This window comes from Ammodytes marinus (genome assembly GCF_949987685.1).
Source record: "Ammodytes marinus genome assembly, chromosome: 16".
Classification (NCBI taxonomy): Eukaryota; Metazoa; Chordata; class Actinopteri; order Uranoscopiformes; family Ammodytidae; genus Ammodytes; species Ammodytes marinus.
This window is the reverse complement of record NC_137220.1, coordinates 20,646,975-20,718,187: the sequence shown is the minus strand read 5'-3', so window position 1 is coordinate 20,718,187 and position 71,213 is coordinate 20,646,975. Positions and strand designations below refer to the sequence as shown.

The 71,213-nt window shown below is 42.2% G+C and overlaps 6 protein-coding genes and 1 pseudogene across 8 annotated transcripts; 5 read left to right on the top strand and 2 right to left on the bottom strand.

Moving 5' to 3' along the window:
• Positions 1–17,755: 17,755 nt before the first annotated feature.
• On the bottom strand, positions 17,756–29,625 carry LOC307262338 (tetratricopeptide repeat protein 39A). The gene is made up of 18 exons (XM_080043182.1): positions 29,399–29,625; positions 28,416–28,520; positions 27,812–27,943; positions 27,438–27,496; positions 26,873–26,940; positions 26,705–26,769; positions 26,395–26,494; positions 26,245–26,310; positions 26,048–26,156; positions 25,833–25,900; positions 24,051–24,110; positions 23,671–23,832; positions 23,460–23,551; positions 21,959–22,079; positions 21,756–21,867; positions 21,475–21,589; positions 20,472–20,588; positions 17,756–18,661 (listed from the first exon to the last, which is right to left on the bottom strand). Exons 1-18 carry the CDS (start codon positions 29,431–29,433, stop codon positions 18,553–18,555), a joined length of 1,695 nt encoding a protein of 564 aa, XP_079899308.1. The 5' UTR covers positions 29,434–29,625; the 3' UTR covers positions 17,756–18,552.
• Positions 29,626–34,008: 4,383 nt separating this feature from the next.
• Positions 34,009–35,525, top strand: LOC307263049 (tubulin alpha-1C chain-like; the record flags this gene model as incomplete). Its single annotated transcript, XM_080044070.1, has 3 exons — positions 34,009–34,234; positions 34,321–34,469; positions 34,548–35,525. The coding sequence occupies exons 1-3, from the start codon at positions 34,114–34,116 to the stop codon at positions 35,523–35,525; spliced, it is 1,248 nt and encodes a 415-aa protein (XP_079900196.1). The 5' UTR covers positions 34,009–34,113.
• A 5,948-nt stretch (positions 35,526–41,473) lies between these two features.
• Positions 41,474–43,294, top strand: LOC307263444 (tubulin alpha-1C chain-like; the record flags this gene model as incomplete). The annotated part of the gene is made up of 5 exons (XM_080044592.1): positions 41,474–41,484; positions 41,656–41,669; positions 41,761–42,003; positions 42,090–42,238; positions 42,317–43,294. 5 exons carry the CDS (start codon positions 41,474–41,476, stop codon positions 43,292–43,294), a joined length of 1,395 nt encoding a protein of 464 aa, XP_079900718.1.
• A 3,348-nt stretch (positions 43,295–46,642) lies between these two features.
• On the top strand, positions 46,643–48,069 carry LOC307262910 (tubulin alpha chain-like; the record flags this gene model as incomplete). The annotated part of the gene is made up of 3 exons (XM_080043928.1): positions 46,643–46,778; positions 46,865–47,013; positions 47,092–48,069. Exons 1-3 carry the CDS (start codon positions 46,658–46,660, stop codon positions 48,067–48,069), a joined length of 1,248 nt encoding a protein of 415 aa, XP_079900054.1. The 5' UTR covers positions 46,643–46,657.
• Positions 48,070–52,187: 4,118 nt separating this feature from the next.
• On the top strand, positions 52,188–54,267 carry LOC307263443 (tubulin alpha-1C chain-like; annotated as a pseudogene). Its single transcript has 3 exons — positions 52,188–52,196; positions 52,754–52,976; positions 53,063–54,267. The product of its transcript is annotated as a tubulin alpha-1C chain-like (transcript).
• Positions 54,268–62,721: 8,454 nt separating this feature from the next.
• LOC307263526 (uncharacterized protein) lies at positions 62,722–65,763 on the top strand. Of its 2 annotated transcripts, none has more exons than XM_080044683.1 (4): positions 62,722–64,394; positions 64,485–64,598; positions 64,676–64,914; positions 64,996–65,763. In XM_080044683.1, exons 1-4 carry the CDS (start codon positions 64,328–64,330, stop codon positions 65,620–65,622), a joined length of 1,047 nt encoding a protein of 348 aa, XP_079900809.1. In that variant the 5' UTR covers positions 62,722–64,327; the 3' UTR covers positions 65,623–65,763. The 2 variants fall into 2 exon arrangements, with proteins under 2 accessions (XP_079900809.1, XP_079900808.1); XM_080044682.1 differs by having other exon boundaries at positions 64,482–64,598.
• Positions 65,608–67,620, bottom strand: LOC307263525 (uncharacterized protein). Its single transcript, XM_080044681.1, has 3 exons — positions 67,459–67,620; positions 66,686–66,785; positions 65,608–66,609 (listed from the first exon to the last, which is right to left on the bottom strand). The coding sequence occupies exons 1-3, from the start codon at positions 67,548–67,550 to the stop codon at positions 65,737–65,739; spliced, it is 1,065 nt and encodes a 354-aa protein (XP_079900807.1). The 5' UTR covers positions 67,551–67,620; the 3' UTR covers positions 65,608–65,736.
• Between the last annotated feature and the right edge of the window lie 3,593 nt (positions 67,621–71,213).

Here is a 71,213-nt window from a genome sequence, read left to right as displayed (position 1 = left end):
CGCTGCATTGAATGAATGATGAGACGGTGCCGAGCCCGTCTGCAGCGGCAGCGGCTCAGTAGACAAGAGTTTTTTTTTTTGGGAGACGGAGCGGGTTGAAGGAGTTTCTTCAAGACAGTCGAAGGTAGAACACTTTTACAGTCCATGATGCGGTCCAGTGATGGAATAATACGCTGAAGTAGGCCTAATTAGATGAAGATGACCCGACTCGATATTTAAAATTACATAATGTGACCTAGCCTACTGGACTCCATAGCGGTATCGATAAGCTCAAACGTTATTGATTTCTGGGTTTTGAATATAGCGGAACCAGGTCCTTAGGATAGAGCCGGCTTTCGGAACATAGACAGCGAAACTGCGCGCACACAGGCTGTGTGTGTAGTGTGTGTGTGAGAGAGAGAGATAGAGAGATCGAGTGCGAAAGAGCGACCGTGATGCTGCTGGCTGCAGCGCGCAGCTGCTCAATTGCGAATATAGCCGATCTATTTTGTGTGAGTTACCGGGAAAAAAATGTTTTGCAGACTGTAAAACACATGAATACATAGCCTAGACTACAGACAAACCCTCTAAAATCCACTTGCCCGTTCGGGCAACCAAAAAGCAATCTCAACTTGCCCAAACATTATTTTCAGTTGCCCCGGACAAGCGGGCAACCGTTAGTGTCAACCACTGTATGGTGATTAAACATCAGTCTTGGACGAGCGTTTTAACTTTATGCTGCATAAAGCATTGCACTGTCTGCGCCGTGTTTCATCCATTTTGAAAAAATGCTCCCACACTGGACTCTGACATTTTCATGCACGCACCAAACTGCTCCTGCTGCGCGCTCACAAAGAGACGTGGACTATCATACACGGTTACGTCTCTCTTTACTGCCATTTCCTGGTTTACAAGCGCGCAGCTCTTTTTAAAACATATTTTCTTAGTGTCATTTAGTTCACCAATTTTCGGTAATGTTATTCGGCTTTTTAACTGTTTCGGGCCGAAACCGAAAATGACTTATTTTGCCATTTTCGGCCGAACTTTTTCGGTGGCCGAATGTTCGGTGCATCCCTAATATAAACACATATCCACATCAAATTGACCAAGAAAACGTTGATTGTCGCCGAAAAGCAACACATTTGGAGGTATGCGACGTAACCGTTACTCATTGTTAACAATGTCGTTAGCCGCATTAGCTAGCTAGCCGCGCCTAGCTATCGTTACACAACACACATTAATCAGCTAATTATTTAAACGACCCTTGGGTGAAAATAGTCATGCCATACAACATTGGAAAGCTTAGATGGTCATGATTAAAATGAGACCATCCACGAGTAATATAGTTGCTCCAATAATAGTGTTAGCGGTTAACTCGGTTAGCTTTCAACTCATTGTAAACAGTCCGGCAAGCTATCGTTACACTACACACGGTAATCAGCTTATTATTTCAACAACCCTTTGGTGAATACAGTCATGCCAAACACCGTTGGCAAAGCTTAGATTGCCACGATTAAAACGAGACCATCCACGAGTAATATGGTTCTCACAGACAAAACGGCGCTAGGATGAAGAATATGAAACTTTTCCTGAGAGAAATCAACGTCGACAGTGGCCGACTCACCGATAGTGGCCGCCAGTGCCGAGATCGTGCATATATAAATAAATCAGATGACGTTTTCCGATCCTCGCTCAATGATTGGTCTGTTGGGCGCTGATCTCTGCTCAACATTGCTCAACCATTGGCTGATCGCTGCTCAACTCTGCTCAAAATTTCTCAACGATTGGTCGGCTGACGGGGGGGCTTAGGGACTTGGAGGGGAATTTGCTTGGGAATACCAGGTGCTGTAAGCTTTTTACACTTCTCTGGACAGACAGCAGAGGTTGCTGCTGCTTCACTGGAGACAGAGGGTGCGTTCCAATGCCTATACTCTTATACTTTTTAGCATACCAGAAAAAGATTTAGCGAGTCACAATACATACATGTCAATACAGTATGCCAAAAATAGCCAAATGTCCTGCTAAATCCGGTCACATTTTGCAGTATGCAACTGATGCTCATTCATACATTGGTAGTAATAATAGAAAGTAATAGTGATAAGAGGAGTTGAGTTTCCTGACAGTCTCCAGTTACTGCTTGTATGGACACTAGATTAACTAAAGGTGACATTAAGGCACCTTTAAATGGCCCGTTTGTAGCCTCAGCCTTCGCTTACGGCCATACCACCCTGAACACGCCCGATCTCGTCCGATCTCGGAAGCTAAGCAGGGTCGGGCCTGGTTAGTACTTGGATGGGAGACCGCCTGGGAATACCAGGTGCTGTAAGCTTTTTACACTTCTCTGGACAGACAGCAGAGGTTGCTTCTGCTTCACTGGAGACAGAGGGTGCGTTCCAATGCCTTCTTATACTTTTTAGCACACCAGAAAAAGATTTAGCAAGTCCCAAAACATCCATGTCAATACAGTATGCCAAAAATAGCCAAATGTCCTACTAAATCCGGTCACATTTTGCAGTATGCAACTGAGGCTCATTCATACATTGGTAGTAATAATAGAAAGTAATAGTGATAAGAGGAGTTGAGTTTCCTGACAGTCTCCAGTTACTGCTTGTATGGACACTAGATTAACTAAAGGTGACATTAAGGCACCTATAAAAGGCCCGTTTGTAGCCTCAGCCTTCGCTTACGGCCATACCACCCTGAACACGCCCGATCTCGTCCGATCTCGGAAGCTAAGCAGGGTCGGGCCTGGTTAGTACTTGGATGGGAGACCGCCTGGGAATACCAGGTGCTGTAAGCTTTTTACACTTCTCTGGACAGACAGCAGAGGTTGCTGCTGCTGCTGCTTCACTGGAGACAGAGGGTGCGTTCCAATGGCTATACTCTTATACTTTTTAGCATACCAGAAAAAGATTTAGCAAGTCCCAATACATCCATGTCAATACAGTGTGCCAAAAATAGCCAAATGTCCTACTAAATCCGGTCACATTTTGCAGTATGCAACTGAGGCTCATTCATACATTGGTAGTAATAATAGAAAGTAATAGTGATAAGAGGAGTTGAGTTTCCTGACAGTCTCCAGTTACTGCTTGTATGGACACTAGATTAACTAAAGGTGACATTAAGGCACCTATAAAAGGCCCGTTTGTAGCCTCAGCCTTCGCTTACGGCCATACCACCCTGAACACGCCCGATCTCGTCCGATCTCGGAAGCTAAGCAGGGTCGGGCCTGGTTAGTACTTGGATGGGAGACCGCCTGGGAATACCAGGTGCTGTAAGCTTTTTACACTTCTCTGGACAGACAGCAGAGGTTGCTGCTGCTGCTGCTTCACTGGAGACAGAGGGTGCGTTCCAATGGCTATTCACCTTATGTAGCCCCGCCCCTTTTTACACTTCCGGTTCGAGTGAGATTGTTAAGGTTCTTCCGGTTCAACCACAGCGGAAAACAAGAAGTACAAACAGCGAAAAACAAAGACGCAAATTTGAAGTTTAGGGAATAACAAATCGTTTAAAAGATTGATCTACACTCAAAATAGTTAAATATTGTTTACCTAGCTGACATGGCTAGCCCAGTTACAGCGTGGGAGCATACTAGTTATACGCTAGTGCGATCAGACGGTGTTAAAATATTGCACCCTTCGAGGATCGGCAACGGCTGGGAGGATGATTTGCGAAAGTGGCCAGAGATCAGTTATGGGGATATTTTTAATTATTTTGTGCTGTCCCTTGGAGTTGATGGAAGTATCATGAAAAATTACAAGAGCACTGAAGCCTACCAATACCTCCACAGTGGTAAAGTGGGCCGTATTTTACTACACCAAGTCAATGAGGATCTGGTATTTCTGAAGGCTGATGTTCAGCCCAGTCAGTCCAGCAGTCCAGTGCACTTTCCCTGGGTACTGGTGACAAGTCTGGGAGCAGTGGAGACAGCAGGGTGCTCCTGCATCGCTGGCCTGGGGAAGTCATGCAGCCACGCAGCTTCAATTTTGTGGAAGGTAATAAAGTATAATGTTGTATTTATTGTACATGCAATTATTGTCAAGCATACACGGGAATAGTGCTCTGTTTGAAACTGTAAACTCAAGTCACATTAGCTGATTATCTTTGTATAGCCTACGTAGGCCTATGTGGTTAATAAAGTAAAAAAAAAATAGTAGCTGTATTTTACGTTGCGTTCAAACTATCTATGTTTCAAACAAGCCCTTTTTAACAATTGACCTGACAACTACATGTATTAGAGTCTAGCTGTATCACTCCACACTTAGATCATCAAGAAAATAACTATATGTGTTAACACAACCTCAATCTTGTCGAAAAATAGAAACATTACAGGAAGACTATTGACTAGAATAAAATGTATTTAATGTATTTATTGTTTATCTTTATCTTATTCTACTTTATTTTATTATTATCGTTCCTATTGCACCGTGGGTCGATCCTTATGCCTGCATATTTTAAGAATTGATAATAAAGCTGACTTGACTCTTGATGTAGCCTTGTATATGAAATGTTTGCAGCTAATCCAGTTAAAAAGCATTCAACAGTTCATATTCAAACAATAGAATAAGATGTGACTGTAATGTGGGTAATGCTAACATGTTTTTTGTGTATCACAGATCTGCTAGAGTGACAATCATGGAGAATATGTAAGTATCTAGTCAAATCTCATATTGGCAGAGGAGGAAGAAGGTAAGTACAATGTATGGAGTCAAGGTACGCAAGTAATATCAAATCATATTTACATATAAACTTGCTATATCCTTGAGTTGTTTCTGTTTATTTGATAGTAGCCAAATCAGTTGCACAGATTGGTGTTAACATTTCAGCTATTAAGAAAAAATGGCTGGAGATGTCACAGTAAGTACAAGTCTAATTATATCTCATGGATCGAAAGTAAGTTTATAATCTGAATATTTAGATGTCTGGGTTTTTTTTATCTGAAAGATTTAGAATTGCTGTATATCGGTCCAATCACTAGAATGCTGCTTGAAAAATGTCTTTGTTTTATTCTAACTGTTACTGCCTCTGTCTCAGGTCCAGAATGCTGTGTCCCAGAGGCTCACGGGTATATCATGCACAGATGAGCAACGTAACTGGAATGCTGGAACGCAGAGGAATCTTGCCCCCAAGCGGCTGGCAGAAATACATTTTTTACACCACATGGCCACTGACCAACTTCAGCACCCAGATGTAAGGGCACAATGTCCACCTCTGCCGCCCACCCCTGCATTTCCTTCCCATGAGAAGTTGAGGGAAGGCCAGAGCCACCTGAAGTTCCCTGTAGGATCACTATTGCACACATGTTTCAATGCTCAGCTTAGCTCAGAGCTATCCCAGCCAGATTCTCTTCAACATGGGGAGCATGCTGTACCAACCACCTGTCTAAAGTGTCTGTCTTTTTACACTACTTTCATTGCACTTGACCTGAGCAAATGTTCAACACTCGATAGCATAACCAGAGATCAAAGTGCCTCACACCTGTGGCATGATGCTCGTAAAATACGCATCACCGCTAGCTCTGCAAAGAGGGTTCCACTCAGAGCCAGTCCGGAGAAGTTCCTGCAAGAGCACCTGTATCCGAGGTTCCATGGGAATGCAGCTACACGTTATGGGAAGGAGAGTGAGCTGGTTGCTTCCACGTGGCTCGAAGGCTGTGGCTACTCTGTTAGTCACAGAGGCACAGTGGTCAGTGCTGAAGAGCCATGGCTGTCAGCAAGCCCTGACGGAGTGTTGAACACAGAGGAACTGTTGGAGATTAAGTGTCCAGTCTTGGGGAAATCCTTCGAATCTCTGGAAAATCTCTTCAGCAGCAAGACCTCTGATGTGAAGATGGTTGACGGGGCTTATAAACTCCGACCACATGGGCCACGAGGGTACTACATGCAGATGCAGCTTGGAATGTTCTGCACAGGGCTGACGGCATCGAAGCTGCTCATCTGGACCCCATCCCAGCAAGTCCTTCTGAGTGTAGAATATGATGGAGATTTCTGTGCAGAAGTTGTGCAACGGCTTAAGGCTTTCTATTTCAGATACATGCTGCCATATATTGTAGAGGAATTTCAAGCGGACAGATTGTTGCTAAGCGATAGGTACAAGCAGCTTTGTCAGTAACTCAACATCTAACTGTTTGCTTTAAGTGGTAAACATTTATATCTAGCTGTATATTCATCTATACTAGTAATAAGCCAACATTCATCTATACTAGTAATAAGCCAACATTCATCTATACTAGTAATAAGCCAACATTCATCTATACTAGTAATAAGCCAACATTCATCTATACTAGTAATAAGCCAACATTCATCTATAGTAGTAATAAGCCAACATTCATCTTTATTGGTAATAAGCCAACATTCATCTTTATTGGTAATAAGCCAACATTTATATCAAACTGTACATTAATCTGTTGTAGTAATAAGTAAACATATTCTATATCTAACTGTACATTAATCTGGTGAACTAATAAGTAAACATATTCTATATCTAACTGTACATTAATCTGGTGAACTAATAAGTAAACATATTCTATATCTAACTGTAGTAATAAGTAAACATATTCTATATCTAACTGTACATTAATCTGTTGTAGTAATAAGTAAACATATTCTATATCTAACTGTACATTCATCTGTTGTAGTAATAAGTAAACATATTCTATATCTAACTGTACATTCATCTGTTGTAGTAATAAGTAAACATATTCTATATCTAACTGTACATTAATCTGTTGTAGTAATAAGTAAACATATTCTATATCTAACTGTACATTAATCTGGTGAACTAATAAGTAAACATTCTATATCTAACTGTACATTTTTTACATCTCACTTTCATCTCTTTTAATCTTACTCAGCATCATCGTGAATCATGTCACCCCGCAAGTTGCAAAGAGCAGCACAAATTCTCAGTACTTTGTCCATTTTAGGTGCAAAATGTAATTGGCACAACCTGTGAGAGGATCCTGAAGTGCTTCAATCGGCAAATTATCCTCTCAACGTGGACTCTAACATTGGCAATTCTTCTTGTGCTGGTGGTGTCTTCATCCGATAATTGTGCCCCTCTTCTTGTGAATGCCGGTATGGTTAGCTTCACCTTCCTTTCCCCGAGCAGATCTTGGATGGTGAAGCCTCTGTCGGCCATGACTTCGTCTCCTGGGCGAAGGTACTCCAGGAACCCTGAGTTGTTTGTAATAAACTTGTCGCTACACCGACCTCCATACGCTGGCGAGATAAACATTATAAGGCCACAGGGTGCAATTGCCACCATGAACTTCACAGTATTCTGTGCATAGTAGTGGCTGTATGACTCTCCCCGGGAATCAAGATTCCTTGCCTTCTGGAGGGGGATCTCTGAGCAGTCTATTATGCACGTGGTGGCTGGATAGTGCTCTTTGAAGCATTGCGGCATTGTAGCGCGAATGGTTTCCCTTGGAAGCCATGGGATGTAGTCTCTTAGATGTTCCTCCATCAGATCAATCCAGTAGCTGACCACTCTACTGACTACACTCTGAGAGGCTCCAAATCTTTCAGCCAAGTCACCCTGGAGCAAATTAAGCCTCAACTTCATCAGAGTCATGAGGAGCTGGTCTGTTTGGTTGATCTGGAAGCAGCCTTTGTAGAAGGTTTGAAGGTGTTTTGCTACAGAATGAAAACCACCCAGGGACAAGCCTGTGTAGAGCAGGGCAAGCGCTTCAGTCCTCAGCAGAGATGAGTAGATGGGTTCAGCAGCACATTGTGTTCCCTTGTCAGCAGTGGTGGGCAAAGGAATCAGGGGCAGAGTTGCGCTATAGATATGGTCACCAAGTGACCGGTCCTCCCACTGGGTCATCACATCTTTCCTGGGGTTCGGCTCATCATGGTCCATGGCTTCATGCTCCGTGGCTTCATGCTCAGTACTACTAGGTACTTCATTTTCATCTAGTGAAATGGAAAAAAAGTATTTCAATAATATGTAACCTGAAAACAAATAAAAGAATGTTTCCACTGGATACTTTTGTGAATGAGAATTTTTCAATAACATGTCCACAATTAACTGACAAGAGTATGTGGTCATTATAGGTATACGCCTATATACAGGCCTATATAAATCCTTTCTTAATAATGTTTAAGCTGGCTATTCTGTCTGTACATGCTTTGTTTGATGATGATGTTCTGACTGTGACTATATGTCATCTGTTGTTTTTAAATGATTGTCTGTAACTAGCTGTGCTGCTGCCTGTCTTGGCCAGGACTCTCTTGTAAAAGACATTTTTAATCTCAATGAGACTTCAACTGGTTAAATAAAGGTTAAACAAAAAATAGAATACCGACAGGCATAGCATATATTTCTTCTTAATAAAATGTTAAATGATAGCACTTTATCACAGTTTTTTTATTTTTATATTATTGTTACAAAATGTTACTTTTATCCAACCAGTAGGCTATAACAGAAGATCGTATTTGATATGTTGACAATGACATACCTGATTGTCTGAGTAGCACCCGGCGTGGTGTCCTCAATGGAACTTCATAGCCAAGCCACTTCTCCGGGTAAGGATGCTCTCCACTTGGCTTCTTATCCACAAAGTGGAAGGAGCACACAAAAGGGCGCTTTGGGGGTTTCTTTAGGTTTAACGCCTTCAGCCAGAGTCTCAGTGCTTCATCTCCCTTCGGCGGTGGGTGAAGATCGTATGGGGATCCGCAGGTACACTCGGACCGAAGCTGAGACCGATGTACAAACTCCCGTCTTTTCTTCCAATTATTATGGCAGCCTTTGACTGAACATATGATGCTCGACATGACAAGACAACAAACAAAATAATAGCTAGCTAAACTAATAAACAGTAGAGTAGACTAGACTCTTCAAACACTTCCTACATAAAAACTCACATCAAACTGCTACTAAATACTTTCTTCAAACTGCTTCAAAATTATACTAAATCACTTTTTCAACAAACCGCTTCTAGATCACTTTCAAAATTACGCTACTTTCACTCCCAATACACTGCTACAAAGCACCAACCGCTACTTTGCGCGACAACCGGAAGCCCGTACACATTTGGAACGGCTCCGCTATCCTCCATGGTTACGTTCCAGAATAAGGTGAATACTCTTATACTTTTTAGCATACCAGAAAAAGATTTAGCTAGTCCCAATACATCCATGTCAATACAGTGTGCCAAAAATAGCCAAATGTCCTACTAAATCCGGTCACATTTTGCAGTATGCAACTGAGGCTCATTTATACATTGGTAGTAATAATAGAAAGTAATAGTGATAAGAGGAGTTGAGTTTCCTGACAGTCTCCAGTTACTGCTTGTATGGACACTAGATTAACTAAAGGTGACATTAAGGCACCTATAAAAGGCCCGTTTGTAGCCTCAGCCTTCGCTTACGGCCATACCACCCTGAACACGCCCGATCTCGTCAGATCTCGGAAGCTGAGCAGGGTCGGGCCTGGTTAGTACCTGGATGGGAGACCACCTGAGAAGACCAGGTGCCGTAAGGCTATCCAGTCCGGCTGGGTAGTAAAAAAAAAAAAAAAAAAAAAAAAAAAAAAAACACGCCCGATCTCGTCCGATCTCGGAAGCTAAGCAGGGTCGGGCCTGGTTAGTACTTGGATGGGAGACCGCCTGGGAATACCAGGTGCTGTAAGCTTTTTACACTTCTCTGGACAGACAGCAGAGGTTGCTGCTGCTGCTGCTTCACTGGAGACAGAGGGTGCGTTCCAATGGCTATACTCTTATACTTTTTAGCATACCAGAAAAAGATTTAGCAAGTCCCAATACATCCATATCAATACAGTATGCCAAAAATAGCCAAATGTCCTACTAAATCCGGTCACATTTTGCAGTATGCAACTGAGGCTCATTCATACATTGGTAGTAATAATAGAAAGTAATAGTGATAAGAGGAGTTGAGTTTCCTGACAGTCTCCAGTTACTGCTTGTATGGACACTATATTAACTAAAGGTGACATTAAGGCACCTTTAAAAGGCCCGTTTGTAGCCTCAGCCTTCGCTTACGGCCATACCACCCTGAACACGCCCGATCTCGTCAGATCTCGGAAGCTGAGCAGGGTCGGGCCTGGTTAGTACCTGGATGGGAGACCACCTGAGAAGACCAGGTGCCGTAAGGCTATCCAGTCCGGCTGGGTAGTAAAAAGAAAAAAAAAAAAAAACACGCCCGATCTCGTCCGATCTCGGAAGCTAAGCAGGGTCGGGCCTGGTTAGTACTTGGATGGGAGACCGCCTGGGAATACCAGGTGCTGTAAGCTTTTTACACTTCTCTGGACAGACAGCAGAGGTTGCTGCTGCTGCTGCTTCACTGGAGACGTAGGCTGTGTCTTGATTCAGGGGTTGCGGTCTTGGAACCGGCCTCGTAGGCTGCATTTGAAGACCGATTGCGTCATAGCGGCGCGCAAAGGCTGTCCCATTTGCAAGGCTCCTTGCAAGGCTCCTCATATGCGGTCGTGAAATGCAGCCTTCGTTTCACGGTTTTGAAGCAGTTTTGAAGGCTGCATCAGATGTATCCTTCGTGGCCCAACATATCCCAAGATTCATTGCGTTTTTTTCAGAGATTGCATAAAATAAAATAAAAAATAACAAAACAGCAACGTGTTGCTCCATCTTCTTAACTTTTATCTTCCTTTCTTTTTTTCTTGTACTTTTTTTTCTTTTCGTCTGGTAGACAACTTATTTTTCTTTTTTCCTCCGCTGACAGGGCTGTCTCCGTTGGCAGCAATCAGGGTTGCTAGGCAGCACAGGAGCGGCGAGTCGTCACGCAAGGTAACGGCTTGTTACGTAAACCGGAAATGCTCGTAAACGGAGACCTGCGGAGACCGTCTCGTTTAACAAGGCTCGTTGGCCTTAAAACCGGCCTTAAAATCGGCCTTCATAGGCTATAGCCTTCATAGACCGCGAGACTGCGTCCTACCAAGTGCGTGGTCTCTGAATCAAGACACAGCCAGAGGGTGCGTTCCAATGCCTATACTCTTCTACTTTTTAGCATACCAGAAAAAGATTTAGCAATTCCCAATACATCCATGTCAATACAGTATGCCAAAAATAGCCAAATGTCCTACTAAATCCAGTCACATTTTGTAGTATGCAACTGAGGCTCATTCATACATTGGTAGTAATAATAGAAAGTAATAGTGATAAGAGGAGTTGAGTTTCCAGACAGTCTCCAGTTACTGCTTGTATGGACACTACAATAACTAAAGGTGACATTAAGGCACCTTTAAATGGCCCGTTTGTAGCCTCAGCCTTCGCTTACGGCCATACCACCCTGAACACGCCCGATCTCGTCCGATCTCGGAAGCTAAGCAGGGTCGGGCCTGGTTAGTACTTGGATGGGAGACCGCCTGGGAATACCAGGTGCTGTAAGCTTTTTACACTTCTCTGGACAGACAGCAGGGGTTGCTTCTGCTTCACTGGAGACAGAGGGTGCGTTCCAATGCCTTCTTATACTTTTTAGCACACCAGAAAAAGATTTAGCAAGTCCCAAAACATCCATGTCAATACAGTATGCCAAAAATAGCCAAATGTCCTACTAAATCCGGTCACATTTTGCAGTATGCAACTGAGGCTCATTCATACATTGGTAGTAATAACAGAAAGTAATAGTGATAAGAGGAGTTGAGTTTCCTGACAGTCTCCAGTTACTGCTTGAAAAGTTTATGGAGTGGAGTTGCCATCAGTTATGCTGTAGTCCTACATAATGATGAATGCTGTCTTTTATTTTTAAGTTGAATAGAAGTAGTACCGGTAGTTTGAATCGGCGAAGGTTTGACTTGTTGCCTTACGTTTTTTCGGCCCTCGGTGTGAGGGACGGGTCCGTTAAGTCGATGGATGCGATGTTTAATCATTTAGACCAAACTACAGTAGGCTACGGGCAAACCTGAAGTCACCGTCGTGACATTTCATATACGTCCCGTCTATGTGTGTGTGTGTGTGTGTGTGTGTGTGTGTGTGTGTGTGTGTGTGTGTGTGTGTGTGTGTGTGTGTGTGTGTGTGTGTGTGTGTGTGTGTGTGTGTGTGTGTGAGTGTGTGAGTGAGTGAGTGAGAGAGAAAGAAAGAAAGAAAGGGAGGAACTTATTTGAAATCGGCCGTGCGTGCCTGTTCGTTGTTTATTGTTTTTGATTTTTGAAATCTGGCTTTCAGAACTCAGTGCCTACCCACTCACTGACCTCACCGCACGTCACTGTGGGTGGCGTACGTCCACTGATGTGCGTACGCAGCGTTGATAAATGAGGTCCCTGATGCTTGAAATCAGGTTTTTGGCCTGCTGCAAAAAGATTGGTAAGAGCAATAAAGACATGAATCTGTTCTCATATTTACAACCTTTTCAACTTGAGGATAAATCCATATTATGTAGAATGTGTGTTACCTCCATCTCACACATGTCCTCACTGTCTTGTGCAGCCTTGTTATGGGAGGTGGAGGGCTGCTGATTCCACTGCTGGCTCTGGTTGTAATCCCCATCCTCACCTCCCTCTCTGTCGTCCACTTCACCTTCAGCCTGCACACCAGGAAACTGCCAAGTACAAAAGAAAAGTTGAAGCCATTGCAAAAAAGAATATAACAAGATGAAGGGATGAAAATTGGATGAAATGTTTTAAACACATGTATTGAAGCAATGGACTAGATTTATATTCCTACTTACAGTGTGTGTTGCTGTGGTCCTGTTCTTTTGTATATGTGGACGTAGAAATTTGTAACGCTCATCTGATCTGTGTAGGAGAGTTTTTTTTTGCAGGGGCACCAGACTTCTGCTTCAGCAACTTTACAAATCTTGTGTGTATGTTGCGCAAATGTGCCTCAACTTGGTTAACTGTAACATACAAAGAATACAATATTAATGTATGTATTTTTTTACCAAAATGATCAAGCTATGAACATAATTTTTTCAGGAGAGACTGTCCTATAAGAATATTTCAGCTTTAGTGATTTTGTTGTGGACCCTTGAGTATATGCATTGACCCGCCTAACTTTGATTGACAGGCACTGAGAGCCATTCAACAGCTCTGAAAAGGTGCAAAGAAACTGATTGGCCAAAAACACTACAGAGAGCATCATGGGAAACCAATATGGCATTTTACATCAACACTAACCACAACAATGGATACAAGTATCAACAAATATGGACTAAAGACCATCAAAATGTGGATCTATGCGTATGGGTTTATTGCTAACCTGTCCCCGAAATAAGCACACGTTCCAGGCTAGCTAGAAAAGCTTTTCTCACGTAAAAGACGGCTTCAGAGGCCGAAGACGGTGTATACTCCTATCTGATAGAAAATGATAATCCATTGAAGTGCACATTGATTGTCGTAAACTAAAGGCTCGGAGGGTTGTTATTTCAAACTAAAATTCTACTATAAAAAATGCAAAATTTCTACTCACCGGTTGGCAGGGGGCTCTGAATGTTCTCCCAATCCTAGCGGTCCTCCGCCGGTAATCCTCCGATTAATTAATTCCCCCATCAATTCAATTTTCATTTGTTTGTTTTTATAATTATTTTCGGTTTTGTCGTGGAAAATGGTAGCCTGGCTCCGCCCGCCCGCCTACTTCCGGCCAAATTTCATTTTCCCTTCAGTAGTCAGTCTGGGTGTACAGTGCATTTTCCCAGTTCTCCGGAGAATCTACAATCGTCCAATCAGCGAACAGAGCGAGTGGCCGAGAACGATAACGTCGAAGTCGCGCTCCAGTTTCAGTTGAATGCTGCGTTCCTTTATACTCGGAAGAAGGTGATTTCCGACTTGTCTGTGTTCCAGTGCATCTGCTCGCGAAAGTATGGACGCCTAAAACCTTTCTCGTCCAATTAACTAAACGTTAGGCTCTAACAAGTTACTGTTGCCAGGTACCGGTAGATTCATAGACTACAATATGTAGTGAAGTCGGAAATTTCCGAGTTCCCTGTCCAACTGGAACGCACCGTCAAAAGCCGGCTCATGACACACGTGACGACCAAACGTGATGCGATTGGTTGGCTAATCCAGAGTGGCACTGGGCAGATCCAATAGTTTTAAACTTCGACAGACACCCGCCTCCAAGTGAGTGAACGTTTGCCAATTACAGCACTTCCAGACCTTCTGTACACGAAATTAAGTACGATGGTCTGGTTGGACCAGGCTAGGAAAATGGTGTTGTTGAGCCAAAACTATGCCATTGTGTCCTGGTGTCCTTCCTTCCAGTTATACTGCCTGTCCCCCTCAGCGGCCGCTGTTTTGGTTCTATTGGCGGGGGGAGGCTGGGAGACCGAGGAAGCATCTGACTCCTCCTCATCATTAACTGGGACCATGACTGGGACCGGTTCCTCTGTAGGGGTCCGTGGGGAAGGGGCAGCAGCCCCCCTTGCCTTGGCTTTGGGTTGCATGTTGTAGGCTGCCATTGTTCTGGAAATGGACGCGAGAGTCGTTCCCCCAGGGTATTTTCGCGCCTGGAATGTCACTCATTTGTATCTCAAATCAGTCGCAATTTAGTTTCATATGTCGCCAAACCCTCGCAAAGTTGTCACTCTTCTCGCACTTTCTGACTCGCGGGGTTTGTGACGCGTGCGACACACCTGTGACCACTCTTAGACTATTTTGAGAGAAGATTTGTCGCACACATTTTTTGAACATGTTCAAAATTCAAGCGACAGGACTGCGCGGCTCTGCGACTCATGCAAGGAAATTGAGACCTACGCGAACATTTCAAGACAGTATAGAGACTCCCCTGCGAATGCAGTCTCCAACTTGTCGCAAAAAGTCGCAGCCCAGTGAGATACGGCCTTAAAGGCCTACTTCACCGGTTTGAATATGAAGGTGTATTGAATTCTGAGATCCTATGTAGTATAAATGTGCAAAAAAAAATAAAATCGGTTCATCCTAGCCTGAGAAAAGGCAGAAAGAGTGTTTTTTTAACCCCTATATTTCTCTTTCTCGTGACATCACAGAAAGAGAAATATAGGGTTAAAAAAACGTACTTTGTAAATATTACTGTGATGTCACAGTAAAAGACATCACAGTAATATTTACAAAGCAAGTTTTTTTTTAACCCTATATTTCTCTTTCTGTGATGTCACGAGAAAGAGAAATATAGGGGTTAAAAAAACATTCTTTCTGCCTTTTCTCAGGCCAGGATGAACCGATTTTAATTTCTTTTGCACATTTATACTACATAGGATCTCAGAATTCAATACACCTTCATATTGAAACCGGTGAAGTAGGTCTTTAAGCAGGGTCAGGCCAGGTTAGTACTTGGATGGGAGACCGCCTGGGAATACCAGGTGCTGTAAGCTTTTTACACTTCTCTGGATAGACAGCAGAGGTTGCTGCTGCTGCTTCACTGGAGACAGAGGGTGCGTTCCAATGCCTATACTTTGATACTTTTTGGCATAGGCCTATCAGAAAAAGATTTAGCAAATCCCAATACATCCATGTCAATACAGTATGCCAAAAATAGCTAAATGTCCTACTAAATCCGGTCACATTTTGCAGTATGCAACTGAGGCTCATTCAAATATTGGTAGTAATAATAGAAAGTAATAGTTACAAGAGGAGTTGAGTTTCCTGACAGAGTCTCCAGTTACTGCTTGTATGGACAATAGATTAACCAAAGGTGACATTAAGGCACCTTTAAAAGGCCCGTTTGAGGTTGTTGCTGCTGCTGCTGCTGCTTCACTGGAGACAGAGGGTGCGTTCCAATGCCTATACTCCTATATTTTTTGGCATACCAGAAAAACATTTAGGAAGTCCTAATAAATCCATGTAGGATACAGCTAGATCATTTACTACATAACAAAAACATTTAATTTCACTTACCAGAAAGTTCAATGTTAAACACAATCTCCATGCTTTGAAAATCCTCGACTCACAAACTCCAGGTAATCTCCATTTCTACTATGTGCAGCTAATTAAGCTACTACTAGCAAAACAGCAACACGTGAGATGAAAGGAGCAGTCTCAGTCGAAGTAAGTCAGTGAACAACGCCTAATTTCTCCACTAAAACCAAAAATCTCGACCAGGGATCATTTATCCGTAAACGGAAAGGTAAAAACACAACGGCTAAAATTCTAAAGCAAATGTTGCAAATGTGACGGACGGATCCGTCCGACTGCGGAGTTAACTTTTTCTTTCTCTCGATTGCGAAGCTGGAATCTGATTGGCTGGTAAGGCCTAAGGATGCACGTATCACGTTTTTGAACTAAAGGACTATTTCACTAAACGTCACCGGAAGTCTGCAAAATGCAAAATAAACAAATTCAGGTCCATTAGCCTAAATAAAAAAATATGAACAACCGGCTATGTATCAATATAAACGTTTTGTGTAAACTATTCTCTTTACCTAGGGGGCAAAGTGATTTTTTGGACATGGGCTGTTGTAAAAGGTTGTTCACCAGAAATTATATCTAGGACCTTCAAGGATCACAACCTGGGTGGACAACCTGGTCAACTACCTGCTGGGAAGCTACAGGGGGCCGAAATAGAAAATCATAACCATGTTTTTTTCACAGCCTTTTTTTATTTTATAAATCAAAAAATACTATTTAGGCCTACAGGTCTTAAAAATGCATTACGGCATGTTTTGAAGAAGAAAATGTCTCATAAATCAGACTATGAACAACATGTGAAAAAATCCTTCTTCAATAACCTACAGAATAGTGCTAAGAATGATTATGGAAAGTTTGGTTGATGTAAGTGATTTAGAAGTTGAGATTTTTGGGTCAGAGTAATGAAAAGAACTATCAAATCATGTCAATCTAACCACTAACAAACCAGAATTATCACACCATTTCTCACAGAGGAAGTTTGTTATGTAGAAACTTAACACACTTATATAATGTCAAAATGCAATAAAGATTTTAACTCTGGCTTTATCCAATATCTAGATGTTTGGTTTTTAAAGATGTGCAAATTGGTGCATAATTTGTGAAATATTCCAAATTTGCATAAATATTCAAACATTTTTGACAAACACTTCAATACAACAAATTGTTTTAATGCCAGTAAGCAACTGGCAAAGTTTCAAGATAATATCTACAAGTTTTTAAAAAAAAAGTTTTACCCTCGCATTGAACCATGGTTCCGATTTTCTATGTCGGCCCCCTGTAGCTTTCCAGCAGCTAGTTGACCAGGTTGTCCACTCAGGTTGTGATCCTTGAAGGTCCTATATATCATTTCTAGTGAACGACCTTTTACAACAGCCCATGTCTGTTTTCCAAAAAAAGAGGGTTTTGCCCCCTGGGTACTTATTTATTGAATCACAGTGAACTTGGCTATTATTATATTTTAATATCTCCTAATGACCCACATTTTTGTAGTTTCATGGTTAGGGCCTAGTTACCTGGGTTACAATAAGTAGCCTACTGGACCTTAGGGCAGCTTTGACCAATAGGATTTGACCAATGTCCTACCATTCAATTATATCGGTTTGATGCTACTCTATACTTCTACTCCGCTTCATTTCAGAGGGAAATATTCTTCTTTAACTCCATTTTTATTTCTGATTGTTATTGGGAAGGTAGGAATATTAAAGAAACCCCATTCATGTTTTTTTCTTTTTTAACAAAGTTATTACCTTTTGTTAAGCACATGTTCATTGTTCATGACCTCCATAATTAGTTGTCACTGTAATAGCCTAAATATATCTCTGTACAGACTTGTCTAAACAAGAAGAAGATGAAGTTATATATCACAAGATGAAGTTATTGGGTTATTTAGATTTTGGTATAATTTAAGACAAAGCACAGACAGTTCATGTGTAGAATTTATTTATGCAAAAATGACTTTAATACAGTCAATAAGGTATTTGGAAAGTGCAGGCAGTGATCCGGAGCGGCCAAAGCGCAGAACACTGATGAATTCACACCAAGACAGTGAAAGTGAGTTTAGAACAGTTGTGGTTTCACCTCTTTAGGGTGCTTTAGTTCAGCATTTCCATTGCAACACAAAGCATAGGACAAATGCATGACTTGGGGTGCATAGAGTAGTTGCTGCTGACTGTGGGTCATACATTTCTTCAAGTCAGGTTAAAAAACAATTTTGTATCAAATGTTTTTTTCAGTCTTATATGAAAAAGAAACATCATTATTCCGCAACAACACAGTACGCTAGTTACTTAATGATGTCATAATCACTTGGAGCACTTTCAATACAGTAAAATAAAGCAATTACTATACATTTCATTATTGTTCCATAGAATTTCTTACATTTGATATTCATAGTCGTTTTCCATCATACGTTGATTAAAATTTAATGTCCTTTAATTTTCAATGTTAAGTAAAACATTTCCCATAAAATAAAATGGCTACCGTACCGATATAACATATATACACTGTCCCTCAGCTCAAACTCTACTTGTATGCTCTTTAAAGCCGGTCTGAGAATGACAGGCTCTTGGGTTATACCTTTGATCATTTATTGCAGACTGTGACACAAACATGTCAGAAAAGGTATATATCCCCAAACACATTGATAAAATACCTAGTGTTCACCTGTTTAAAATAGATACAGGTTAAAAACTGGGCATCAAGTTAAACGAGCATGTAACTTTGAGGGAAGCAGAGAGTCTGGTGTCAAGAGCCTTCCAATCGTGAAGTCATGTCTTCTTACATATGAGTGTCCTCTTCCTCACCGTGGTCGGCCTTGAGTTTGGCCAGAGCAGCGTGGACCCTGAATTGTGTGCGAGACTCCATCGAGTATTCTTTGTAGTTGTGTCTACAAGTCAAAACAGGAGAAAGGGTTATAGTGGTATAGTACATTAGGAAAGAGGCCCTCACCCAAAGTCAAGTGTAAAATTAAACGGACTGGTATCTATGATTGACTGTATATTACATACTGACTGCCAACATATTACCAACGTACACATTAACTTTCATGAACACCAGCAATTAAAGTGTTTTTGCTTTGCACATTTAGAGCTGCTTTTCAGATATTGATTTTGATTAGTTAATTCTCGACTTAAAGTCATATTCAATGGGAGGAGTTAATTCATATTCTATATATGCAGTAAATAATAGGGATGGTTCGATACCACTTGTTTATGTCCGATACGATCCGTCCTTTTCCACTTTCCTGAACAACAAAGCTGTTAATGATGGATTTATATAATGCACCTTACCCTATCCATTTTAAAAACATGACGCTAAATCTGTGAAACCATTTTTTTTAAAAGGAAGAAAGGCACATCCCACAACATGATTCAATTATGCCATAATGCTGTTTGCGTTTATTCAAACCTTATCAGACAAGAGAACTTGAAGCAGCGTTTCTTATTAGTCCGCACAATTCAAACTTTCAAATTTATATTTAAAGCACAACCTGATCAGCTGTGAAACTAACCATGGCAACATTTTCTGACCATTCTGATTAAATTGCACATTTGCTCATATTCATTTGGGATAGCCCAGATGAAATGCCCATAAAATCCCAAAAATTGAATGTCCTTTAAAATACCATGTATAAACAATATGGTAAACATACCATGCATACTGTATATAAAATTGGATACAATAAGATATTATTTCCTATAATCAAGTAAAAGTCATGACCTGATCACGCTATAACCTTTTCTTGGTGACTCTTCAAGTGGCTATACGAGAAGCTTTCAGTTTCTATTGATTCCATTGGTCCCATTGAGCAAAAGCGGTAGTGTTTTTACGACACCACGACCCAAGCGCTTGCAGGCGGCGTGTGTATCCGTTTAGGAATTGAGTGAAAGAGAGACCGCAGGATGCACTGTGAAGGGGTTGTGTGTTTATATGTGACTATGTAAGATTGCTAAAGCATCTCGGCATCCATCCTTGTTACAGGTTAGTCACAGGAAAGGTATGTGGTTTTTCTTGATTCTCACTGGATTTGTTCATGCCCCCTACCAAAGAGCGCCGTCTTTTATATTTCTTCACAAAGGCTATAGTTCCAAGAGGTTCTCCATTTCTTCCTTTTTTTATTTGATTTAGTCCCTTTCTGGAAACACCGGCTTTTCCGGTCTGTCTGTAAATAATTTTGTCCAAGTCCCCTGGAAATCTGACCCGAGCAAATGCTTTAATAATAACTAAATAAAAAAGAGCATTGTTTTCGCTGATGGTCTGGTTTGCTGTTACAGGTCATTTATGATCATAATAAGAGGACTGTTTCATAAACACTTAAAAGTTCCTCGTAGTAGATAAAAATAGCAATACCACAAATGTCAAATATATCTCATGGAGTAAAACGTGAAATATTACCCTCATAAATACAGTGAAAAGTATAAAGTAATGAAATTTAAATACTCAAAGTACAAGTACCTTGAAATTGTATTATCTGATATTCGGTACATGATTTTTACAAGTAGTACTTGATTAAGTGTACTCCCACTTGGTCATTTGTTCAAGACACGCTCAATCATTTGCTCAAGCAACTGAATAAGTCCTTCGTTTTTACACACACAGAAATCCATTCAATCAATCAGTCCCATATCTTGTCATACCTTCGTCTCTGTCTTTAAATACATCAATGAAGCCTTTTTTTTCAAGAGAGAGTAACTTACTTGGCCTTGTTCAGTAGTTTAATAGCCTCGTCTCTTCTGCCTTGGTCTATGTAGAGCAGACCGAGCTCCACCAGTGAGTTGGGCACCAGGTAGAGGTCATACTTGAGTTTCTTTTCACTGAGCACACAGAGAAAAAAGGGGATTCAACTCTCAGTCAAAAACTGTTTTGCAAACGTTATGTTAAAAAAATACCATGTGACATCCTCAGAAATGCTGTATTAGAGTTGTTGTTTTTTTCCCCCCCAGTCGGCCTGAAACTGTTGGAGTGACTGTAGAAAAGGATATTTCTCACAAGACCTACTCGAAAGCCTCCCTCACCATAAGCACTCAGTCAACGTCAGTGAGGCTTCGGCGCGGAGTAATACCCTTGATCGCTCAGTAAATATTCTCTGTCTGACTTAATGGTTGAGTAAAGAAGATTTTATAAATGCTAAGCAAGCATTACATTGTCAGTACATCCGGTTAGGACCTGCCCATAGACATGTTGTCAAATGACAGAGACAGGGGTAGGCTTCAGTTAAGATTTGGACAAAGCCTAAGCAAACACTTAACTTTTAACTTTTGTCGCCCCCCATGAGGAATTTTGAGTAATTACAACAACACTGACAGTGCAACCTTTGGTGATCGCACTTGTATTTTTATACCTTCTGTACTTCCAGGTTTTCTTCTTAGCTGTAGAATCAACAACTAAAAACCTTTCGGGGGGCCACACCAGTTTGTAAACGCATACTGCGAAATACAGCCGAAAAGTTTTGTGGAGCCGACAGGCTTAATCAACTTTGTGTCAACTTTATTGACAATGGCTTGAATGTAACATATTTCATTCGTATGAAAAAGTTACATATTAAAGCTTTAAATAGTCTCCTGGCCCAAATTCAACACGGCACATGGTCATGTGAACGCTGATGTTTCTCTCTATTAACAGTACGTTGAAAATGGTTTCTTGGATTGCATGCGGTGTGAACAGGGTAGGAGCGGCCCCCATTAATCCAATGGAGCTCACCAGGAAATCACTTTTTTGAAGGATTCCTCAGCTGCCTGGAGGTGACCCTGGTTCTTCAAACACAGACCCCTCAGGAGGTGGATCAGACAGCGGTCATCCATAGAATAGTCATTTTCTGTAGAGCAGGCAGCAGTGGTCATTATCATCATCATCATCATCATCATCATCATAGCGGACAAACAAATGCGACAAGTGATCTCATTCCTTATGCAGCAGGAGTTTAGGCAAGATATGTAGATGTAGATTTGATTAAGCAGAAGGGTTGGGATAAGTTGTATTACCAGGAGAGTCCAGCAGGATGCGCTCTGCATCAACCAAAGTCTGCATCATGCCCTCGGTCAGCTCTGGTCGCTTGCTGATCATACTGAAACCGTTCCACATGTACATCATCTCCTATGAAAAGGAACAGAGAATACAGATCAGGGCTCATTAAGATGAACATACTGTCTGTTGTGTGTGAGGTTGTTTGTATGTGAAGTTTTACCAGCACTGGCACTGGTAGCCTGACTGGGCAGGAAGCCTTGTACCGTTTGGCTTTACGGATAGCAAACTTCTCAGTCGGGGGAGACTTTCCTGCTATCTTCTGCTTGAAGGACGGCACTTTTCTGAAGAGACACACACACACACACACACACACACCTTTTAACCTGCATCTACAGTATCTATTGTGTCACAAGCTGTAAAGGGTGACATTACAGGTTTACAGGGAACACGATGGCCAACTTAATCCTGTTGATCATTTTCTGTGGGTTTGTCCTACGAACATCTCTATTCACAGTATTCATAGTAATGTCTATGTCCGCAATGGGCAATTATCCCATTTATGATGGAGGCGGTATATCAGGATGTAATGGGAGGTCAGTTTGAACAAACTACAACAACAGTGGAAAGAAGTTTAGAAGAGACACAAATTTGCAACAGTGGCACTGCTGCTGATTTTTGGCTGCTGAATCTGAAACATTAAAGTGCGTCCACTCAAAATCTGTGGTTTGCTTTCTGTTACTTCGCTTAGATGTTTGATTTTAACTGTGCAGATTAGTTTTGTCACAATATCAAAATTCCGATACTTTCGATAATATAAATGATGGCGACACATTTGTCATAGTAGCAGAAGGCCTAATTAGTTCGAGATAGATGAGACTGATTAGATAAAGCTAGATATAGTAACTAAGGTAATCTGCAGACTGAGTATGGTTGCGTTCCGAATCGCATACTTTCTACTATATAGTATGTAGAAAAAAGATTTAGGATGTCCCGATTCTTGTGGCCAGATTTAGGATGGTTAGAAGTACCCGGATGTCCTACTTCATGCAGCCAAGATTGTTAGTGTTGAAAAGTGCATCCTATTTGGGCGATTCTGACCCACAATCCAGTGCGCACGTGAAGTGACGTAACATCGACGAAGCCTCCATATGAAAACAAACAGGGATGCGACGGATATAAAAGCAAGAGGCAAGATCAAGGCGCAATGTTATGATGAAATAAGAGAGAAAAGTATGTCCCAATAGTATGCCTACTGCATCCTAACTAGATTATTTTTATCGTCGGATGTAGTATGTAGAATAGAAAAAAGAAAGAGTATGCGATTCGGAACGCAACCTATTATTCAAAGCAGAATATTATTGTATGTCTCAAAACATGTCTGGAGGTGATCTTTAACAATTAAGTAGCCTCCTAAACTGAAAGCCCTTGGCCATAGAGTTTTCAGGCCTGATCCCTGACCCCCCTGGCAAATACACCTTTCTAAAACCTCCGGGTTCAGACAAAGTACACAGACATGTGAACAATGCCTCTGCCTCACAGCTGCCTGTCTTTACATAAACATGTGTAAAACGCAAGTGGACCATAAGCCTTGGGACAATATATGGTGTTGCCGAGCTAGAACAAGAAACGGTGTGTGTGTGTGTGTGTGTGTGTGTGTGTGTGTGTGTGTGTGTGTGTGTGTGTGTGTGTGTCTGTGCGTTCGTGCATGCGTGAGTGTTTACCTAAAGAGCTCTACCTCGTCGTCCCCAAAAGGCCGGGCCTCATCTTTAGGCAGCATGCTGAGGTATGCAGCTTTCATGTAAATGTACATGGCCTAACAGAGGGAAACACAAATACAGGATTCACACCTTTTATTAAATCAATATTGAAACACAAGATAACCTACAGCTAAATGCATTCTGATCTCCAACCGGCCTGCCTAGCGTTCTGTACCTTGGACCAGCGGCTCTCCTGGCTCAGTAAGTCTGCGTAGAAGTATGCCATCTTCCAGGCTCGCTTATAGGTGAAGCACCACATCAGCTCCCAGTAGCACATGTGGTGGAACTGCTTCCACACCTGCTGGGCCTTGCAGCCATCTTCAAAGAGCTCCACCGCCTGGTAGCACAGGGACATTACATCATATGGCCCATTAATAAGGCTTACGTTTGAAGTTGGGTGCTGGTCGTCTGTAGCTCAGGGGCTTAAACACAGTGTTAATATTACCACGGTGAAGTGTTTCATGCATCACTCACGCTATTTAAAAACATTGAATGTAGAGGAAATAAAACATTAGCCGTTATTCTTACAAGCCACAGACAAAGACAGAAACAAACCTCATCAATGTTGCCCTTGATCTCTTCAGTCCTGCCAGCAAAGAAGAGGAATATTGCTCCCTGGACAAAAGAGAAAAACTACAATTCAAACATCTGTATTCCAGCCTCCCATGTCTTGTCAATCTATTGTGTGTGAAAGAAAGATGGAGTCAGCGATTCAGAAGAATGCTTGTTGTCAATTTTCTTTTATCAGTCATAGTCTCCTCACGGTCCGCTACCTGTCTGTACTGTGAGTGGGCTGAAAAAAGGTTGTCAATACACAGCCTAGGCTCTGTAAACTGGTATGTAAACCAAAGTTTATGCAAACAAAGGGGACCCACTGTAACTAGCAAAATGCCCGTTTACAAAAAGTGATTTTGACAACAAGCCTTCTCCAGAATCGCAGTCTGCACCTTTAAGTCTTCACCTATCTATACTATAGTCAGACTTACTGTGTAGCAATTACTCTGTGTTTAACCAAGACATTCCCATTCTGGTTTGGTACACATTATGTCAGAGCTTTAAGTTTGTTCTCTGGGATGGGCAGGTATGTATGTAAAAGGTGGAGTTGAAACAGGGATTGCGAATTTAAAAAAAAAGTGAGTCAGATAGCGATAGCATGAAGGTGTGCGAGTCCTTGTAAAAAAAAAAAAAGTAAAGTAAAGATGGTGTGATGATTTTAAAGGATGCAGGAGGGACTGAGTGTGTGGAGGGTGGAGTGAGTGTCAGATGAAAGTTATCAGGGCGGTGGATGGTTCGGAGCGTGGAACTTGGACCATAGAAAGAAAAGAGGGAAACAATGCGAGTGAAAGGAGGGATTTCTAAGAAAAAGGTGGCATACAGTGAGAGCAAATGACGGTGTAAACAAAGAAAGATTAAAAGAACAATGACGTGAGCAAGTTCAGGTGGCAGTCAGCGAGAACAGAGAACACAAGTTTGAATGAGGTACTGAAGAGATGTAATACAAATATGACAAACCACGGCCTGAATTCATTGACAACAAAGGATCATTCTGGTTTATTTTGGATTTTTTTTCTTGGCCATCGTTTATATCAGTTCTGATGAGTTGGTACTCATTTTTTAACACTGAAAATAATTGCTTAGATGTAGGAAAATAGTGGATGGCGAAGGAGAAGGAAAACTGCACGATAAAACTTGACGGATCATTAAAGGAAGTTGCCCCGTCTGATTTATTTTTTGCTCATTCCCATGTTCTGAAATCTCAGGATTTACTTGGCGTTATTAATTATTTAAAATAAAATAAGATCAAAGTTGGAATAAACCACAGTAATGTATTCATAGAGTAATTCAGTGAATGCACTTCTGTGAAGTCGGGGGAACTCGTTATTCATAGACCCACTAAAGAAAGAACAGCAACTTTAATACATCTCAATATAAGGAGACACAGATACCTTCCCTTTAACTGTACGGGCATTTCTGAAGAAGTTAGGGGCATCTAATGACATAACGTGCCAAAAATAACGAGCGCAACATTACGAGGTAAATAAACAAGCACACAGGAACATTTAGTGATTAGTTTAGTTTATCTTCTTGCTGCAAGGGGAGGCAGGCTATATGTTCTCATTAGCTACCGGTGCTTGAGCTAAGCTAACGTGGCTGATCGGCCTTTGTGCCTAACTTAATTAAAATTGCACGCACAGTTAAAGGGAAGCTTTCCGTCGCCTTATATTGAGCCGATGAGTGAGGCAAATGGCTAAAAAATTCAAATGCATTTTCATTATTAGACCGAAAGTATACAGTTATTCTTGGAAAGTGAAATTGATGAGCCTTGATGCCACTCACCCGTGGGTAGCGGAGCCGGAAAGGTTTCAGCAGGCTTTCAGCTTCCTCCACCTCTCCCTCGCCTGTCCCTGAGAGGACAAAACACAAATATATAATAATGATGTGATATATCACACAAAAGTCCTCCCATAGAAGTGAATAATGTATGGAATATAGTGGCAGCCTACAATACAGATCTCAGATGCACAAAATGCGTGAAAGGGCTAGAACACTACCTAGGATGAAGGTGAGAAAGGTGTAGTAGCAGAGCAGCAGCAGAGCACACAGCATGGAGCGCAGATTCACCCCGGTCGCACCATCACGCAGCAGGGACAGGCCATATTCCTACAACAGGAACACACATGTAGCAAGCATTCGTGAGTGTGTCAGTTAAATAGTGAAAGGATACTGGAGGAAATGTATATAATCACACCTTGTCTCCAGAGAAGCCTGCGAACTCCAAGACTTTGAGTATCCGTGGAGGAAATAGAGACAGGGTCTGTAATTTAAAAAAACGGTATAGGTACCAACACATGATGACTCGTAGTCAACCAAAGGCTCTAAAGATACTTTTGTGACATACCAGATTAAACGCCCCTATTCCAAATGATATTCCTCCCTCTAAGTGAATGTGGCTGGGTCCTTTGAGACAGCTGTGAGACTTTATGAAGGAATGCAGTTCTCTGAACAATAAAAGGCAACAATGTTAATTAATTAACAAGACAGCTCAGCATTGTAACCAACTACTGTAAAAATAATATACAATATAAAATACAGCATTAAAAAAGTGTACTCAAATAATTGAAGATGCAGATTAAAAAAAAAGAATAGTTAAAATCTGTACAACAGAGGCATATACTCACTGAATATAATGTTTTTCTCTCATTACTTACTTGTAAATGAGGTAACTGTTTCGAACTTTGATCCCTCCTTTGATAAAACTCACCATGTTCTCATCCTGCAAGAAATAATGGGTAAATAAATAAAAGCTAGTGAAAAATAAATGTATGCCATCTATTCACTGCATGCTTTTTTCTGTGTTTTAAAAAGCATATTAGCACCTGTAGGAAGGTGAGAGCAGCTCTTTGGAGTTGGCACTCTGCATAACACACTTCAGCATGAAGCTGCACTGCAAAAACACACCCATACACACACCCACACACAAATGAAGTAATAAACCACATACAATGATCTGGTCAACAAGCAACAGAGCATAAAGTCTGGCCTAAGATGTGACTAGACAGTTTATGTGAGTTGGCCAAGTTACCAACACGCTGAACTAAGATAGTGAACATTATACCTGCCTAAGGTCTGTATGATAGCATTGCAATTCTGCTAGAAATTTGCTCAAAACATCTCTTTGCCAGTGTACAGTTTCACATATCTTTTTTTCTTTATGTTTAATGTCTCTGGAATATTGTAAGCCTGATGGATAAGTTGGTTACTAGCGCTGACCTCAGATAGTGTAGGCAAAAGAATGTGCTGTCAAACTTAATTGCAAATGTACTACATAAATAACATAATGGACACTGTCAATTACACATGGTATACCTCCATTGACACAAGTTAAACGTTTATTTTGTATTGACTGCTTTTGGACGGACGTAAAACACTCAAGCCTGCTACCTTCTGTGAGTGAGTCCCCTCCTGACTTGTTTGTCAAACCTGGGGATTTCCGTCGAAACCTGAAAGACCCAAGAATATATCATTGTCAACATAAGACGTGGTGTTACTAATGCTCCACAATAACATGTGTCGCTGTTGCTATCTTAGCAGCCACTATTAGGGCTTCTCTCATGCAAACACAGTCAAATCAAGTAGTTTGGTCAGAAACAGGCCATGTAAATGCACTCATTTGAAAATTTGCCTCTCATGGCTTACGGTCTGAGTTAGCAGCACCCTTTGAGTATAAAGTACGGTGCTTCTAGAATATGTGAAGAGTGAACGTCTCAAATGAAACCCCGGGGGAACTAAATCTACATTTACGAAACAACCCTGACCTCTGGCAGACCTCCTGGGCACATTTCATGGTATTTCCTGCATTGCTGATGTCGTCGTGCTGGAAAGTCATCATGGCCTGCATTTCCAGTATGGTGGCGTAGATAAGAGCATGGTACATGCTGTCATTCACTCTGCATGGAAAACATGGGAGTCACATTGTCAACAACATACACAGCAGACTTTAAGCATGGTCATGGAGGTCGGAGGGTAGCTACTGTACGGCCTGCGCATTTTCCTGTTGAGAAAAGATAAGAGTAAATGACTGCTTCTCTTTATCCTTCCTATCTCCTCTATCGGCCCAGTATGTCTTGTGCGCTGTTTATTTGGCCTCTCTGTTGAATCAGTATGGCCTTGGGCGTCAGCTTTAGCAAACACCTCATATCCTGGAGAGCTAAAGCCTACAAGTGCCACCCCCCTCCTGTCTTGGCTGACAGGAAACACATCGCTGTACAGTTCACACCGCAGACCACAGGCCAAATACTGCTGAAGTCACACTGAAAACATACCACTATGGGATGCGTTACCAAAAGCATACAGTGCACTAACAACTCAGACACTACCAGGCAGGGCCAATACCTTTGTGACTCGGGAGTATTCTGTTACCTTGGCCGCAGCTTCTCCAGGCTCTCGTTGAAGTGGTTGTTAAGGAAGAGATCCAAGGCCTCCATACACTCATCCAGACACTCCTTGAGGGTCATCTGTGAGTGGCTGCGGCACAGAGACAAACGTGGATTAAAAACATGCACACAACAAACGCTGGTGTGTGTGCTGCGGGGAGGGGGGGGGGGGAGCATTAAGTTATCAGTCACCAATCCACTGTTCTGTTTATGAATATATAGCAAGTTTATTCATTTGTCTAAGCAGCAGTCTTATTATGTATAGTTTTCTATACATAATAAGCTACATAACACTCTACGTTTGGTGAAAGTGCCTTGGAATCTTTTTTTTGCATCATGGTATAAATGACAGGATCCTATAAATTGCAATCCCTAATTACTGTGGACGATATTACAAAAGCAGGATTAAGGACCATTTAACCACAAACTGCATTCATATGTCCTGTTTGATTCACTTTAAATGGAACTGTTGTTTTATTGTGATTTGTCATAGCCTTTTGTTATTTGATGGGTCTTGGATTTTATTTTGAAATGTGAAATGTTGTTTTAAATGTGATACTCTTATGTTGTTATGCTGCTTTCTTGGCGAGGACTCCCTTGAAAATAAGATTTTAAATCTCAATGGGAATAATCCAAAGGTTAATTAATAAGATAAATAAAATAACATCTGCATGGCACTATATTATAGTCAACCACTTTAAGTCCACAAAATACAAGGAAAATAGGACCATACATGTTTAGCTATAAGCGTGATAGGTTCATTAGGCTATAGGCTAGGCTATATTTTTTATATGTTTATTTTATTTCCTGGGCAGGTGGTTTTCCCCCTCATCTCAGCTAAACCTTATCTCTCCGGCTGATCAAGAAAAGCAGAACACTAGTGTTCCGGCCAAAATACCAAAGATTGCGGAAACAAGTCAAACTTTAAGCGTGTCAACATATTTTCCACTCGATCGCATATCTACTCACTTCTCAGCTGCATCCGCGTCTTTCCCATTGGACATGTTGACTTTCCGGGCGGCGTGCCCCAACAACACCTGTTAGGAGCTCTGCAGGTGTCGCAGAAAATCAAGGCGCATTCACCCCCTTTAGCCTATAGTCTGTGAAACGAGACCAGTCGGGTGGAAGTCGGCGTTTGGAAAACACGAAATAATTTCCTGTTGTTGAAGTTCACGTCAAGTGCTCGCAGGTAAAGGCATGCGTACATCTGTGTGCATCCAGCAGAATGAGGTGATGGCGCATCTGACTCCTCCTCTGTGACATCCTGCCACGCAAACAGTACAGTGCGACTCACAGGATCGGGTGAGACCGAGACGACCCGGTGTTATGGCGATTTCTGCATGTCTGCCGAAGATTGCATTAACCTTAACTGTAGTAGGCAAACTGTAAAAACGATAGGCTAGAATCAATGATGATTTAAAGAGTGTGTTTTTTTTCAATGGTGGGTGTCAAATTCACATAAGCAAGTCAAAGAGGATTGAATAAATTAGGCTGTGCTGATAAAACCATACATTCTATGTAGCCTAAATGACTGAAAGTATGTGCTGGTTAAACGAAACACTTTTTCAATATTCTTGAGTAGGCTACATTACACTACACTATTTGGTGGTAGACTGAAATTATTGCATATTTACTAGGCTACAGAACACCACACATTGATGTAAATATTACGTTTTGTAGGATGAAGCTTTACTCTGTGTGACTACGTGGACTGGGTGTAGTACTGCTTACTCATTAAACCAATTAACCAAAAGTGAGTCAAAATCACCTGCTGTATACCTTCCTTATGAGCTATTCTTCCATTCACCGTGAACTCCCATCCCCATTCAGCTACATTCCTTTACGCAGCAAGACAGTTTTACATACATTGATGCATAAATAACTTCCTAAATGAAAGTAAACTATAGGGATGTTGTTGTTGCATGTTCCTCCGTCTACACTTGTTGGGACAATTGACAGTCGCGCTTCTGCCAGCGCTGCAAAAATATGACGACAGCGCCCCCACGATGCTGGGCATGGACAGATGTAAATCTAATGAATATTTGTGGGTGTTTTGTTTCATCTGACTTTTCCATCACGATAGTTGCCAGTGTCTTATTGCCTAAATGTTTGAGGCACCATAAAGTTAACACAACCTCTCTTTGAGCTTGGAACATTGGTTAATAATAACAGCTCTAGTTCGTACTTGTAGGCCTATCTATTTGACTATACTACATACACACCCAACAATTACAACTGCAGTTAACCTGGCTTTAGCTGTGAGAGGCGAACACACAGGCCTCCCTCCAAAACAACTGTTTTTAAATATACCTCTTTTAGGTTTCTCTAGTATCTCTCACACCGATTAAACTGTTCATGAAAACACAACTTTTTAATACGATCAAATTAGAGTGTAGCTCAGATCATTGGCTGAGTTAAGGTGATGTCATTCTCTATTAAATGTAACCCTGTCATTTTTCCCAGAACCATCAATACTGAATGATGTTCTGTTTCTTCGTCCTCATGATGAATCCTGAGCTCCACCAGAGCTGTTACTGCTTTAATTTGAACTGTTAGCCTATTTATTTGCTCTTAATTTGAAGGAGAAATGTTAGAGCCGGATGTATTATATTATCTTACACCATACCAACATCTTTTTGGTTCTCGACTCTTTGCATTATCACAGTACTTCCTGTGAAATTTGCAAAAAGCTCCTACTTGACCATCCAGAGGCAGCCAGCAACAGAAAGAGGCGTGCCAGTCAGACCAGACGCGACAGCAGCCACCTGTGGAGGAGACGGGAATTCTGACATTGCATAGTGTTGGCGTGAAAATAAATGGGAGGATGCACGATTAAGTATAACTGAAAAACAAAACTGGTGCAAATCATCCCTTTTTATGAGAACTCGTGTTCACATTGTACTTTATAAATCTGATGTGACGTTTCAGTTTTGGGGAGCAAGAGAATGCAGAGATGTAAAATAATTAGCCTATTCAGCTAATTGAAAAGACATCTTCCCACATAATAATGACAGTATAATATAATATGATGGCGAAACAGGAACAAGGCCTATATGACAGAATCTGCAGCACAATACACTAAAATTAACAATAGCCTAATCATGTTTTATCTAATCTGATGGGCAAAGGCTCCTTTTTAATTGTACACTATTTGTATTTGCTTTAGTAAAAGGACCCCATTGTTGTCAGCTGTTTGATCCATCAGAATAAACAGTACAGGCAGCTGATTTATTAACTTTATTTTTTACCTTTTTGTTGCATGTGGCCAGGCTCAAAATACTACAATTGTTGCTGCTTGTGTCTGCTGGCTGTGTACATACATAGGCAACTGTTAGGTAACAGATTTCAATTATATTAGAATAAAAGCTTGTGTTTTTTTAGTGGCCTGGAATCATATAGTGCTGCTTTTAAAACCATAAAAACAGTTGTGAAAATAAAACATTTTACAAACTGGAGGTGGGTCCAAAGTCCTGAGGGGCTTGAGCATGCAGTGATATCGCAGCGGGAGAGGTCTGTGTGTTGTTTCAGCCTCAGACGTAAATATGAACACTAAAATGGATTGCATCATGGTGCAAAGAAGGCAACCAGCCCCATTTAAGATGAGACACTCCCATCTAGAATGGCTTGAACAATAACCTTCATGAGACAGAGGTGTAGCCTACACCCAGAAGACATGGCGGGGCTATAATAGCCCACCACTGAACTGTGATTTCCTCTCCACCTGCTCATCTATCCCCCATTGTGCAAGAAATGTCGGATTGATAACAGATTTATTTAGGTCAATACAATATTATTCAGAGTAAGATAAGTCATACTGGCCTACAGTATGGAGACATGTACTGAGTCAAACATTTAACAGTTGAAAAATAAAATTCTCTCTTCTCTCTGGTGGACGAATATTTAATGGGAACACTGTTTCTAAATGATTATAAACATATGTATACTGTATGAGACAAACAGGAATTACAGGGCACTTACGCAGACAGTCAGTGAGTTATGAGTGAATTCTTGAGCGTAATGATCAGCATCAACTTAATTTACTGAGCACATTAAATTGTAAGAGGCACTGTAATGTAAAACCATAAAACATCTCAACAGCTCACAAAGGTTTAACTGAAAACCTTTATTTCATATCCATGATTTATCTGCCACTCAAAAGGCTCATGTGTCACATTGTCTGCATATTTAGAAAGATATAGGCAAATGACATTGGCTGATATTAATTTATTGCAGTTTATTTGTATCAGAAATGAGAAAGATGTGTTTAAAATCATTAAGAAAGAAAGAAAGAAAGAAAGAAAGAAAGAAAGAAAGAAAGAAAGAAAGAAAGAAAGAAAGAAAGAAAGAAAGAAAGAAAGAAAGAAAGAAAGAAAGGAGGCATCTGTGTTCACTTTACTTAAGTCAGTGGTATCGCCTCACTCTAACACACCTTCTTCTTCTTCTTTTTGGGTTTTTTCTGGCGGACGGCAACCAGCTTCAGGTCGCATTACCGCCACCTACTATGTTGGAGTGTGAACCGGAGTTAACTACCCCTCTAACTAAGGCTGTGTCTTGATTCAGGGGTTGCGGTCTTGGAACCGGCCTCGTAGGCTGCATTTGAAGACCGATTGCGTCATAGCGGCGCGCAAAGGCTGTCCCATTTGCAAGGCTCCTTGCAAGGCTCCTCATATGCGGTCGTGAAATGCAGCCTTCGTTTCACGGTTTTGAAGCAGTTTTGAAGGCTGCATCAGATGTATCCTTCGTGGCCCAACATATCCCAAGATTCATTGCGTTTTTTTCAGAGATTGCATAAAATAAAATAAAAAATAACAAAACAGCAACGTGTTGCTCCATCTTCTTAACTTTTATCTTCCTTTCTTTTTTTCTTGTACTTTTTTTTCTTTTCGTCTGGTAGACAACTTATTTTTCTTTTTTCCTCCGCTGACAGGGCTGTCTCCGTTGGCAGCAATCAGGGTTGCTAGGCAGCACAGGAGCGGCGAGTCGTCACGCAAGGTAACGGCTTGTTACGTAAACCGGAAATGCTCGTAAACGGAGACCTGCGGAGACCGTCTCGTTTAACAACGCTCGTTGGCCTCAAAACCGGCCTTAAAATCGGCCTTCATAGGCTATAGCCTTCATAGACCGCGAGACTGCGTCCTACCAAGTGCGTGGTCTCTGAATCAAGACACAGCCTAAATTCTCCCCATCAATCCTGTCACCCTCTCTAACACACCTGATTCTAATTACCAGTTATCAAACTCAAAGTGGAATGTGACTGATTTTGACCAATAGAAATGGAGCACATGTGAGCGTTAACCAATCACATTCAATGGCAAAGTTTCACCAGGTAAAGGATAGGCTATAAACACACCCTGCTTGAGGGGTACAAATCATCTGTTACTTCTTTTTATGCTGGAGCTGTGTGAGAGATAATTGAGCCTCTTCATCGACTTAATCCCAACTGCCTTCACACTTAAGGTTTAGCAAACATGGTGAGTGTGAAAATGACATTAAAGTGTTTTATTTCCTTGTCATGTGCTAAATCAAGCAAAATCAAAGCTCTGAAGTTTCTGGTGTAAAAAGTGTGTTTCTGCTTTCCACAGCGTGAGTGTATCTCTGTGCATGTTGGTCAGGCTGGTGTCCAGATTGGCAATGCATGCTGGGAGCTTTACTGCCTGGAACATGGGATCCAGCCTGACGGACAGATGCCCAGTGACAAGATCCGCGCAGGTGGAGATGATTCCTTTAACACCTTCTTCAGTGAGACTGGAGCTGGAAAGTACGTCCCCAGAGCAATTTTTGTGGACCTGGAGCCCACTGTCATCGGTAAATTAAAATTGAATATAGATGCTGTAGTTTGATTTCATCAAGTCAAATTCTCAACTAATGAGATACTGGTTGAATATCTTCAGATGAGGTGCGCACTGGGACCTACCGCCAGCTGTTCCACCCTGAGCAGATGATCACCGGTAAGGAGGATGCTGCCAACAACTACGCCCGTGGACACTATACCATTGGCAAAGAGATCATTGACCTGGTGATGGACAGGATCCGTAAACTGGTGGGTAACTTGAGATCAAATGGAATGACATAACCGTTTATGCATATCTGATCAGTTGCTCTCCCTCTCTGTCCACAGTCTGACTCGTGCACTGGCCTTCAGGGCTTCCTGATTTTCCACAGCTTCGGAGGTGGCACCGGCTCTGGTTTCACCGCCCTGTTGATGCAGCGTTTGTCTGTCGACTACGGCAAGAAGTCAAAGCTTGAGTTCTCAGTCTACCCATCTCCTCAGATGTCCAGCGCTGTGGTGGAGCCCTACAACTCCATCTTGATCACCCACACCACCCTGGAGCACTCTGACTGTGCCTTCATGGTAGATAACGAAGCCATCTATGATGTCTGTCGTAGAAACCTCGATATCGAGCGTCCTGGTTTCACCAACCTAAACAGGTTGATGAGTCAGATTGTATCCTCAGTCACTGCCTCCCTTCGTTTTGATGGCGCCCTCAATGTTGATCTGACGGAGTTCCAGACCAACTTGGTGCCATATCCCCGAATCCACTTCCCCCTGGCCACCTATGCCCCTGTCATCTCTGCTGATAAGGCTTACCATGAGCAGTTAACGGTAGCAGAAATCACCAACTCCTGCTTTGAGCCAGCCAATCAGATGGTGAAATGTGATCCTCGCCATGGCAAATACATGGCCTGTTGCCTCTTGTATCGTGGTGATGTGGTGCCCAAAGATGTAAATGCTGCAATTTCCACCATCAAGGGCAAGCGCTCCATCCAGTTTGTGGACTGGTGCCCCACCGGTTTCAAGGTTGGAATCAACTACCAGCCTCCCACTGTAGTTCCTGGTGGAGACCTGGCCAAGGTCCAGAGGGCTGTGTGCATGCTGAGCAACACCACTGCTATTGCAGAGGCCTGGGCTCGCCTCGACCACAAGTTCGATCTGATGTACGCTAAGCGGGCCTTTGTTCACTGGTATGTGGGTGAGGGGATGGAGGAGGGAGAGTTCTCTGAGGCCAGAGAGGACATGGCAGCTCTGGAGAAGGATTATGAGGAGGTTGGAGCTGATAGTCAGCAAGACGAAGAACAAGATGAAGACGAGTATTAAACGGGCAGAAGGAGCTATACATTGTTTTTATTCAATAAATAAAAGTTTATTATTCCTTCACTGCACTTGTGTCTCTGTAATTCCACAGGTCAGAAATACTGTTTAGAGCAGTGCAGATGGTTCTGTTTCAGTAGCTCTCACTCATTCTAATGCCTCATTTCCACCGAGTAGAGCGGGTCGGATCGGAGCGGCTCAGAGCGGGACTGCTCACTTTTAAGAATCTCGGTGTTGTTTCCACCGCCGACCCTACCCTTACTGGTAGGGCGGGGTTTAGGCTGGACTGCGATAGCCGCCGCCAGGTTGTGGGTCAAACTATCGGGCTGTGGAACAACTGTGGTCAAGCCAGCGGTCTCTTGTTTTTGCTTGGTCAAACCAGCCGCTTCTTTATTTATTCCCCCCTGTGTTGTGAACACAGAGACGGCTCGATGCAACTGATAAGAGACGGTGAGCGAACAGCGCTGGCTGCGGCAGCTACGTGACATCGTAGCAGTGGGACACAGTGTAGCCAACTGATTCATTTAATGACGAGGAAAAACACCACACAATAAACAGTGCCGCGCTCACATTGTCGCCAAAACTCTCTTCACTCTAGCCGAGGTGACTACAAACGGCGGAAATGATTAAAACCAGCCGCTTCTTTATTTATTCCCCCCGTGTTGTTGAGAGCGTGTATTTACTACTATCTATGGCGTAAACACACAGAGACGGCTCGGCGCAACTCACAGAGACAGTGAGCGAACAGTACTGGCTGCGGCAGCTACGTGAATGTGGGACACAGTGTAACCAACTGATTAATTTATTGACGAGGAAAAACACCACACAATAAACAGAGTTGTGCTCACATTTTCGCCAAAACACAAGACTATCTTCACTCTTGCCGAGATGACTACACATGGCGGAAATGATTCTTTCGACCAATCAAATGACGGCTCCGCCGTTTCGGCACCCTTTCAGGCGGCCAGTACCCCTACGGAGGAGTACTGAGATTTGGAGCGGCTCAGAGCGGTTAGGTGCGCTTAAACCGTACCCTACCCAACTTTTGGCAAATGAAAAGCCAAACTACCCGGACCGAACCGCTCCGATCCGACCCGCTCTACTCGGTGGAAACGAGGCATAAAAGACTGCTGCTATTTTAGGCATTATTTTTTTTCTGATACTTTGATCATCTGTCTCTTGTCACATTACACTGTACAGGTGAAACTCGAAAAATTACAATATGGTGCAAAAGTTCATTTATTTCAGTAATTCAACTTTAAAGGTGAAAATAATATCATACAGACTCATTACATGCAAAGTGAGATATGTGAAGCCTTTATTTGGTATAATTGTGATTATGGCTTAGTTTATAAAAACCCCAATTTCAAAATCTCAGAATTAGAATATTACATAAAATCAATAAAAGGTTTTTAAATACAGAAGTGTCGGCCCTCTAGAAAGTATAACCATGCATATGTACTAAGTACTTTGTTTGGGCCCCTTTTGCATGAATTCTTGCCTCAATGCGGCGTGGCATGGATGCTATCAGCCTGTGGCACTGCTGAGGTGTTATGGAAGGCCAGGTTGCTTTGATAGAGGCCTTCAGCTCATCTGTAGTGTTGGGTCTGGTGTGTCTCATCTGCCTCTTGACAATAGTCCATAGATTATCTATGGAGTTCAGGTCAAGAGCGTTGTCTGGCCAATCCAGCCCAGTAATACCATGGTCAGCTAACTAGTTACTAGTGGTTTCTGGCACTGTGGACAGGTGCCAAGTCTTGCTGGAAAAGGAAATTGTCACCTCCATAAAGCTTGTCAACAGACGGAAGCATGAAAGTGCTCTGAAATCTTCTGGTAGGTGGCTGTGGTGACTTTGGACTTGATAACACAGTGGACCAACACCAGCAGATGATATGATACCTCAAATCATCACTGATTCTAATGAAATGTTGCATTTCATTTGGAAATCAAGGTCCCACAGTCTAGAGGAAGAGTGGAGAGGTAAATCCATGTTGCTTGAAGACCACTGTTAAGTTTCAACAGTCAGTGATGATTTTGATAGCATCTATGCCACGCTGCATTGAGGCAGGAATTCATGCAAAAGGGGCCCAAACCAAGTACTGAGTACATTTGTATGATTATACTTTATAGAGGGTTGACATTTCTGTATTTAAAATCCCTTTTTTATTGATTTCATATAATATTAACATTTTCAGAGATTTTGAATTTGGGGTTTTCATAAGCTGTAAACCATAATCATCAAAATTATAACAAATGAAGGCTTGAAATATCTCACTTTGCATGTAATGAGTCGATATAATATATTAGTTTCAACTTTTAAGTTCAAATACAGAAATAAATGAACTTTTGCACGATATTCTAATTTTTCAAGTTTCACCTGTATAGGAGCCTATTCTAGAAGAATGTGTTCAGCCATCAAACCAAGCTCATAAATATAAAAACACTTTTTTTCCCCTCTACCTTGTTAAAGTGGGTATTTGTACAATGCGTACACTCAAATGTAGGCCTACATATTTTTAAAAACTGTAGTGGCCTAAGGGGAGATTCAATTGCAAAACATGTCAGTGAAGTACTAGTCTCGCAAAGCCAGACCAAACTACAGCAAGTAGTATGGTCTGGAAGCACTCTGTTTAGAGCCGTCTATTCGGGTGGGGAAACCGGGGGAAACTGGGCTAGCCTGTTTGTATTTGTTTAAACCAGTGGTTCTCAACCGGTAAGCGCGCCCCCCCGGGGGGGCGCGGACACTCTACCGGGGGGGCGCGAGGGGGATGGTAAAAAAAAAAAAAAAAAAAATCTTAATTTTTTTTTTTTTTTTTTTTTTTAGTAATTTAAATTTTTTTCCTGATATGTATCCTAGTTCAGAGATGATATGTATTTTTTTTCTTAACTTTTTTTGATAGGTAGTTGCCAAGTTCATCACACAAACACTCCAATCCACTGATATGAGATCAGTTTGCAATTTTCAAGTACTGAATTAATGGTAGGACTGTGGCCACTAGAACCATGGTCTCTGGTCAGCAAAGGTCTTGAAAACAGCATAAGTGTGCTTGTGACATGCGTGCCACCCATGCATGTGTATGGGCACGTGTCCCAGCAGATTTTTGAAATCTGAATAAAAAAATGTAAGTTTGTAGTTAGCAAGTTTAACATGTTCTTAGGGCAGAATTTCATAAATAAAGGTTTATTTTTTTAGCAAGATATTTGGTCAAAAGCTAGTGGTCATCCGTCCCTCTGTGCAGTTGTTAGGCATCTGGCTGCTAGCAAGTTATGTTGTCTTGCTAATTTTACTATTCATCTGAACTGAAATAAATATTGACTTTTTCCTTTATTATCTTCGCCAGAATGCACCAGAATGCTTAGATTACATGTTAAAAACACAAAAAAATCTTCTGGGGGGGATGCCCCCAGACCCCCCTTCAGGGGTTTAGTTTTCTGACAAACATTACAATGGATACTAACATGATTTGGGCATTTGGGATTATAAATCATCTTTGAATTGGTTGTACAGCATATCACATGTTGTCACGGTCGGGGGGGGGGCCCAACTGCAATGACCCAGCTTTGGGGGGGCCCAACTTGCAGAAGGTTGAGAACCCCTGGTTTAAACCAATCACAATCATCTAGGGCGGGGCTAACCCCGGGAAGCAGCAGCGGTGTCCTGCAAAATAGTGCCGGGGGGGGACTTATTTTGATGGAACGTCTTCACGCCCAGAGACTGTCAGAGAAATGGCTAAACCCGCAAACGCCACACAAAAACTATTAAAGACAAAAGGAATATACATAGTGTGTTGCTTTCTAACCAGCATGTCAAGACACCATACACTTTAGCCCCCGAGGAGCTCACGGGATAACTTAACCGGAGTTAACTTGCCACGTAGTGTTATCTCTGGTAACATTATCATCGGCGGTTGAGAGGACGGCTACGGCGGTCGAGTAGAATTTATAGCATTCGAGAATTTATGTCACCACCTCCTATCGCTGTAGTCAGAGCCGTAGTCCGTCTGTTTACAGGCAGAACAGGGTTTTGACGTTGTGAGCGCTACACCAACTGCAGCAAGTAGCCGTAAGTTGCTAGGTGATAGTGGAAGCCGTTGGAATCTTTCCCCGTCGCTAAAACACCGCTGCTTAGTCCCTAATTCACCAAAGAAAGGGAACGGCGGATCTTAATCTAGCTGGTTATAAGGTCCGGTGCTCAATTCAAACCCCCACGCTTCGTTTTCCAGAGTTTATGAGGGTATTTCTGCCCGGGGGTAGTTGTACAATGAAGTTGGACAGCTAGGCTAAGCTAGGATGCGTCCCGGACCGCCGAAGTATCGCCACACTTTATTTCTGTCTACAATAATGTGACTTCCCACACCCTGTGTGTGTGTGTGTGTGTGAGAGAGAGCGCTGCACATAAGCACACGGGTTGACTGTGAGCGAATTGTTTCCGAATTTGAGGGGGATCACAATAGGGGAAAGCCAGCAACCGGAAAAGGAGGGGGCTGTGTCAGGGCAGCGTAGCTTTTCGACGCAAGCGAATAGACGCTGGCGGAAGTGGTCATGCCAGACTAGTGAAGTACTATATTCTACTGTGTTAACCTTGATAGCCTAGGCTATTTTTATCATGTAAAAAATGCTTAAAGACAATTTCAGTAGGATATGATGCTAGCCAACAGAACTTTCAACATCACTTGGTGGTTATGCTGAAAATAAAACTGGTTTTGGAAACCAAAAATGTATTTTTATTGTATTGAACATTAAGGGCAGAACAATTATAAACATACCACTTCTCATAGGGGACATGCATTCAGATACACAATTTGCAAGTAAACACAACATACACCTTGAACTAGTCAAGGGAAAAAGAAAAACAATTAAGGCCTAGGGGGAGCTACAGTAAGACAGATTTCAAATCAATCTTATAAATAAGATAAGATATTTAAATGATAACATATGTATAAGATGCGTCAAGGTCCGAAAAGGACCAATCTTCAAAACAACAAAAAATTTGAAAAGTCTACACTTATCTTTTTTGCAATCCTGCCGATTCAGCTTTTCAAAGTAAAACCAAATGGTCCGTCAGAATCACAAATACCTCCCCGCGGCGATTATAATTCTATGAAGAAATTTAATAATGACAATAATTACAGAAGAAACCACTACTTTTTGTGGAGGCCTTTGATATTATAACTTGATTTTAGGCTAATAGGCCTACTTTTATAATTATGATTGATTTAACAAAAATGTTACAAACATTTTGTGTAACAAGAATGTTAAGAGAATATGATCACACCTACAGTATGTTTGTAGATACATTTGTCTTTACATTTTCAACCCTATTTTATGAGATATTAAACTTGTAAAAATAATCAATATTGTGTTTTTCCTAAAAAATTATGACATTTAAGACTAACTTGACAATAAATGCATGCACCTACGCAGACATTCAGTGAGTTATGAGTGAATTCTTGAGCGTAATGATCAGCATCAATTTAATTTACTGAGCACATTAAATTGTAAGAGGCACTGTAATGTAACACCATAAAACATCTGAACAGCTCACAAAGGTTTAACTGAAAACCTTTATTTCATATCCATGATTTATCTGCCACTCAAAAGGCTCATGTGTCACATTGTCTGCATATTTAGACAGATATAGGCAAATTACATTGGCTGATATTAATTTATTGCAGTTTATTTGTATCATAAATGAGAAAGATATGTTTAAAATCATTAAGAAAGAAAGAAAGAAAGAAAGAAAGAAAGAAAGAAAGAAAGAAAGAAAGAAAGAAAGAAAGAAAGAAAGAAAGAAAGAAAGAAAGAAAGAAAGAAAGAAAGAAAGAAAGAAGGAGGCATCTGTGTTCACTTTACTTAAGTCAGTGGTCAGTGGTATCGCCTCACTCTAACACACCTGATTCGAATTAGCAGTTATCAAACTCAAAGTGGAATGTGACTGATTTTGACCAATAGAAATGGAGCACATGTGAGCGTTAACCAATCACATTCAATGGCAAAGTTTCACCAGGTAAAGGATAGGCTATAAACACACCCTGCTTGAGGGGTACAAATCATCAGTTACTTCTTTTTATGCTGGAGCTGTGAGAGATAATTGAGCCTCTTCATCTACTTAATCCCAACCGCCTTCAATCTTCAGGTTTAGCAAACATGGTGAGTGTGAAAATGACATTAAAGTGTTTTATTTCCTTGTCATGTGCTAAATCAAGCAGAATCAAAGCTCTGAAGTTTCTGGTGTAAAAAGTGTGTTTCTGCTTTCCACAGCGTGAGTGTATCTCTGTGCACGTTGGTCAGGCTGGTGTCCAGATTGGCAATGCCTGCTGGGAGCTTTACTGCCTGGAACATGGGATCCAGCCTGACGGACAGCTGCCCAGTGACAAGATCTGCGCAGGTGGAGATGATTCCTTTAACACCTTCTTCAGTGAGACTGGAGCTGGAAAGTACGTCCCCAGAGCAATTTTTGTGGACCTGGAGCCCACTGTCATCGGTAAATTAAAATTGAATATAGATGCTGTAGTTTGATTTCATCAAGTCAAATTCTCAACTAATGAGATACTGGTTGAATATCTTCAGATGAGGTGCGCACTGGGACCTACCGCCAGCTGTTCCACCCTGAGCAGATGATCACCGGTAAGGAGGATGCTGCCAACAACTACGCCCGTGGACACTATACCATTGGCAAAGAGATCATTGACCTGGTGATGGACAGGATCCGTAAACTGGTGGGTAACTTGAGATCAAATTAAATGACATAACCGTTTAGGCATATCTGATCAGTGGCTCTCCCTCTCTGTCCACAGTCTGACTCGTGCACTGGCCTTCAGGGCTTCCTGATTTTCCACAGCTTCGGAGGTGGCACCGGCTCTGGTTTCACCTCCCTGCTGATGGAGCGTTTGTCTGTCGACTACGGCAAGAAGTCCAAGCTTGAGTTCTCAGTCTACCCGTCTCCTCAGATGTCCAGCGCTGTGGTGGAGCCCTACAACTCCATCCTGACCACCCACACCACCCTGGAGCACTCTGACTGTGCCTTCATGGTAGATAACGAAGCCATCTATGATATCTGCCGTAGAAACCTCGATATCGAGCGCCCTGGTTTCACCAACCTAAATAGGTTGATGAGTCAGATTGTATCCTCCGTCACTGCCTCCCTTCGTTTTGATGGCGCCCTCAATGTTGATCTGACGGAGTTCCAGACCAACTTGGTGCCATATCCCCGAATCCACTTCCCCCTGGCCACCTATGCCCCTGTTATCTCTGCTGATAAGGCTTACCATGAGCAGTTAACGGTAGCAGAAATCACCAACTCTTGCTTCGAGCCAGCCAATCAGATGGTGAAATGTGATCCTCGCCATGGCAAATACATGGCCTGTTGCCTCTTGTATCGTGGTGATGTGGTGCCCAAAGATGTAAATGCTGCAATTACCACCATCAAGAGCAAGCGCTCCATCCAGTTTGTGGACTGGTGCCCCACCGGTTTCAAGGTTGGAATCAACTACCAGCCTCCCACTGTAGTTCCTGGTGGAGACCTGGCCAAGGTCCAGAGGGCTGTGTGCATGCTGAGCAACACCACTGCTATTGCAGAGGCCTGGGCTCGCCTCGACCACAAGTTCGATCTGATGTACGCTAAGCGGGCCTTTGTTCACTGGTATGTGGGTGAGGGGATGGAGGAGGGAGAGTTCTCTGAGGCCAGAGAGGACATGGCAGCTCTGGAGAAGGATTATGAGGAGGTTGGAGCTGATAGTCAGCAAGACGAAGAACAAGATGAAGATGAGTATTAAACAGGCAGAAGGAGCTATACATTGTTTTTATTCAATAAATAAAAGTTTATTATTCCTTCACTGCACTTGTGTCTCTGTAATTCCACAGGTCAGAAATACTGTTTAGAGCAGTGCAGATGGTTCTGTTTCAGTAGCTCTCACTCATTCTAAAAGACTGCTGCTATTTTAGGCAGTATTTTTTTTCTGATACTTTGATCATCTGTCTCTTGTCACAGTACACTGTACAGGTGAAACTTGAAAAATTACAATATGGTGCAAAAGTTAATTTATTTCAGTAATTCAACTTTAAAGGTGAAAATAATATCATACAGACTCATTACATGCAAAGTGAGATATGTGAAGCCTTATTTGGTATAATTGTGATTATGGCTTAGTTTATAAAAACCCCAATTTCAAAATCTCAGAATTAGAATATTACATAAAATCAATAAAAGGTTTTTAAATACAGAAGTGTCGGCCCTCTAGAAAGTATAACCATGCATATGTACTAAGTACTTTGTTTGGGCCCCTTTTGCATGAATTCTTGCCTCAATGCGGCGTGGCATGGATGCTATCAGCCTGTGGCACTGCTGAGGTGTTATGGAAGGCCAGGTTGCTTTAATAGAGGCCTTCAGCTCATCTGTAGTGTTGGGTCTGGTGTGTCTCATCTGCCTCTTGACAATAGTCCATAGATTATCTATGGAGTTCAGGTCAAGAGCGTTGTCTGGCCAATCCAGCCCAGTAATACCATGGTCAGCTAACTAGTTACTAGTGGTTTCTGGCACTGTGGACAGGTGCCAAGTCTTGCTGGAAAAGGAAATTGTCACCTCCATAAAGCTTGTCAACAGACGGAAGCATGAAAGTGCTCTGAAATCTTCTGGTAGGTGGCTGTGGTGACTTTGGACTTGATAACACAGTGGACCAGCACCAGCAGATGACATGATACCTCAAATAATCACTGATCCTAATGAATTGTTGCATTTCATTTGGAAATCAAGGTCCCACAGTCTAGAGGAGTGGAGAGGTAAATCCATGTTGCTTGAAGACCACTGTCAAGTTTCAACAGTCAGTGATGATTTTGATAGCATCCATGCCACGCTGCATTGAGGCAGGAATTCATGCAAAAGGGGCCCAAACCAAGTACTGAGTACATTTGTATGATTATACTTTATAGAGGGTTGACATTTCTGTATTTAAAATCCCTTTTTTATTGATTTCATATAATAACATTTTCAGAGATTTTGAATTTGGGGTTTTCATAAGCTGTAAACCATAATCATCAAAATTATAACAAATGAAGGCTTGAAATATCTCACTTTGCATGTAATGAGTCGATATAATATATTAGTTTCAACTTTTAAGTTCAAATACAGAAATAAATGAACTTTTGCACGATATTCTAATTTTTCAAGTTTCACCTGTATAGGAGCCTATTCTAGAAGAATGTGTTCAGCCATCAAACCAAGCTCATAAATATAAAAACACTTTTTTTCCCCTCTACCTTGTTAAAGTGGGCATTTGTACAATGCGTACACTCAAATGTAGGCCTACATATTTTTAAAAACTGTAGTGGCCTAAGGGGAGATTCAATTGCAAAACATGTCAGTGAAGTACTATATTCTACTGTGTTAACCTTGATAGCCTAGGCTATTTTTATCATGTAAAAAATGCTTAAAGACAATTTCAGTAGGATATGATGCTAGCCAACAGAACTTTCAACATCACTTGGTGGTTATGCTGAAAATAAAACTGGTTTTGGAAACCAAAAATGTATTTTTATTGTATTGAACATTAAGGGCAGAACAATTATAAACATACCATTTCTCATAGGGGACATGCATTCAGATACACAATTTGCAAGTAAACACAACATACACCTTGAACTAGTCAAGGGAAAAAGAAAAACAATTAAGGCCTAGGGGGAGCTACAGTAAGACAGATTTCAAATCAATCTTATAAATAAAATAAGATATTTAAATGATAACATATGTATAAGATGCGTCAAGGTCCGAAAAGGACCAATCTTCAAAACAACAAAAAATTTGAAAAGTCTACACTTATCTTTTTTGCAATCCTGCCGATTCAGCTTTTCAAAGTAAAACCAAATGGTCCGTCAGAATCACAAATACCTCCCCGCGGCGATTATAATTCTATGAAGAAATTTAATAATAACAATAATTACAGAAGAAACCACTACTTTTTGTGGAGGCCTTTGATATTATAACTTGATTTTAGGCTAATAGGCCTACTTTTATAATTATGATTGATTTAACAAAAATGTTACAAACATTTTGTGTAACAAGAATGTTAAGAGAATATGATCACACCTACAGTATGTTTGTAGATACATTTGTCTTTACATTTTCAACCCTATTTTATGAGATATTAAACTTGTAAAAATAATCAATATTGTGTTTTTCCTAAAAAATTATGACATTTAAGACTAACTTGACAATAAATGCATGCACCTACGCAGACATTCAGTGAGTTATGAGTGAATTCTTGAGCGTAATGATCAGCATCAACTTAATTTACTGAGCACATTAAATTGTAAGAGGCACTGTAATGTAACACCATAAAACATCTGAACAGCTCACAAAGGTTTAACTGAAAACCTTTATTTCATATCCATGATTTATCTGCCACTCAAAAGGCTCATGTGTCACATTGTCTGCATATTTAGACAGATATAGGCAAATTACATTGGCTGATATTAATTTATTGCAGTTTATTTGTATCATAAATGAGAAAGATATGTTTAAAATCATTAAGAAAGAAAGAAAGAAAGAAAGAAAGAAAGAAAGAAAGAAAGAAAGAAAGAAAGAAAGAAAGAAAGAAAGAAAGGAGGCATCTGTGTTCACTTTACTTAAGTCAGTGGTCAGTGGTATCGCCTCACTCTAACACACCTGATTCGAATCAGCAGTTATCAAACTCAAAGTGGAATGTGACTGATTTTGACCAATAGAAATGGAGCACATGTGAGCGTTAACCAATCACATTCAATGGCAAAGTTTCACCAGGTAAAGGATAGGCTATAAACACACCCTGCTTGAGGGGTTGAGGGGTACAAATCATCAGTTACTTCTTTTTATGCTGGAGCTGTGAGAGATAATTGAGCCTCTTCATCTACTTAATCCCAACCGCCTTCAATCTTCAGGTTTAGCAAACATGGTGAGTGTGAAAATGACATTAAAGTGTTTTATTTCCTTGTCATGTGCTAAATCAAGCAGAATCAAAGCTCTGAAGTTTCTGGTGTAAAAAGTGTGTTTCTGCTTTCCACAGCGTGAGTGTATCTCTGTGCACGTTGGTCAGGCTGGTGTCCAGATTGGCAATGCCTGCTGGGAGCTTTACTGCCTGGAACATGGGATCCAGCCTGACGGACAGATGCCCAGTGACAAGATCCGCGCAGGTGGAGATGATTCCTTTAACACCTTCTTCAGTGAGACTGGAGCTGGAAAGTACGTCCCCAGAGCAATTTTTGTGGACCTGGAGCCCACTGTCATCGGTAAATTAAAATTGAATATAGATGCTGTAGTTTGATTTCATGAAGTCAAATTCTCAACTAATGAGATACTGGTTGAATATCTTCAGATGAGGTGCGCACTGGGACCTACCGCCAGCTGTTCCACCCTGAGCAGATGATCACCGGTAAGGAGGATGCTGCCAACAACTACGCCCGTGGACACTATACCATTGGCAAAGAGATCATTGACCTGGTGATGGACAGGATCCGTAAACTGGTGAGTAACTTGAGATCAAATTAAATTGCATAACCGTTTAGGCATATCTGATCAGTTGCTCTCCCTCTCTGTCCACAGTCTGACTCGTGCACTGGCCTTCAGGGCTTCCTGATTTTCCACAGCTTCGGAGGTGGCACCGGCTCTGGTTTCACCTCCCTGCTGATGGAGCGTTTGTCTGTCGACTACGGCAAGAAGTCCAAGCTTGAGTTCTCAGTCTATCCAGCTCCTCAGATGTCTAGCGCTGTGGTGGAGCCCTACAACTCCATCCTGACCACCCACACCACCCTGGAGCACTCTGACTGTGCCTTCATGGTAGATAACGAAGCCATCTATGATATCTGTCGTAGAAACCTCGATATCGAGCGTCCTGGTTTCACCAACCTAAACAGGCTGATGAGTCAGATTGTATCCTCAGTCACTGCCTCCCTTCGTTTTGATGGCGCCCTCAATGTTGATCTGACGGAGTTCCAGACCAACTTGGTGCCATATCCCCGAATCCACTTCCCCCTGGCCACCTATGCCCCTGTCATCTCTGCTGATAAGGCTTACCATGAGCAGTTAACAGTGGCAGATATCACCAACTCCTGCTTCGAGCCAGCCAATCAGATGGTGAAATGTGACCCTCGCCATGGCAAATACATGGCCTGTTGCCTCTTGTATCGTGGTGATGTGGTGCCCAAAGATGTAAATGCTGCAATTTCCACCATCAAGAGCAAGCGCTCCATCCAGTTTGTGGACTGGTGCCCCACCGGTTTCAAGGTTGGAATCAACTACCAGCCTCCCACTGTAGTTCCTGGTGGAGACCTGGCCAAGGTCCAGAGGGCTGTGTGCATGCTGAGCAACACCACTGCTATTGCAGAGGCCTGGGCTCGCCTTGACCACAAGTTCGATCTGATGTACGCTAAGCGGGCCTTTGTTCACTGGTATGTGGGTGAGGGGATGGAGGAGGGAGAGTTCTCTGAGGCCAGAGAGGACATGGCAGCTCTGGAGAAGGATTATGAGGAGGTTGGAGCTGATAGTCAGCAAGACGAAGAACAAGATGAAGACGAGTATTAAACGAGCAGAAGGAGCTATATATATTATTTTTCAATAAATAAAAGTTTATTATTCCTTCACTGCACTTGTGTCTCTGTAATTCCACAGGTCAGAAATACTGTTTAGAGCAGTGCAGATGGTTCTGTTTCAGTAGCTCTCACTCATTCTAAAAGACTGCTGCTATCTTAGGCAGTATTTTTTTTCTGATATTGATCATCTGTCTCTTGTCACACTACACTGTACAGGTGAAACTCGAAAAATTACAATATGGTGCAAAAGTTAATTTATTTCAGTAATTCAACTTTAAAGGTGAAAATAATATCATACAGACTCATTACATGCAAAGTGAGATATGTGAAGCCTTTATTTGGTATAATTGTGATTATGGCTTAGTTTATAAAAACCCCAAATTCAAAATCTCAGAATTAGAACATTACATAAAATCAATAAAAGGTTTTTAATTACAGAAATGTCGGCCCTCTAGAAAGTATAACCATGCATATGTACTAAGTACTTGGTTTGGGCCCCTTTTGCATGAATTCTTGCCTCAATGCGGCGTGGCATGGATGCTATCAGCCTGTGGCACTGCTGAGGTGTTATGGAAGCCCAGGTTGCTTTGATAGAGGCCTTCAGCTCATCTGTAGTGTTGGGTCTGGTGTGTCTCATCTGCCTCTTGACAATAGTCCATAGATTATCTATGGAGTTCAGGTCAAGAGCGTTGTCTGGCCAATCCAGCCCAGTAATACCATGGTCAGCTAACCAGTTACTAGTGGTTTCTGGCACTGTGGACAGGTGCCAAGTCTTGCTGGAAAAGGAAAGTGTCACCTCCATAAAGCTTGTCAACAGACAGAAGCATGAAAGTGCTCTAAAATCTTCTGGTAGGTGGCTGTGGTGACTTTGGACTTGATAACACAGTGGACCAACACCAGCAGATGACATGATACCTCAAATCATCACTGATCCTAATGAATTGTTGCATTTCATTTGGAAATCAAGGTCCCACAGTCTAGAGGAGTGGAGAGGTAAATCCATGTTGCTTGAAGACCACTGTCAAGTTTCAACAGTCAGTGATGATTTTGATAGCATCCATGCCACGCTGCATTGAGGCAGGAATTCATGCAAAAGGGGCCCAAACCAAGTACTGAGTACATTTGTATGATTATAGTTTATATAGAGGGTTGACATTTCTGTATTTAAAATCCTTTTTTATTGATTTCATGTAATAACATTTTCAGAGATTTTGAATTTGGGGTTTTCATAAGCTGTAAACCATAATCATCAAAATTATAACAAATGAAGGCTTGAAATATCTCACTTTGCATGTAATGAGTCTATATAATATATTAGTTTCAACTTTTAAGTTCAAATACAGAAATAAATGAACTTTTGCACGATATTCTATTTTTTCGAGTTTCACCTGTATAGGAGCCTATTCTAGAAGAATGTGTTCAGCCATCAAACCAAGCTCATAAATATAAAAACACTTTTTTCCCCCTCTACCTTGTTAAAGTGGGCATTTGTACAATGCGTACACTCACATGTAGGCCTACATATTTTTAAATACTGTAGTGGCCTAAGGGGAGATTCAATTGCAAAACATGTCAGTGAAGTACTATAACTGTGTTAACCCTGATAACCTAGGCTATTTGTATCATGTAAAATATGCTTAAAGACAATTTCAGTAGGATATGATGCTAGCCAACAGAACTTTCAACATCACTTGGTGGTTATGCTGAAAATAAAACTAGTTTTGGAAACCAAAAATGTATTTTTATTGTATTGAACATTAAGGGCAGAACAATTATAAACATACCATTTCTCATAGGGGACATGCATTCAGATACACAATTTGCAAGTAAACACAACATACACTTTGAACTAGTCAAGGGAAAAAGAAAAACAATGAAGGCCTAGGGGGAGCTACAGTAATGGCGCTTTTCCACCGCACATGTAGCTCGACTCGACTCAACTCGACTCGACTCAACTTGGTTTGGTAGCAGCACGGGTCTTTTTCCACCGCAAATAGTACCTCCTGAACGTGGGCGGGGTTGTCGTAAGGGGCTGAAAGCCTACTCCGGAGCAAAGTAGCAAAGCAGAAATTACGAGCAGTTGTTGCACTATTAACTGAACCAACCGCCAAAAACACGGATGAAAAATGTTTAAGAAATACCCCCCTTGTATCTGTTTGCTAAAAGAAGTAGAAGAATATTGCTACGGGCCATTAAAAGGGATGGTTGTTGTCCCGATGTGTGACTCTGCCACACAGTCAGCTGTAGGGATGCGTCACGTAGCCTACATCCCATATGCACGTAAACACGGGCATGATAAAGTTGACTGTTTAGTGCTTGTTTCAGGATACGTGTTTTCAAATGCAAGCCGTGTCTCAGCCTGAATATTTTATTGAGGTAATCAGTTCAGTCCGAGGCTTGTAATGTAATCGCTCGCTATCATGTCTGTCCCAGCTGGCTACTATTTAGCCTAGCTGCTAGCTGCCCTACATGTCTCCTCTCGTATGTTAAAAGTAACTTCCCCAACAACCAACACTGGGTGAGCTTAGCGAATATATGGAGAAAAATTCGGATCTGTGATGCAAATCAAATGAAAGAAAGCCAGAGTAGGCTGCACGCGGCGTAAATACACTCAAAAGTCCCGGAGAGTTGGGGAGAATAAACAACAGAATGAAGCCGGTAGTCTCTGGCCAATCAGTGGCCGGCCGTCTGCCGACGTCACCTTTTAGCATCGGCTCAGCTCGCTTGGAACCTAGAGCGAGGCGATACCAAAAAAGCAGCCGCCACCAGGTACCAGGTACCATGAAATTGCGGTGGAAACGCCAAAAATGCGAGTTGAGTCGAGTCGAGTCGAGCTGATACCATGCGGTGGAAAAGCGCCATAAGACAGATTTCAAATAAATCTTATAAATAAAATAAGACATTTAAATGATAACATATGTATAAGATGCGTCAAGGTCCGAAAAGGACCAATCTTCAAAACAACAACAAAATTTAAAAGCCTGCACTTTTCTTTTTTGCAATCCTGCCGATTCAGCTTTTCAAAGTAAAACCAAATGGTCCGTCAGAATCACAAATACCTCCCCGTGGCGATTATAATTCTATGAAAAAATTAAATAATAACAATAATTACAGAAGAAACCACTACTTTTTGTGGAGGCCTTTGATATTATAACTTGATTTTAGGCTAATAGGCCTACTTTTATAATTATGATTGATTTAACAAAAATGTTTCAAACATTTTGTGTAACAAGAATGTTAAGAGAATATGATCACACCTACAGTATGTTTGTAGATACATTTGTCTTTACATTTTCAACCCTATTTTATGAGATATTAAACTTGTAAAAATAATCAATATTGTGTTTTTCCTAAAATATTATGACAATTAAGACTAACTTGACAATAAATGCATGCACCTACGCAGACATTCAGTGAGTTATGAGTGAATTCTTGAGCGTAATGATCAGCATCAACTTAATTTATTGAGCACATTAAATTGTAAGAGGCACTGTAATGTAACACCATAAAACATCTGAACAGCTCACAAAGGTTTAACTGAAAACCTTTATTTCATATCCATGATTTATCTGCCACTCAAAAGGTCACATTGTCTGCATATTTAGACAGATATAGGCAAATGACATTGGCTGATATTAATTTATTGCAGTTTATTTGTATCAGAAATGAGAAAGATATGTTTAAAATCATTAAGAAAGAAAGAAAGAAAGAAAGAAAGAAAGAAAGAAAGAAAGAAAGAAAGAAAGAAAGAAAGAAAGAAAGAAAGAAAGAAAGAAAGAAAGAAAGAAAGAAAGGAGGCATCTGTGTTCACTTTACTTAAGTCAGTGGTCAGTGGTATCGCCTCACTCTAACACACCTGATTCTAATTACCAGTTATCAAACTCAAAGTGGAATGTGACTGATTCTGACCAATAGAAATGGAGCACATGTGAGCGTTAACCAATCACATTCAGTGGCAAAGTTTCACCAGGTAAAGGATAGGCTATAAACACACCCTGCTTGAGGGGTACAAATCATCAGTTACTTCGTTTTATGCTGGAGCTGTGAGAGATAATTGAGCCTCTTCATCGGCTTAATCCCAACTGCCTTCACACTTAAGGTTTAGCAAACATGGTGAGTGTGAACATGACATTAAAGTGTTTTATTTCCTTGTCATGCTAAATCAAGGCAAGGCAATGCAAGGCAAGTTTATTTATAAAGCACATTTCGGACGCAAGGCCATTCAAGGTGCTTAACAGATGCAAAAACAAAAACACATCAAGAATAGAGCACACATTAAAAAAATACATAAAAAAAAGCGAATGAGAAACATGAATATAAATAAAACATAAAATAATTAAAAAGTTTAAAAAGAATAAAAATAAATAAAAATTTAAAATTACAGGTTAAAACGGAAACAGTAAAGTCTTCAGACCTGATTTAAAAGAGCCGAGTGTTGAAGCGGACCTCATATCCCGTGGAAGTTTATTCCAGAGCTTTGGTGCATTAAAACTGAAGGCTGACTCTCCCTGTCTAGTCCTTACTCTGGGGACTGTCAGTAGCCCAGTGTCAGACGATCTGAGAGCTCTGACTGGTTTATATGGGATCAGCAGGTCAGCGATGTATTTGGGGCCTAAACAAGCAGAATCAAAGCTCTGAAGTTTCTGGTGTAAAAACTGTGTTTCTGCTTTCCACAGCGTGAGTGTATCTCTGTGCACGTTGGTCAGGCTGGTGTCCAGATTGGCAATGCCTGCTGGGAGCTTTACTGCCTGGAACATGGGATCCAGCCTGACGGACAGCTGCCCAGTGACAAGATCCGCGCAGGTGGAGATGATTCCTTTAACACCTTCTTCAGTGAGACTGGAGCTGGAAAGTACGTCCCCAGAGCAATTTTTGTGGACCTGGAGCCCACTGTCATCGGTAAATTAAAATTGAATATAGATGCTGTAGTTTGATTTCATCAAGTCAAATTCTCAACTAATGAGATACTGGTTGAATATCTTCAGATGAGGTGCGCACTGGGACCTACCGCCAGCTGTTCCACCCTGAGCAGATGATCACCGGTAAGGAGGATGCTGCCAACAACTACGCCCGTGGACACTATACCATTGGCAAAGAGATCATTGACCTGGTGATGGACAGGATCCGTAAACTGGTGGGTAACTTGAGATCAAATTAAATGACATAACCGTTTATGCATATCTGATCAGTGGCTCTCCCTCTCTGTCCACAGTCTGACTCGTGCACTGGCCTTCAGGGCTTCCTGATTTTCCACAGCTTCGGAGGTGGCACCGGCTCTGGTTTCACCTCCCTGTTGATGGAGCGTTTGTCTGTTGACTACGGCAAGAAGTCCAAGCTTGAGTTCTCAGTCTACCCATCTCCTCAGATGTCCAGTGCTGTGGTGGAGCCCTACAACTCCATCCTGACCACCCACACCACCCTGGAGCACTCTGACTGTGCCTTCATGGTAGATAACGAAGCCATCTATGATATCTGTCGTAGAAACCTCGATATCGAGCGTCCTGGTTTCACCAACCTAAACAGGTTGATGAGTCAGATTGTATCTTCCATCACTGCCTCCCTTCGTTTTGATGGCGCCCTCAATGTTGATCTGACGGAGTTCCAGACCAACTTGGTGCCATATCCCCGAATCCACTTCCCCCTGGCCACCTATGCCCCTGTCATCTCTGCTGATAAGGCTTACCATGAGCAGTTAACGGTAGCAGAAATCACCAACTCTTGCTTTGAGCCAGCCAATCAGATGGTGAAATGTGACCCTCGCCATGGCAAATACATGGCCTGTTGCCTCTTGTATCGTGGTGATGTGGTGCCAAAAGATGTAAATGCTGCAATTACCACCATCAAGAGCAAGCGCTCCATCCAGTTTGTGGACTGGTGCCCCACCGGTTTCAAGGTTGGAATCAACTACCAGCCTCCCACTGTAGTTCCTGGTGGAGACCTGGCCAAGGTCCAGAGGGCTGTGTGCATGCTGAGCAACACCACTGCTATTGCAGAGGCCTGGGCTCGCCTCGACCACAAGTTCGATCTGATGTACGCTAAGCGGGCCTTTGTTCACTGGTATGTGGGTGAGGGGATGGAGGAGGGAGAGTTCTCTGAGGCCAGAGAGGACATGGCAGCTCTGGAGAAGGATTATGAGGAGGTTGGAGCTGATAGTCAGCAAGACGAAGAACAAGATGAAGATGAGTATTAAACAGGCAGAAGGAGCTATACATTGTTTTTATTCAATAAATAAAAGTTTATTATTCCTTCACTGCACTTGTGTCTCTGTAATTCCACAGGTCAGAAATACTGTTTAGAGCAGTGCAGATGGTTCTGTTTCAGTAGCTCTCACTCATTCTAAAAGACTGCTGCTATTTTAGGCAGTATTTTTTTTCTGTGATACATTGATCTTCTGTCTCTTGTCACATTACACTGTATAGGAGCCTATTCTAGAAGAATATGTTCAGCCATCAAACCAAGCTCATAAATATAAAAACACTTTTTTTCCCCTCTACCTTGTTAAAGTGGGCATTTGTACATTGGGTACACTCACAGGTAAGCCTACATATTTTTAAATACTGTAATTGCCTAAGGGGAGATTCAATTGCAAAACATGTCAGTGAAGTACTATATGCTACCCTGATAGCCTAGGCTATTTGTATCATGTAATTTACACTCACGGGACACTTTCTTAGGTACACCTGTTCAATGGCTTATAAAAACAAAAAGCCAATCACATGGCAGCAATTTAATGCATTTAGACGTGCTCAAGACAATGTACTGAAGTCAAACCGAGCATCAGAATGGGGAAGAAAGGGGGTTTAGGTGACTTTGAACATGGCATGGTTGATGGTGCACGGCAGGGTGGATCCATACTTTCTTGTTAACGCCAAATTCTGAACCTGCCATCTGAATGTCACAACTGAAATAGAGACTCATCAGACCAGGCATGATTTTTCAATCTATTGTCCAATATTGGTGATCCTGTGAGAATTGTAGCCTCAGTTTCCTGTTTTTAGCTGACAGGGGTGGCACCCGGTGGGGTCTTCTGTTGCTGTAGTCCATCTGCTTCAAGGTTGGTTGTGTTTTGCGTTCAGAGATGGTATTCTGCATACCCTGGTTGTAACGAGTGGCTATTTGAGTTACGGTTGCCTTTCTATCATCTCGAACTAGTATGCCAATACTCCATTGACCTCTGACTTCAACAAGGCATTTTATGTCCACACAAATGCCGCTCACTGGATATTTTTTCTTTTTCAGGACCATTCTCTGTAAACCCTAGATGGTTTAGAGTGAAAATCCCAGTAGATCAGCAGTTTCTGAAATACTCGTACCAGCCCTCCTGACACCCTCAACATTGCCATGTTCAAAGTCACTTAAAACCCCTTTCTTCCCCATTCTGTTGCTCGGTTTCAACCTCAATAAGTTGTCCCGTCCAGGTCTACATGCCTAAATGCATTGAGTTGCTGACATGTGATTGGCAAATTAGTAATGTGTTTAAAACAATGAAGGCCTAGGGGGAGCTACAGTAAGACAGATTTCAAATAAATCTTATAAATAAAATAAGACTTAAATGATAACATATGTATAAGATACGTCAAGGTCCGAAAAGGACCAATCTTCAAAACTACAACAAATTAGAAAAGTCTACACTTATCTTTTTTGCAATCCTGCCGTTTCAGCTTTTCAAAGTAAAACCAAATGGTCCGTCATAATCACAAATACCTCCACGGGACAGATAATAATTCCATGAAAAAATTAAATAACAATAATTACAGAAGAAACCACTACTTTTTGTGGAGGCCTTTGATATTGTAACTTAATTTTAGGCTAATAGGCCTACTTTTATAATTATGATTTTAACCAAAAATTTACAAACATTTTGTGTAACAAGAATGTTAAGAGAATATGATCACACCTACAGTAAGTTTGTAAGATTTGTCTTTACCCTATTTTATGAGATATTAAACTAAAAATAATCAATATTGTGTTTTTCCTAAAATATTATGACATTTAAGACTAACTTGACAATAAATGCATGCAAACCAATTAAGGCCCATATAGTCCATGGGGGGTTGATCGGTATCATCTGGAGGGCAAATGCTATCATTGTTTTAAGGCAAGGTATAAACCCCTAGTACTAGAAAAATCACGATAGCAGGGGTGGGTTAGTAGCAAAATCACTTTTTTCAGCTCATGAAGTTACTGACCCCCTAAGATAAATTGCGTTTTTGGAATCCGGTGTATATCTGGTGTAGGCTCATGGTAGGGATATTGTATATATTCTGTATGTAATATGTTGCTTGGTATCACTGGAAAGGGGACCTTTAAGGCTTTCATTTAAGCCCAGTACTGAATCTGTCTGACAAACACAGAGGTCACATGACTTCTTTAAAGCAGAAATATAACACATTTTCTCACAAGTTCCGCCGAAACAGTATGCTTTCTTTTATTCCTGTTGAATGAAAGAACACCAGGGACACAAAACTTAACAACTTCAGTACTCAAGGCACTCTGATGATTCAGAAAATGTATAATACAGTATACCCTTACTATTTATTTGTGAGAGGTGATTGTGAGCCTTAGATTAGACTTGTACAACCAGCTGAAGTCTTCAAAATAGAATGGAGTGGATAGAATGGACAAATATGGAGCCCTATTAGTCCCGCAGATATGTGAATGCATTTTGCTTTTTTTGATACAAACATGAGCTCTGCTACACTGTTAGAGCATGCCCTAAGGAAGATTTTTGGCTATAGGGCCATCGCCAATTTCCTCCTATGTATTACTAATTTTTTCAAGCTTTGGGCATTAATATTAATTTCTTTGTCTAGTTATTACCTCATTATGTATCTAGGCTACTGCTTTAATGCTAACTTGTTTGTCTTCTCTTTCCTCACTGCATCACAGAGGTCAAAAAGTGGAAATAATCACACCCACAACACCCTGACAGAGCTCTGGATTTATTTATTCCTTTTGGAAAAAGGAACAACACATCATTCATTTAACATAAAAAATAGAATAGACAATTTTTTAAGCTTTAGTGAATGACTAATTGTGGCCAAAAGGAATAAGCACCATTAGATGACCCACACCACATTTACAGAATATACAGCAAATCTCAGCGGCAGATTAAAGTGGACCTGGTCATTCATTATGTTTGGTTGGACTGGACAGCATCTTCTGTCGATGTTTTCCATTAAAAAGATCACAAAAGGGAATCAAGTTTGTGAATTTGATTAACGTTGTGGCAGTTGTGACAGTTAAAAAAAAAAAAAGTTTGAATTGTTTTCTTCTGAGCGTGTTTGTTGAGGGACCAGGGGCCTCATTTATAAAGCTTGCTGCACACAAAAACCTTGCGTAGACAGACAGAAATGTGCGGTGAAATGTGCAGGGGCAAAACGTTGGTATTTATAGAAAAAATCTTTGCGGAGAAGTGTGCGTATTCCCACGCCAACTTTCGACCATGCGTAGAGCTCCCACTTGGTTTTATAAATCTCAAAATGTCTTGGCGTACGCACATTTTGAGATTCAGGAGTAAGCAATGTTTTAGGATGGATTCTACGAAGAGTTTTATAAATGAGGGCCCAGGTCTATTCTTGTCACTCAGTGCAAAACACAAATGTGACACTAGGTGGCAGGAAATTCCTTCTTATAGTCAATCCTTCTCCCAAAAGATCCCAACACTATTCTCTACAGGAATTCACTGTGTATATACTTTACTATAATACATTACTTGAAACCAGAATTCTTTATGTCTGAAAATAATCTATTCACATTTCTCAAAGAGGGGACTGACTGACTGTGAAGCATGATGGCCTACTTGTTAACTGGCAGCATGTGATGTGACAATAATCAGTTAATGATAACATTACGATACCATACGGCCATTTAACAAAGGGAATACTCTGAATCACCCATTATGCATGAAGCACATATCAATATAATCGTTAACACTTTACAATAATGTACACAAAATTGTAGGTATTTACTGAGTAACGAGTGGAAAATTAACAAGTAACTACTACATATTTATGCAGTAACTACTATATGCCAGTGTACTAACTACAACATAGTTATTGAGTAAATACTATAAAGTAGTTGTGAAGGAAGTTCTGTTGAGGTTAGAGGTCAAGACCTAGAGTCTGAGAGACAGACACACACACACACACACACACACACACACACACACACACACACACACACACACACACACACACACACACACACACACAAGACAGGAATAAATGAACTATTAATCTTTACCATTAATATTAACTATACTAAAGGCTGAACAAATTTCCCTCACTATACTGAATAGACTTTAGACTTTGTTGTCCCCTAGGGGAAATTCTTTTTCACTCCACAGTACATGTATGGGCCGCACGCCGACAGACAATAACAGATGGACAACAGACACAACAAAAATAACATGCAGACAAAATATGTGAACAGAGTGGAACTGGGGTGTTTTATCTTGGCATTTTGTTTATGACTGCTATGGCTGCAGGCACCAGGCTTTTGCCATAGCGAGCCCTCCTGCACAACAGGGACCTGTACCTGCATCCAGAGGGCATAATGGTGAAGTGGCAGTTGAATGGATGTGTGTTGTCCTGTGCTATTGTGGATGCGATGCGTGAGATGGCCTTGAGATTAAGCTCTGACAGTGTGGGTGTGGGGAGACCGATTAATTTGGCAGCTATGTTTGCGACACGTGTGAGTTTGACCCGGTTTTTTGACACCCCTCAACACTTACTGAATCATTTTTCCAGGGGTGGTCATGCTATCTGCACCTAGCTTACATACTTAGATTAATAAGCAGCAGCTACTTGGCTTTCATCAGTTAATTACGAGAGTAATTTTTTTGCCACCAATGGTAGCCTACAAATCTGTCCAACACGAAAAGATTGTATCCGTACAGATTTAATTTGGATGGATTAAACTAATAGCTACAGGCCTATGATTTAATTATTTGATGCCTCAGTGCCTGATTTTTTATGTATGAATGTAAGAATGAGATGGGAGCAGACCAAAAAGCATTTTTATTAATTGACAATGACAGATAGAACCTGATTCTTACACATCTCGTTGGGTGTTCTGATCTCACCATCCATTTTCATTCAGCTCCACCACGTGGTCTGTTAATTTTCTTAGTTGTGTGAAACTTTTATACCCACCTTTTGGCCTCCCAACTACCAGTATAAGCCTCTCTCATCCAGCTCGCCAGATCAGATTGGGGGGTGATAAGTCTGCGATGCCCTCCAGTCCCACAGTTCACTCCTCTCCTGCAGAATAGCATTTATTATTTCCATGTCCTAATCTTGATCTCAGCGTAGGCCTACTGTGAGTTTTACGCATGGCCGCACTGAGGTGAGACAGTCTCCTACAGAAGCCAAAGTCAGACTGCCTGCTTCTGTGTGTGGCATTGAAAATGGAAGTGAGCACTCCTCCAGTGTTTTTGTGAACAAATCAGCAACAGCTACTTTAACGCGCGGCACACAGCCTGCCGTTTAGCTTTCAAGAGACCAAACCACACGGTGTCGGATTTCTAACTCTGAGCAATATCCGTGTCATGCTGGTGCTGTTGCTCTGTGCGGACTGTGAGTGCTTTGCTTCCTCAAAGTGAAGCTGCAAGAACACACCCATCCCCACACAAAGACACATTCCAGGCCTAACGGGGAGGAGGCCGAGAGTAGCTCTCTCTAACCCTTCACACAAAGAAATTGCACAGACCGCGTGGTGGAGGAGCGATCAGTGAACGTTCTGAGGAAGACAGAGATCAGAATACACAACGAGATTTGGTCAATGAACACAATTACTTATCTTACTTTTTGTTGCTGTTGCTCTGTTGTCAGTCACTCAATTATATTTTCCACTAAATGTGAGGTGTCCTCACAACAAACAAATACAGCCTTTATTCTTTCCATGTGTCATGTAATGGACAGATTACAGCACCAACAGCCTTATTGTGTGACTCCACTACAAAACTCTGGCACAGGGGAACATAAGAAATACTGTTTTATTAAACTTTATTTCAGCTCAGCATTTAGATTTTCGCTTTAGTGCGTTTGACGTTTTCAGGTTCCCCCAACTTCATGAAAATAAAGAATTTATTATTTCCATGTCCTAATTTTGATCTCAGTTTGGGCCTACTGTGAGTTTAACGCATGGCCGCACTGAGGTGAGACAGTCTCCTACAGAAGCCAAAGTCAGACCGCATGCTTTGGTGTGTGGCATTGAAAAGGGAAGTGAGCACTCCTCCAGTGTTTCTGTGAACAAATCAGCAACAGCTACTTTACCACGCGGCGCACAGCCTGCCGTTTAGCTTTCAAGAGACCAAACCACGCAGCACTGTTACACACTATTTTTATTATGTTATACTGTTTGAATGTGTTCTATTGTATGCAATGTGAAGCCCACTGAGGCAAATGCAAATTTGTGATTCTGGGCTATACAAATAAAATTGATTTGATTTGATCTCAGGGTACTGTGAGTTTTACGCATGGCCTGTGTTGCATGGGGAGGTGACACTGCGGCCGCTGTCTCCGACAGTCCGCCTGCTTCGGTGTGTGGCGCTGAAAAGGGAAGTGAGGACCATGTGTTTCTGTTGTTTTCGGAGCCGACTTGCGCAGAGAAATTCGTCCCAGGTGTGGACAACCAAATGATTTTCGGAGCGCTTGGCACGTCCAGTGTGGCCCCGGCCGGCGTCAGATTGCTTCACCGTCCATGTTGGTCATTGCGCGGTGAACACTGTGACAGAGCTTTAAAAAAAAATCACGACAGAGCAAACCAAACATTTTTTATTTTGTTAATTGAAAGACAAACGCTTCACGCGATTCTCCAACCCGGACGGTTAAATGGCGCTTCACTCGGTGTCCTCCTCTTCAGGTCTGTGACCTCGTATAACAGCTGTATGTTGCAGCTTCACAGTGAGGAAGCAAAGCACTCACAGTACGCACAGAGCAATATTGCTCTGATCGCGCTCTGCTTCTACTCGGCTCCGTTGATGTTGAATAGCAGCCTCGGTGGTACCGTGATGGATAATGCTATTTCAGCAAGGCTCTGTCTGTCAAAGAAAATGACAATCACTGGTCGGTGAGCCACGCGCAGCTGTACACCAAACCGAGCGACGAAATGAACGACAGGCAGCGTTATTTGCTGTAATAAAGTGGCGATGCTGCGACACAATTCGTCCATAGTTTGCTTTAGTTTGAGAAGCAATGACAAATCCTCCTGTGGAATGCCAGCCGCACTGACTGCACAGTTGCGTGTTCTAACCAAGGGGAAGGAGTTGTGGACGGTTGGATGGAGGAGTTGTGGACGGTTGGATGGAGGAGTGGTGGACGGTTGGAGGTCCGTAGCCCAGCGTCGAGACGCCGCTCGGGCTGTGTGGCCGACGGCCCCCGCCTCCCTCCTTTAGTGGAGGAGTAGCAGTGCGCTGGGTTACCAGGGGCATGAAGCTCCGTAGCGGATGGGAGGAGTGGTGGATGGTTGGAGGTCCGTAGCCCAGCGCCGATGAAGGCGCTCGGGCTGTGTGGCCGATAGCCTTGACACCATCCGTTAGTGGCGGAGTACCAGGGGCACGGTGGACTTAGTTATGCAGCATTGAAAAGGGAAGTGAGCACTCTTCCAGTGTTTCTATGAGCAAATCAGCAACAGCTAGTCTACTTTACCACGCGGCGCACAGCCTGCCGTTTAGCTTTCAAGAGACCAAACCACGCAGCGCTGTGGCTATTCAAGCCCAGTGGATTTCTAACTCTGAGCAATATCCGTGTCATGCTGGTGCTGTTGCTCTGTGCGGACTGTGAGTGCTTTGCTTCCTCAAAGTGAAGCTGCAAGAACACACCCATCCACCATACGAAGACACAGTCACAGACATGACGGGGAGGAGACCGAGAGTAGCTCTCTCTAACCCTTCACACAAAGAAATTGCACAGACCGCGTGGTGGAGGAGCGATCAGTGAACGTTCTGGGGATGACACAGAGATCGGAATAGGCTACACAACGAGATTTGGTCAATGAACACAATTTATTTTCTTTTTTGTTTATTTTTGCTGTTGCTCTGTTATCATTCCATTATATTTTCCACTATATAAATGTGAGGTCTCCTCAATCAAGAAAATACAGCATTTATTCTTTCCACGTGTCATGTAATGGACGGATAACAGCACCAACAGCCTTAATGTGTGACTCCACTACAAAACTCTGGCACAGGGGAACATAAGAAATACTGTTTGATTAAACTTTATTTCAGGTCAATTTTTTGATTTTCGCTTTAGTGCGGCTGAAGTGTTCAAGTCTCCCAACTTCATGAAAAAATAGCATTTATTATTTCCATGTCCTAATCTTGCTCTCAGTTCAGGCCTACTGTGAGTTACGCATGGCCGCACTGACTCCTACAGAAGCCAAAGTCAGACCGCCTGACTATTGAAAAGTGAAGTGAGCACTCCTCCAGTGTTTCTGTGAAAAAAACAGCAACAGCCACTTTACCGCGCGGCGCACAGCCTGCCGTTTAGCTTTCAAGAGACCAAACCACACGGTGTCGCATTTCTAACTCTGAGCAATATCCGTGTCATGCTGGTGCTGTTGCTCTGTGCGGACTGTGAGTGCTTTGCTTCCTCAAAGTGAAGCTGCAAGAACACACCCATCCCCCATACGAAGACACAAGGCTCGTTCGACCTGTCGCCGTCTTGCTAAGACCTGCGCAATTATGACGCTCGTCTTGCTGAGCGCACTGCATTATGGTTAGACTTTTTGTCCCACTTGCACACGTGGCTGGCTGCGGCTCAGCTGCTTGAGACTTTGAAGTCCCGCGGTATCAAGACGGACACAGACACTTGCTGAGCGCACTGCATTATGGTTAGACTTTTTGTCCCACTTGCACACGTGGCTGGCTGCGGCTCAGCTGCTTGAGACTTTGAAGTCCCGCGGTATCAAGACGGACACCGACACTGGAGCAAGTCGCTGCAGTTGCTCCCCACGGGCTGCGGGAGCGAAATGTCTGATGGGAAACGTCTTGCTGACAGGCGGAGCTGAGCGCTAATTGGGAGTTTAAACCCCGTGTCTTTGATGCATTTGCCCAATTGGTTACGCAAAAGTCTGACGTGGTCACTCAAATTTGAATACACCTTTGTTTCAATCTTTATACAATAATGCAGTAAAAACATACAAAAGAGTAATTATTACAAATATAGGCTAAATATGCATTAGGCCTACTCAAGTCAAGAGCAGAGCCAGGGGGTGTTTTTCAAATAAATACAATAAAAATGGAGCATGATTGAAAAGTTTTAGCAGCTTTCTTATATTTTAAATGAGAAATGTTTTGTGTAGCCTACTGTTCAGTTTCCTTTCCAAAGGTTATAAAAAGGTTAGAGAGACTACATTTGGCTTTGTGAATATGGTAGGCCTACTTTCCTAAAATTATGACAATTTGATGACTTTCAACACAGAATATCAGAGACAAAATTGTAATATACCGGGATAGGCTACATCTTTCCAAAATGTAGTGGTATAGGGACATTGCCAAAACATGTGCAGCATTGTTTCTGGATACATATTGCATAATTAACAGATAACACATGTCTTAAACTTAAAGATACTGGTTAGCAGGACAATTCCCATGTATGAAAATATTTAATTAAAAAATACTTCTTCCCTTTTTCATGTTCCATTGTAGCCTACATGTGTTGTAAGTTTCAAAACCTACCAAATAAATATAAAAACAATCTTTTTGCAATGTTTAACTTCAATGAAAACATGCATTTTTTGAGGATATTAAGAAACCTCTTATTCTTTGTGAACTAATCAATGCCCATGAGTTTTACATGCATTATTTCTTCTCTGCATGGTTCTGTTTAAGTGAAAAACCAGTGGGTCAAATTGATTTTGTGGCAAGGTGTGTCAAACAAAATTTACAAATGACAGAAGGGCTGTGTTCAATTGACATTTGTAGTTCACCTTTCATGTCTGTAAAGCTCAAGGGCCTCTTAATTGTGTAGGTGCAGTTTGAACCATAGATTGAGAGCTTTCCCAATTATAGAGCCCATTCACTGGTGTGGTTCATTGAGACTTTCAATCAATGAAAAAATATAAATAGGCCTACACTGTAGATAGCATTTGTCTGCAGAATTTACAATGGAGACATTGAGGCTCAGTGACAACCTGGGGGAAATAACTGTCAAGGTTACCCCTGACATAGCTGAAAGAATACGAAATGGTGAGTAAACAACCAACTTGTTTCCCTATAATAATTATTGATATGACTTTAATAGATGTACATGCTTTTTCCAGATCACAATCTTGCCAAACAGATGCTGCAGCAAGCAAGGAGTTATCAAGGTAACACAATTTGAATCAAATGCACTTTAAAGCAAATACAACTAATACAAATGTATTTAAATGTTTTTATTTTCTCCTTTTTAACAGCAGCAGCCGTCCTTCCCTCTCCACCTTTGGATTTATCACGCGCTCAAGCAGAACCTCAGCCGACAACATCAGGGATGGCACCTTCCAGCCGTTTAGATCAACTGGAAACAAGACAAGGTACATCAATTCAAATCAGGATCTCAACAGTTAATCAGGATACATTTGTTTTACTAACACACTTCTACACTCTACAGATTTCACTCACAACACCATTCTGCTTCTGTTGGACCTCACCAAAGCAAACATGCATACCTACTATCACAATAAACCCGGTTTCTACAAAATCATTGAACAGCAGTTCCGAAACCATGGCCATACATTTTCCAGCGATAAAATTAGAAAAAAATTAAATAACCTCCTGACAACCTATAAAAGGGCAAAGGACCGCAGCCAGTCAACAGGGGAAGGCTCCATTACATGGGAGTACTATGGGGTAAGTAATTTTATTTATTCTTGCATGTTGATTTGGTAAAATGCTTTTTCTAAAAAAAAAAAATCTCTGCAATTTCAACAGATCATGGAGGAAATTTATGGGAGGTGTGGGGTTGGAAGTGCACCCCCAGGCACTATTATTTCAACCCCACTCTTTCCATCCGCGAGGCCTGCCGCAACGCAGACCAGCTGCTCACAGCAACTTAAGGAGCCACCTGGGGCCACCAGGGAGCAGCCCGGACCATCTCGGCCCACCGAGCAGCAGCCCGGACCATCTGGGGAGCAGCCCGGACCATCTCGGCCCACCGAGCAGCAGCCCGGACCATCTGGGGAGCAGCCCGGACCATCTCGGCCCACCAGGGAGCAGCCCGGACCATCTGGGGAGCAGCCCGGACCATCTCGGCCCACCGGGGAGCAGCCCGGACCATCTCGGCCCACCGGGGAGCAGCCCAGACGAAGAACCCGCGCACAACGGGTCTCCCACGATCCTTCCTTCTATGACCTCTATGAGGCCCACTCAGAGAGGAGGACCAGCGCCTTGGAGTCGCTGGTTCGGCCTGACCAGGAGCGGCGGAGAAGGCTGAAAGAGAAGAAGAGGCGATCGTTTGAGGCAAAGTTGTTGGCTAACATGGGGGAGATAGCAATGGAGCTTAGAAACATTGGCAAAAGGCAAGACGCCATAATCGATCTTTTGAAAAAGAAGCACTGAGCATTTGTTTTTTGAGGCATTTTTTTTATTTTCAATAAACTTTCATTAAAAAAACTAAAAAAAAAAAAAAACTTGTCTGTGTGTTCCTGTCAGGAAAAAAAATTGGGTTGGTGCTTAAAGGCCTGCACAAAGCGCATTTCGGGTTTGGACCGCATCATGGTTTGGGGGATGCAACCAATTCTCGGCTGCTTCAGCCTCCTCTACCTCCACTGGGTCACCCACTGCCAAACAAATGTTGTGCAGGATACAACAGGTTGTAACGGCCTTGCTAATGTTATTGACATTCTTCATTTGAAGGCATCTGAGCCGCCTAAACTTCATTTTAAGAATGCCAAATGCATGCTCTATGACCACTCGGGCTGCATTTAATCTCCGATTAAAATGGCGCTGCCGAGCTGTCAAATGGCCATTGTCCCTGTATGGCCTCATTAGCTGGGGCAATAGCGGGTAGGCAGAGTCCCCAATTAAATACATTCCCTCTGGCACCAGGGACTGGGGATCTTGCTCCAGGGTGCGGCCCACATCCGACAACCGAAACGCCCTCGCATCGTGCCAGCTGCCTGGGTTGCCCACATTTACGTGGGTGAAGCGCCTCTCGCTGTCACAGAACCCAGTGAGGACAACAGAGTAAAATTGCTTCCGGTTAAAATAAGCCACTGGATTTTGGCAACATGGCTTAAAAATCGGGATGTGGCACCCATCCACCGCACACACCACATTCGGGAATCCCTTCTCCCTAAATCCCCTCTCCGACGCCACTAATGCCTCTCCAGTGGGCCAGCATATGTAATTCGACATGTGGGATGTCACCATGTCACAGAAGTGGTGAACATGGTCACATAGGGTGGATTTTGACGTGTTGAAGCGGTCTGCAACACCCCTGTAGGACTCCTGGTTGGACAGGGTCCACAGGCAGGCAAGCACACTGTTTTGCAGTGGCAGTGTTGCGCGCTGCATATAGTGTGGGCCCAGGGTGGTCATCACATCCTGATTGAAAAAAGAGAATATTTTTTATATAGCAATCTATCCACATTATACAAATTGAAAGTTATATTCTACATACTTCAACATTTCGCCTAGACAGGCGAAAATGACTTTTGAAGTCTGATGGCGAGTAATGTGGGACCACTTCTTCCACAAAACGCCTTATCTTTGCAACAGATCTAGGGATGGTAAGCAAATTATTAGCATAAGGTAAGCATTGTTTGGTTTGTAGAGGTAGGCTATTCAAATCAGCCTTGTAGCTGCTAGGCCTTATTGGAGCAAATCAGTACCAAGATTTAACAATGAAACATTTGTTTTGTTTCTTTAGCATAAGCCTATTAAATAATGATTATACACGTGTATTTCAACATTTGTATAAGGCCTTGGCCAATCAGTTAAAGTTCATTTTGAGAGACGTTTTAAGCTTTTCTTTTGAAGATCATGTTTGGTTTTTTTACCAGGGCAAAGAGACAATGGAACAGAGGTGGCAAAAATTCCATTGCTGTTCATTTGTTTGTTTAAAAGAAAAACAAAACGAAAAGCCTGGTTGGACAATTAACTATTTTCCGAGCTTAAAATGTGTTTGTATTTAGACTATATAAAAAGGAAATATATTAGACCTTTATTTTCATTTTCGTTTTGTTTTATTCTTAGATTTTCTAAATTGTAGCCTATTTCTGCACATGTAGACCTGTAGCCTATATTTTGGTTTTAAAATATTTTCGCATTGTAATAGGCCTAAGCCGAATACTTTTGAATGAGAAAGAAAGTCAAACATTGCACCATTTACCTTATTTCTTAATCGGAGTAACCAATCGGACTGTTTTAGTATATCTAACAGTAATTAATTACCTTATTGGATTGGGTTCGTCATTCAGAAAAAGAGGGACTTCAACTGCATCGATCTCATCAGCAAGGAAAAACGCAAATGCTGCTTCCGCCATAGCGAGTCGATGACGACAGATTCCAGCTGTCCGACTTCGGGCTCCCCTTTTAAACCCTCCCCCGACTGCACTCGGCTACTCTCGTCTACTTTCCAGACGAGCTGAAAGTTAGGTCGAACGAGCCTACAGTCACAGGCCTGACGGGGAGGAGACCGAGAGTAGCTCTCTCTAACCCTTCACACAAAGGAATTGCACAGACCGCGTGGTGGAGGAGCGATCAGTGAACGTTCTGAGGAAGACACTGAGATAAGAATACACAACGAGATTTGGTCAATGAACACAATTACTTATCTTACTTTGTGTTGCTGTTGCTCTGTTGTCAGTCACTCAATAATATTTTCCACTTAATGTGAGGTCTCCTCACAACATAAAAAAATACAGCATTTATTATTTCCATGTGTCATGTAATGGACAGATAACAGCACCAACAGCCTTATTGTGTGACTCCACTACAACACTCTGGCACAGGGGAACATAACGAAACAATGTTTGAATTAACTTTATTTCAGGTCAGTGATTTTCGCTTTAGTGCGGCTGACGTTTTCAGGTTCCCCCAACTTCATGAAAATAAAGACATTTTTATTTCCATGTCCTAATCTTGATCTCAGTGTAGGCCTACTGTGAGTTTTACGCATGGCCGCACTGAGGTGAGACAGTCTCCTACATAAGCCAAAGTCAGACCGCCTGCTTCTGTCTGTAGCATTGAAAATGGAAGTGAGCACTCCTCCAGTGTTTCTGTGAACAAATCAGCAACAGCTACTAACGCGCGGCGCACAGCCTGCCTTTAGCTTTCAAGAGACCAAACCACGCGGTGTCGGATTTCTAACTCTGAGCAATATCCGTGTCATGCTGGTGCTGTTGCTCTGTGCGGACTGTGAGTGCTTTGCTTCCTCAAAGTGAAGCTGCAAGAACACACCCATCCCCCACACAAAGACACATTCCAGGCCTAACGGGGAGGAGGCCGAGAGTAGCTCTCTCTAACCCTTCAAACAAAGAAATTGCACAGACCGCGTGGTGGAGGAGCGATCAGTGAACATTCTGAGGAAGACAGAGATCAGAATACACAACGAGATTTGGTCAATGAACACAATTACTTATCTTACTTTTTGTTGCTGTTGCTCTGTTGTCAGTCACTCAATTATATTTTCCACTAAATGTGAGGTGTCCTCACAACAAAAAAATACAGCATTTATTCTTTCCTTGTGTCATGTAATGGACAGATAACAGCACCAACAGCCTTAATGTGTGACTCCACTACAACACTCTGGCACAGGGGAACATAAGAAATACTGTTTGATTAAACTTTATTTCAGGTCAATTTTTAGATTTTCGCTTTAGTGCTGCTGAAGTGTTCAAGTCTCCCAACTTCATGAAAAAATAGCATTTATTATTTCCATGTCCTAATCTTGATCTCAGTTCAGGCCTACTGTGAGTTACGCATGTCCGCACTGACTCCTACAGAAGCCAAAGTCAGACCGCCTGCCTATTGAAAAGTGAAGTGAGCACTCCTCCAGTGTTTCTGTGAACAAGTCAGCTACAGCCACTTTACCGCACGGCGCACAGCCTGCTGTTTAGCTTTCAAGAGACCAAACCACGCAGTGTCGGATTTCTAACTCTGAGCAATATCCGTGTCATGCTGGCCTGGTGCTGTTGCTCTGTGCGGACTGTGAGTGCTTTGCTTCCTCAAAGTGAAGCTGCAAGAACACACCCATCCCCCACACAAAGACACATTCCAGGCCTAACGGGGAAGACACCGAGAGTAGCTCTCTCTGACCCTTCACACAAAGAAATTGCACAGACCGCGTGGTGGAGGAGCGATCAGTGAAAGTTCTGGGGATGACACAGAGATCAGAATACATAACGAGATTTGGTCAATGAACACAATTTATTTTCTAACTTGTTGTTGCTGTTGCTCTGTTGTCACTCCATTATATTTTCCACCATAGAAATGTGAGGTCTCCTCACAACAAGAAAATACAGCCTTTATTCTTTCCTTGTGTCATGTAATGGACAGATAACAGCACCAACAGCCTTATTGTGTGACTCTACTACAACACTCTGGCACAGGGGAACATAATGAAACAATGTTTGACTAAACTTTATTTCAGGTCAGTATGTAGATTTTTACTTTAGTGCGGTTGACGTTTTCAGGTTCCCCCAACTTCGTGAAAATAAAGAAATTATTATTTCCATGTCCTATTGATCTCAGTTTAGTCCTACTGTGAGTTTTAGGCATTGGCCGCACTGAGGTGAGACAGTCTCCAACAGAAGCCAAAGTCAGACCGCATGCTTTGGTGTGTGGCATTGAAAAGGGAAGTGAGCACTCCTCCAGTGTTTCTGTGAACAAATCAGCAACAGCTACTTTAACGCGTGGTACACAGCCTGCCATTTAGCTTTCAAGAGACCAAACCACGCAGCGCTGTGGCTATTCAAGCCCAGTCGGATTTCTAACTCAGAGCAATATCCGTGTCATGTCAGTGCCCTTGCTCTGTGCGGACTGTGAGTGCTTTGCTTCCTCAAAGTCAAGCTGCCAGAACACACCCATCCCCCACACAAAGACACATTCCAGGCCTAACGGGGAAGACACCGAGAGTAGCTCTCTCTAACCCTTCACACTAAGAAGTTGCACAGACCGCGTGGTGGAGGAGCGATCAGTGAAAGTTCTGAGAAACACACTGAAATCAGAATACACAACAAGATTTGGGAAAATGGTGTGCTACGTCGGTCATTGAACACAAAATAAATGTTTTTGCTGTTGCTCTATTGACTTTCCATCATAGTTTCCACTAAAACTCTGGCACAGGCAAGGTTTGTGGCCAACGGCCCCTGCCTCTCTGCTTTAGTGGGGGAGTACCAGGGGCACGTAGCTATGAGCTGGGTTACCAGGGGCACGGTGGGACTCAGTCTCAGGAGCATATGCAGTGAGCTGGGTTACCAGGGGCACGAAGCTCCGATGGAGGATTTGTGGATGGTTGGAGGTCTGTAGCCTAGCGTCGATGAGGGCGCTCTGGCTGTGTGGCCGACGGCCCTGCCAAGGACACAGTATCAGCGAGCTGGGTTACGAGGGGCCCGAAGCTCCGATAGGAGGAGTTGTGGACGGTTGGATGAGAGGAGTTGTGGACGGTTGGATGGGAAGAATGGTGGAGTGTTGGTCATTGTGGGTCGAACACTGTGCCAGAGGTTTAAAAAATAAATAAAAAATCACAACAGAGCAAACCAAAATTTTTTTATTTTGTTCATTAGTGCATGGTTGGATAAAAGGAGTTGTGGAAGGTTGGATTGGAAGAGTGGTGGATGTTTAGAGGTCCGTAGCCCAGCGTCGATGACGGTCCTCGGGGTGTGTGGCCTACAGCCCCTGCCTCTCTGCTTTAGTGTTGGAGTACCATGGGCACGTAGCAGTGAGCTGGGTTACCAGGGGCACGGTGGGACTCAGTCTCAGGAGCATATGCAGTGAGCTGGGTTACCAGGGGCACGAAGCTCCGATAGGATTTGTGGATGGTTGGATGGGAGGAGGGGTGGATGGTTGGAGGTCCGTAGCCTAGCGTCTGTGACAGCGCTCTGGCTGTGTGGCCGACGGCCCTGCCTCCCTCCTGTACTAGGGGAGTACCAGGAGCACAGCAGTGAGCTGGGTTACCAGGGGCACGGTGGGACTCAGTCTCAGGA

Bases quoted from the DNA above. Each gene is read 5' to 3' on its own strand.
- LOC307262338 (XM_080043182.1), bottom strand. From the start codon at position 29,433: ATGTCCAATGGGAAAGACGCGGATGCAGCTGAGAA. The intron at 27,944-28,415 runs GTAACAGAATAC...TTTTCCATGCAG, and splicing joins CTGGAGAAGCTGCGGCCAAG to AGTGAATGACAGCATGTACC. The intron at 21,868-21,958 runs GTAAAACTTCAC...TCCTTTTCATAG, and splicing joins GGCTACCAGTGCCAGTGCTG to GAGATGATGTACATGTGGAA.
- LOC307263526 (XM_080044682.1), top strand. From the start codon at position 64,328: ATGTACATGCTTTTTCCAGATCACAATCTTGCCAAACAGATGCTGCAG. The intron at 64,395-64,481 runs GTAACACAATTT...CCTTTTTAACAG, and splicing joins GCAAGCAAGGAGTTATCAAG to CAGCAGCCGTCCTTCCCTCT. The intron at 64,599-64,675 runs GTACATCAATTC...TACACTCTACAG, and splicing joins TCAACTGGAAACAAGACAAG to ATTTCACTCACAACACCATT.
- LOC307263525 (XM_080044681.1), bottom strand. From the start codon at position 67,550: ATGGCGGAAGCAGCATTTGCGTTTTTCCTTGCTGATGAGATCGATGCA. The intron at 66,786-67,458 runs GTAATTAATTAC...TACCATCCCTAG, and splicing joins GACGAACCCAATCCAATAAG to ATCTGTTGCAAAGATAAGGC. The intron at 66,610-66,685 runs GTATGTAGAATA...TTTTTCAATCAG, and splicing joins TGTCTAGGCGAAATGTTGAA to GATGTGATGACCACCCTGGG.